Below are 64,462 nucleotides of genomic sequence, written 5' to 3'. Positions count from 1 at the left end.
TTCAATCAGGCTGTTGGAGTTTCTATCTAACAACAATATTTGAACAGCTTTATTTAAACAGATTTTTTGTGTGTAGTAATTTAGTGACAAAAATGGTCTCCATGAAGTGGGCTAAATCTGACAAAGCTTCTGCTTGGAGACAACTGTTTACTTAAAAAAACAACAACAACAAAAAACTTTTAGTCAGTTTGTAGTCAATATAATCCGTTTTTCCATATAAAAACAACAGAAGTCTGTGACATCTCCCCAGTTATAGAAAACCTGTGTGTGTTCCTCCGTGTATGTGTCGAGTCTGACAGCCAGAGTCTCTAGTTATTGCGACCTTCTGTGTGAACTCCGTGACCCCGCACCTCTCTCATCATGTGCGGATCTCCTCCTGAAATTCCCCCCTCTCGTAGGTGGATCATGAACTCATGGCATCTCAGATGAATCCCTGACACCGTGCCTGGGTTAGCCGTGACCCCGGCGGTGCCTGGGGACCCGTGAGGAGAACCGGAGCTCAGAATAAAGCACAGGGGGATTCCTGATGGCCACGAGGAGGGTCTTTGTTGGAAGTTAGATACGTGCTCAGATCAAGGGTACAGCTGTCAGAGGAAACTGTGTCCAAGGAGCTAGTGTGGGAATGCAAACTTAGACACTTGTGAGTAAAATAGTGCTAAGAAAGCTGTGGTTTCTGACTGCAAATATGAAGTGTGTAAATTAAAGATCAGATTTAAAGGTCATGTAAATATGGGTCTTCCTGTCATGGGCAGCATTAAAGTCTTAATGTACTTGGATTAGCAACCTGTAAAGACAGAGCAGGCATACCAGGAAAGGGGGCTTATAGAGAAATCTGGAGACGGGACGTGTCATCTATAGGATCCAGGATCTTGGACAATAGGCTTTCTTGCACAGAAATCGAAGGGAACTCCAAATCTCCAAATCCTAATGCAGTCTTTATTGGATTCTTTGGCCGGCTTAATTAGCTCACTTCCAGGTACTATATTTTAAGTGGATTTGAAGTCACTAAAGATGGCAGAATTGATTCACAGCCAACGGACATCTATGAGAATGGCTTTTCAATTCAATTCAAATTGGCAGCAAACAGGATGCGGAAGTTGTCGTTTGTATTTAAAGGTGTACTAATGAAGTCAAATTGTTCTCTTTTTTTAGAAAGATATGAATATTTATATTCAAGAACACATTAAATTGATTAAAAGTGATTGTAAAGATGCTTAAAATAAAACAAAAGATTTGCATTTCAAATAAACGCTGTTCTTTTGAACTTTCTATTCATTAAATAATCCTGAAAATAATGTATCACACACACACAAAATGAATCAGCACTACTGTTTTCAACATTAAGAAATGTTTCTTGAGCAGTAAATCAGCATATTAAAATGATTTCTGAAGGATCATGTGACACTGAAGACTGGAGTAATGATGCTGAAAATTCAGCTTTACATCACAGGAATAAATTGCAGTTGAAACGATATTCAAATAAAAAACAGTTTTTTTGAATTTGACAATATTATTGTTTTTACTGTATATTTTTTGATTAAATAAATGCAGATTTGGTGGGCAGAAGAGACTTTCAAAAACATTAAAACACATATTTTTGAATAGTATACACAAACTGTCAACATTGATAATACTAAGAAATGTTTCTTGAGCAGCAAATCAGCATATTAGAATGATTTCTGAAGGATCATGTGACACTGAAGACTGGAGTAATAATGCTGAAAATTCAGCTTTGAAAATTCAGCTTTGATCACAGTAATAAATTGCAGTTTAAACAATATTTAAATAAAAAAAGAGTTATTTTGAATTGTAATAATATTTAATAATATTACTATTTTTACTGTATTTGTTTGATTAAATAAATGCAGACTTCTTTCAAAAACATTAAAAAGTATTTTTGAATAGTATTCACACACACACACACACACACACACACACACATATATATGTTAGATATGTAGTTAGAGAGATAAAAGTTAGATAAACAGACAAATGAAGATCCACCATATTATTTGAATTTGTACTAATGCATTTCCTGTCATTCAAATTTAACATCCTGTGTTTTGTGGCTAAATGAATTCATACTCTTACTTGTGAATTGAAAAAGAAGCCCATTTTTAAATCCTGATCTTAGCAAGCAATCTTTGATCCACAAGATTCATTTGTCTTTGTCTCTCAGGCGATCAGAGATGTTACCTGCTCTTTTGTTGTTCTCTGATTATCAGACGTCGTCTCTTCTTCTCCCAGTCAATTATGTCCTGCTGGTGTAATTACAGAGCACTTCACTGTCTGGCCCATTATCAGCCTTTGTTCATTTTTTAACTTGGCCTGAACGAATCTGACACATGTTTTAATTGTCCAAATATTCTATTCAACACACATGAACATGGACAGAACTGCCATATTTTTGAAAGTAGTATAATAATTGATTTGTTTAAGACATGCAAAAATAGCGTTCTGCAGTTTAAAACGATAATGATAACTGCAGTCCTCTTTTAAAAAATACAATGAAAAAGTATTTCTACAGACTTTGAAAACTCACAGAATTCCACTGGTAAGACTTAATGATGCTTGAGGTATTGATTTGCCACCAAAATGATGTCACTTCCTAGAAGATGATGTCATTAAGGCTTTTGTTAGTTACCAGATTTTACAAAAGACTAAACAGCTTAAAACCAGAATGGTGAATTTGTTTTAAAAATTGTTGACTCCCATCTTTAACACAGATTTCTAGTGGTAACACTTACTGATTCTTGTTGTGCCACCAAAATGATGTCACTTCCTGGAAGATGGTGTCATGAAGGCTTTTGTTAGTGAAGTAATTTTAGAAAAGATTAAACAGCTTAAAACCGAAATGGTGAAATTATTTATTTATTTAATTATTTATTTTAAATTATATTGATTCCCATCTTTAATGCACAGAATTGATTAAATCTATTCTTGTGTTGTTGATTTTTCACCAAAATGATGTCACTTCCTGGAAGATGATGTCATAAAGGCCCTTGATTTTACAAAAGAATAAACAACTTGAAACCAAAATAGTGAAATACCATTTAAAATGCAATTAATACGATACGATTGGTCAAAATACGATTCCCATCTTCAGTGCTACTTATTGATGCTTGTGGTGTTGCTTTGCCACCAAAATGAGGTCATTTCCTGGAAGATGATGTCATAAAGGCTCTTTTGTTAAGTGATTTTACAAAAGCAAAATGGTGAAATTATTTAAACATTTTAATATATGCTTCCCATCTTTAGCACACAGAATTCATTAAATCTAACACTCGCTGATGCTTGAGCTGTTGCTTTGCCTCCAAAATGAGGTCACTTCCTGGAAAATGAAATCATAAAGACTTTTGTTACTTAGGGATAATTCAGGATAATTGGGACATTTTTCCCCAGTCATCTCACAATGGTAAAATGTATCTCAGAATTCACCCCTGAGTGATTTTACAAAAGACTAAATGTAAAATATTCCTATCTTTAGAATTGTGTGTTTAATATTTTATTCAATATATGACTCATAGAATGAACCAAATTGATTTGTTTTGATGGCACGGGTTACAGATCAATAAAATAAGTGCATCTAGTTGTCACCACAAGTCAACAAGCTATAGTCCAGATTGAATCCCCAGTTTAACCCACGCTTTAACTAAATCAGCGGTGTGTCGTGTTGGCATACTGATAATAAGAGTTGATAGAACGCTCTCTTCTCAGATCTCCTCACTAAAGTAATCTTCCTAATGAAGTAAACATGGATTTCCCCATAATGCCCACCGTCTTGCACAGAACATCGTCCCTAATCCGCTCCAGACGGCCTGAGGATGACATGTGTTCCTATGGACCAATCAACTCATGCACAAGAACATTAAGAATGAATTAGCCTCTAGTTACGGTCTTCACAAACCATGTGTGCTGAATGTGGTGTCTCTGCAATGTTGTCATATTTTGAACAACAGCTACATTTGGCCACTTTTGGTCATTGAAATCAATGGTAAACAGCAGCCCAATTCAACTGATTTGTCTACAAATGTATCAAATATGTCACTCCACAATTAGTGTTTTTTTTTTAAAACAGTATACAGTATAATATTAAGGTCATTGAAGGGTCATCGGATCATCCCGGCTCTTACTCACTGGGGGGCCCACAACTTTTTAGACAACAGCTTGTCGGCAGCCCACTCATTAGTGTCAGAAACACGCAGACGCGCGCACACATGCTCAAACATCCACTCTAAATGACACCAAATAGAAGGTGATGATAGTGACTGTTAACGTATTTAATAGCACGTTTGCTTTTGATTCAATTATAATTCTCAAGCTAAGCTGCAATCTGTCCTCATTATCACTTTATATTTAATGCATTAAATCCTACACATGACAAATACATTTGAGATATCATTTTGACACCTCTTTTCTAATTTTCTGACATAAATTAATTCCAAAAACAAAGATCGTGGCTTTACAATGAAGTTTTCAGCAAACTTTTATAATGGATTCACATTCACCTCTTCTCTCAGCACAGACAAACATGAATCCACTTTCTACTGCTTTGAAGTCGAAACTCTTTCTAATTAAGGAACCACTGGCCTTCAAAAGACCTCATTCTGGAGTCATGTGGTATTATATGCGACTTGACTGAGAAATACATTTAGAGTGATGCAATTCTCTTTCTCTCAGAAATAAAAGTGGCAGCAGTTCAACCTCCATGGACAGAAATATATATATATATATATATATATATATATATATATATATATATATATATATATATATATATATATAAATATATATATATATATATATATATATACATATTTATAAGATACGACAGAGAAACTCCATTATATCTAGATGCTGATGCATATAATTGTGTATAATATAATGCATAATTCACCAAATATGGTTTCTGGGTTCTTTAAAACACCACAACATGATGGTTTACTAAAGAGCTACAGAATAAAAAGTTCTTAGTGGAACCTAAACAGTTAATTCATATATCAGTTAACCTATAAATGATGTGGTAAGATCACAATTAACTATACTGAAGAAAAAAATTTTTTTCTTTTTTGCTGCTAGTTCAAATTAAAATGAGTTTAAGCAATTTTGTACTAACTTGATTTCATTGTGTTCAATCCACTTAAATATATGTAAAATAGAAGTGTTGGGATTACATGAATGATTTTTGTTACACTAACTGGATGGTAAGTGTTACTTTATGCATTTTTGAGTGAAAGACCTGTTAATGTTTAATGTTCAGCTATGTTTGACATTTAAAAGAGTTTCTGTTATGTTGAAGTTTTTTGTGCTGAAGAGAGCTTTATGGTTAGGTTATGGATGGCTGCATGATGCATGTTGCTTCATTCAGTGAGTAATAGCTTTACTAAAGCCTGATCAATAACAAGAATATTCCTACTTGTGCAAATGGTCTTTTAATTGTACAACAAAACTGAATATCAAACACAAAGGTCTTTTCCATATACTCAAAATCACAGACTGGAATATATACTCAATATATTTGAACTGATATAACTAAAAAACATTGAGTTCAATTTTGTTTCAAATTAACCACTTGCCTTAAAAACTGAGTAAAATCAAAAAGCCTTTTTTTTCAGCATACCTAACTATTTTGGTTCACCAATGAGTCATTTTTCAACATCTGATCAATTTTTTATAGACCATTACAATGTTTTGCTTATTGTAAGATTCTTCAAATGCAAATGTTTGGAAGTCTGCTCCGTTCTGTGAGCAACTTCCACTGGGTGTGAATATTATGGAGTCTGCTCTCTGAATGAACCTGCGCTGTCTCTTCACCCTCCAGGCTCTCTGAAATGGATTCTGTACGTCTGAACCAGTCGTGCCACGCACTTGTCCTTGGGATGAAAGAAAAGAGAGGGATTTTTTCCCTTCAACTCAGAGAGGTTATTATCAGAGCTTGTGCTGTTAATAGATCCGACAAACACCTATAGACTGATCCGCCTCATTTCCCGCTTGCCTTTTTGAAGCATCAGAAATGAAATATAATGCGATTTGATATGCGTTCTGGTACATCTGTCATGCAGTTTCGACATTGGTGAAATTCTCAGCAGAATATTTTATTGCTCAGTGGCGTTTCATGTAAAGTCAACCTTATTTACTTGCTGAAAGTCATCATGAAATCCAAATCTTTTTGAATATTACAGAATATTGCAGTGTTTAATATAAATGATTTATCCATGCATGCACATCATTGGTTTTCAAAAATGTATGTGTCCTTATAATCTTTATTTAAAAAATCCCAGCGACTTCTCTTCTCTGATGGTGTGTTCACTGGCATGAGGGCAGGGCAACCTATATCACTCACATGAGATCCACCAATTGCAATGCACAACCATCCAATCAATTCCTGATGGACAAAATCAAATCCTGCCCTACATTTTTTCGTGTTAGTGAAACCATTACACTCATATATAGTCTACATCACAATAGATAAAAAAGGCAATCGCAACTTCCATTGCATGCCACCTTTAAAGCACATTCTCATGCTTCTTGCGAACGCTGCATGTTGTTCAAAAGGAAAATAAATGATGATAAGGCATTATAGCGATCTCAACTGTGATTTTTCCTAAGGCTTTGTATCTGAACGAGCTAAATGAACAGTGGTTTCTCTCTCTGTGTTGTATCTGAGCTGTCAGGGCTGAACTCCCTGTGCCAGTGTCTGTGGGAGCAGCAGAAGTATTCATCACACAGAGGTGAGCGGCCCAGCCAGATCCGCGGATCACTGCCAGAGGGAAACTTTGCCCTGGGCGATGCAAATGAAAGGCCCTCTAACAGATCACACATGAAGGAGACAATAAAGTCATGAGGTGCGACTGTGTGTGTGTGTGTGTGTGTGTGTGTGTGTGTCAATCCACAAAAGACTTTGCAACACAAAACACAGTGCATTTTTATACCTGACAGCACGTTTCAATTCATTCAGTGTGAATTTGAGAATATTTATAATTTTACAAAGGATTATTTTACTATTGAAATAAGTTGGCTTTTACAATTTTTTTGTGAAACACTAAATTATTACTGGTGTGCTAAGACAAGCATCCCTATTATTAATCATATTAATCACATATCATATGTAGGGTTATTTGAACATAGTCATAATGTTCACACCAAGAACGATAACTATAATGATAACTGTGTTTGCATCCACACCAACGCACAATGTCGTTCTGTTTATTCTAAGCAGGTGCTGCAGTTTCGTCGTCTGCCACTTTAAATGCTTGATTCGATGCTGGATTCTGATTGGCTGTCACTGTTTTTATAATTCATCATTCCGAAAGTGATTCCAATGATATTATTCTCATTATAGTTGTGGCGTGGACTTCCCTGTTCTCAATTAGAATGATTATTAAAACTTCACTGTTAATTGTTATCATCTTTGTTATGAACAAGCGTTAAATGTTTGCATGCAACTCCTACACCTACATCCTACAACCATTTGTGCTCAATTTACATGACATATTGAGAAGTGTGCAGTTATGCTACTTTTTGGACTTACAGTTTTCTAGAGGTTAAAACTGGTGAAAATATGGTAAAACCCCAGCAACCATCTAGAACACCCTAGAAACTACAGTCTGGAGATCAATAGCAACCATCTAGAACACCCTAGAAACCACCTACAGATCCCTAGCAACTAAATAGAACACCCTAGCAACCACCTGCAGATCCATAGCAACTAAATAGAACACCCTAGCAACCACTCGGAGACCACTTATAGCAATACTCATACTGTGGCAACAAAGAGCAAATACTGAAAATTGCCACATGCAAAACCTGCCAACATTATGGTGGCAGGTTTTGCATGTGCAAGGACCACACAAGTTTTCTTCAGAAAATGCGAATTATCTCTATTTTTAAAGCTTAATTGTGTCATTTCTGCCAAAATCCCTTTAAGACAAGGCGGCCATCTTTGAAACGCCTCTTGGACATCCTGGGCATCATGCAGCTCCTATCTCTTTGAATGGGGAAACGTCAAATTCTCCAAAACTGTTCGCCAACCTTACGATTAAATTTCATATTTGAAATCACCAATGAAATCTAACAACAACCGGCTCATAAATTTAGTTTCTAAACGCTCGAATCTTGACAAAAAAAACTGTATTTTTCAGGATGGATCAAGTTAATGCACATGCGCAGACCTAAATGCGCGTCTCCGGAGGCGCGTGTCTGACTGTTTCTATAGAAACTGCTGATTCTAACAGCCGCTGAAGTGACGCGATGACTTTACCAGTCAGCGATTGGCTCTTATTTAGAAAGCGGGACTTATTCCGCCATATTGCGCGTTACACTTTCTCCCATTCAAAACAATACGAGCGACACGTCTTGTGTTATTCTATAGTCTTTTGCTGCGTACCAATTTGCATACTATGCGTCCTAAATAGTATTCGAAATAATAATTAGTATGTCCCAAATCGTAGTATGTTGAAATGAGTATTCCAAAGATACCCGGATGGTGTACTTTTTCCGGTTAGAATTCGAAGTGCAGATCCGTGCACACTTCTAACGGCTAATATTGCCCATAACACATTGCGCTGTGGACGAGGATTTGATTAGAACTACAAATACGAATAAAAAGTGTTTAAAAACTACAAACATGACGGACGTGCGAGGTACAACGGTTAAGATAAAGGGGCTTGAATGATTAATAAGCAGTGTCTAACCTGACAAAAAGATATGTTATCCACATTATATTTCATCTGCAACAGCATTGTGAACTTTTATAACGATGTGTTAGGTCATTAACTTTTAAATGCATCATTATGCAAAGATGAGGAGAGTTCTCTGCATGAAAGACCCATGACTGGCAGATCAACGTGCGACTACATTTCTCTCCGAAACGGTAGGAAAATAAATGTAATTCAATGTGGAGGATTTTAACTGTGACAAGATGATTGACAGGTAGTTTAAACAATTACAGGTTGAGTAACTAAGCAACAGAATGTCCGTTAAAGACGCAGTTATGACGAGGTAGTATGTCCCAAAACTTGAATGCTGCGTCCCAATTCGCCTACTTATACTACGTCCTAAAAGTATGTACTCTTTTTGTAAAGAAAAAGTACATACTTTTGAGTGTGTAGTAGAAGAGTATGCAAGTTTTGGGACAAACTACCTCGTCATAACTGCGTCTTTAACGGACGTTCTGTTGCTTAGTTACTCAACCTGTAACTGTTTAAACTACCGTGTCAATCATCATGTCACAGTTAAAATCCTCCACATTTAAATTAAATTTATTTTCCTACCGTTTCGGAGAGAAATGTAGTCGCACGTTGATCTGCCAGTCATGGGTCTTTCATGCAGAGAACTCTCCTCATCTTTGCATAATGATGCATTTAAAAGTTAATGACCAAACACATCGTTATAAAAGTTCACAATGCTGTTGCAGATGAAATATAATGTGGATAACATTTAATAAATATCTTTTTGTCAGGTTAAACACTGCTTATTAATCATTCAAGCCACTTTATCTTAACCGTCGTACCTCGCACGTCCGTCATGTTTGTAGTTTTTAAACACTTTTTATTCGTATTTGTAGTTCTAATCGAATCCTCGTCCACAGCGCAATGTGTTATGGGCAATATTAGCCGTTAGAAGTGTGCACGGATCTGCACTTCGAATTCTAACTGGAAAAAGTACACCATCCGGGTATCTTTGGAATACTCATTTCAACATACTACGATTTGGGACATACTAATTCTTTTTTCGAATACTATTTAGGATGCATAGTATGCGAATTGGGACGCAGCAGAAAACTCTTCTACTACACACTCAAAAGTATGTACTTTTTCTTTACAAAAACAGTACATACTTTTAGGACGTAGTATAAGTAGGCGAATTGGGACGCAGCATTTGTTTCTGCACAAGTGCCACCGAATGGAACTGCAAAAATAACTGCTTTCATACAGGCTTTTCAAACTCATGCCATTGGTTGAAACATGTTGAGATGCTTAAATGGTTAGTTCACCCAAAAATGAAAATTCTGTCATTAATTACTCACCCTCATATCAAGCGATGAGAAAATGTATCCTGTTATCCACACGCATGCATATTGGTGCTCACATGAACAGCGTCAGAGACTATGGAAGAGAAGAAATCGTTGAATAAAGTTGTTTTTTATTCGGGGTTGCGCTCAAAAAGTATTCTCATCGCTTCATAACATTAAGGTTGAACCACTGTAGTCACATGGACTATTTTAACAATGTCTTTACTACCTTACTGGGTCTTCAAAGTGGTAATTACATTGCAGGCTTTGGGGGGGTCAGAAATCTCTTGGACGTCATCAAAAATATCTTCATTTGTGTTCCGAAGATGCACGAAGGGGAATCAAATGAATGTATTTATAGTTGTCTCTGCATAATAAAGTTGAAGTTGATTAAAACTTTGAAATCAAAGTATAAATATGAATTGATGACTTTTGTTTCTATACATAACCTGCCATCCTTCTTTCAAAACTGTGAAATTCTTGAAAACATTTTAGTGAGCAACAAAAAGTGGAGACTAGACCACATTAGAAAGTTCAATTAAATTGTCATATATCACCATTCATGCACGCATTCCATCATCATCTGAATACATATTCTAGCAGGTTCACACACACACACATGCGCCTTTAAAATAATGTCCTGAAGGACCACCTGTTGTCCATTATTGTGAAATATTTCTAAGGCATGAATCATAAGGGTGAGTAATTAATCATGGGCTGTCAGAACGGAGCGCAGGGGTCTCGTGGGAGGGTGAAGAGTCACATATGGGCAGATGGAGGTCAGAGTCACACCGCACACGCCATCGACAGGTTAACATGAGAGAGAGAGAGAGAGAGAGAGAAAGTGAGCAAGTGTGAAGACAAAAGTAAAAACAGATGAGATGAGAAATATGAGGGGAGGTGATAAATATAGGAAATAACTGATATTATTTTTAGTAGTTTCGATGAATGCATCTATCTATCTATCTATCTATCTATCTGAATTTTGATTGTAGATGCTGGTTTCAATACAAATTTAAGAAGTTAGACACATTACTCAGAGGTCTCTTCTGAAACTGAATCTCTGTGAGATTACTGGAGTCTTTTTCCTGAGAGAAAAATGTGAGAAGCAAGACATATTAATTGATTAACTTTATCTTTTACTGCATGAATTACTACAACAAAACAGCAGCCACAAAATTCAGCAAAAAAACGTGAAACAAGCATGTGGTTTCAGCACTGTTCCAATCCCAGTATCTGATTCAGACAGCTCAGCTGAATAACACGTTTAAAGGTTTTTACTAATTGAAGTCGTCATAGAGCCTGAAGCCAGCGTAACGATCCTTCACTCCTCAGTAAACTCGTGCACTGTCGCCCTCTGGCTCTCTCCACTCAAACACTACTGGCTCACAGATAAAGATAATTACCACAGGCTGTAGGCTATAGCGCGTCCCATTTTGATCTGTAGTACAAAAGATCTGAAGCCAGTTGGTATGTATTCCTTCTCTCTTTAGACATTACGCGAGTATTTGAAGTGTGCTAAGAGCCACTTCAAGCATGTTTATTCTCAAATGAATGTCACTTTTTGTTTCTGGCCTACAGTGAAAAAAGACAATTTTCTCATTTAGCAAAAATTGATTCATCCTGAAAGACAAAAAAGCCACAGGGAAAAAGCCACTGAAGTGGTTCTTTCCAAGTTTTCCATGAACTCTCTTTGTGTTTATGATTACAGCATCTACAGTACAAGCTTCTCACTAGTAAAACCTATAAAATAAATCAGCATATTAATGCAGCAAGGAGGCAGTGTTGGGGGTAACGCATTACACGTAATGTGAGTTATGTAATCAGATTACTTTTTTAAAGTAACTAGTAAGGTGACGCATTACTTTTAAATTTACAACAAAATATCTGAGTTACTTTTTCGAATAAGTAACACAAGTTACTTTGTTTTCCCATTTATTGACTGACAGCTCTCCTGTCCTTATGTTGAGAGAAATTGGGAGTAAGTGCAGAGGAGTTGTGTGCTCTGTGTGAACATGATGGTTATTGTAGTTCTAGATTAATGTGAGCAGGCATTTACTCATTTACTTCTTCTCCTGGATCCTATTCTTCTGTTCCAGAATTAGCGGCATAACTGCTGGCTTGTTTGTTTGAGCTGCGCCCTCTACTGTACAGGCATGCATTTGCATTTCCTTCAGCCTGAGGTTTATTCATTTCACTTTTGGTGAGAAAGGGTCACCATTTGCCAAAAATCTAACTTTTTTTGTTGTTATTAAAAAAAACAAACAAGCAAGCCAGCCCAGATAAGAAAAAGTAATGCAAAAGTAATGTAACGCATTACTTTCTATTAAAAAGTAACAAAGTAATGCAATTTGGTACTTTTTAGCGAGTAATGCAATATTGTATCACATTACTTTTAAAAGCAACTTTCCCCAACCCTGGAAATAAGGTTGATTGTGTGTGCATCCTTCAATGTTATCTATGGGATTATTTTACATGTTTTATTCATTTATAATTTCAGGTATCATTCATGTCCGTATCAAAAACTATAATAAATAAAAAAATAATATTATGTTACCCTTAACAAACAACATTAATTATACACTTTAAACGGTTGTATATTCTGCAATAATTCCCTATTAAGAACTATCAAAATAATAGCGAGAGTTCAAATAAAACAGTTCCAAATCTGTTACTTATTCTGGTTCACTCATTATGCATTTCATATAATAAAGAAGCACATGCAGCAATGATTTTGCCCCAGAATGCAACAGCATTTTATAAGTCTGAACCTCCAAATGACCCACTTAAAGTGGCACTGATGCCATTAATACTTTCTCAGGTCATGGCACCTTAGGATATTCAAAACACTCAAAGAGAAAGAAAGAGAGCGAGAAAAGGAAAGAAATCTTATGTGTCTCTCAGGAATGCCCTCTATATTAAATCTATAATAGAGTCGACTGCCATTGGCTATATCTAAAACACGCTCATTTTCCTGCAAATCCCAATATCCATGGGAAAACACTTTCCTCCCAATAGACAAATCCAACCTTAAATAGAAAAAAAGAATCTGATGTTTTAGATTAAATCGACTAACTGTTTAGCATGGAAACATTTTAGAACTGATTAAAGCACAAAAACAAATCGGCTTGCATGATGAATCTAATGAAAATAAATCTGAGTTACATTTCACTCTAAAAGCAAAACAAAAAAAAGGACATATTTTGCATAGAAATGATGCTTTGATAAACGTTTTATCATCACATCACAGCCCTCTGAATGGTTATTGAATCAGATTGTGAGGTGCCTATAGATTCCCACCCTAAACACAATTTTTTATTAAAATTAAGCAGTTTCCTCATACAATACAAATATTTATTATTATTATTATTTGTTTTTTTATTTATTATTAATTATAATGTGTGAAGAGGAACTATAATAACCACATTTTTACAATTCAAATAATGCATCTTTAACAGAAGAATGAGATTATATCAACAGGGTAAAGAAAAATCAGTTGATGAGTTACCATGAAAATAAAGCAAAAATTCTAAATAATCTTGGCTTTAAAACTTTTTTATGGCTTAAGGGCTTTATTTTTATGCAAAATATTTCTTATTAGTGAAATATGAGCTGGGCATGTGCTGACAGGTTTAGTACTTTAAAAATCCATATGAACAAGAAAATTAAACATGCAAAGAAAAGTTAACATGCAAAGATTTTTTTTAATAGATGTGACTAAAAACCAAGATCAAAACCCCAAAATAATGATACAAAATAGGGCAAAATTAGCGGTGAAGGCACAACAAATTAGTCGTGCATTAGAGTTTCTGTGTTGTATACTGATTTAATTGGCCCACTGATGAACCAATGAAATAAAAAAAGAGCCTCCACGCTCCTGCTCTGCCTTTCCAGTCACGTCGCAGCATGGCATCTGGAGCGTTGTGGCAGGGTCAATGTCAGCGAAACGGCATGAAACTCAAGGCAAGCAATCAGTTTACCAGTGAGATGCTAACTCGGCGATGAGAAGAGAGGGGGGTGCATCAATGCCTAATTAGCCACTAGCATGTTCTCTTTAATAATGCAGCATTAAAAAGCCAGGAGGACCACACACACGCACACTCATGTTCACACTACAGTGGGGTTCACGCTCATTCAATTCTCAGTGGGCCCCAAAACTCAACAGCACAAGCAGGAGGAGTCCCAGCAACCTACAGAACAATGGTAATGAATAGAGAGAGAACATTTTGTTTGTGCTCATATTCTGAATTTGTGACGAGGGAGTTGTCAAACGACAACCATCACGCTTGTGGCTGTATGTCAGGCGCGGTATTCACTCAGGGGTGGACTGTCAGGGAAAGGCCCTGTCACATTACACAGAAGCTGTGTGCTGGTTGGCTCTGTGCATCCACCACTGGGGCCAGTGTGGGTTCCTGTGGGGCCAGCATCTGTGTACTGACAGCTGGCTCTCCAGGGAGTGTGTGACGTCCACGTTCCCTGGAGCTCAGTACTGTACTGTTGCATATGCAGACGACAATACACAGATAAAGACTAAGCCATGAAATAGCATTACTGCCATTGAGACATTTGCATTTTATAAGAAAAAAAGTTTCTTGTTTATATTTTTATTTATGAATTAAAGATACATTTTTGCCACTCCAAACCAAACCTCACAAAGAGAAACATCTACAGTGGGTGTAAAAATACATTTTCAAACAGATTTATTGCTGTGGTGTTTTTTGCAGCATGGGAAAGTGCATAGTGCATTGTACAATAGTGCGTTGTACTATGCACTATCCTCCTTTTTATACGATAGCTGAAAATGGCCAGTTATGAACTCCACAAAAGTCATTTTAATACCCTCAGAGGCCCTATAGGGACCTTCCATCTCACTTCCCAATATTCCAGCCCAAATTATCACCCGCCAGCTCTTTGCTGACGTCACAGTCGTGTTGGAACGTGGTGGCCATTCACCAACCATCCAGAAATCCATCCATTTAGACCATCCACTGTAGTACGGCATTAGTCAGTGAATAAAACTATTTAAAAATGAGTCTTCATGTATTTCTAAACCCACTGTAAACATTTCTGTTTGTGAGGTTTGGTTTGGAGTGGCTGAAATGCATTTTTACACACAACTGCCAGCCTGCATGGAGAGCTTCTTGAGACTCCAGAGACACCAGCAGCTTCAAATACCTGTTTGCTGCTCAACACTGGCTTTTTTATAGCTGCTCTTTTAATACAATTATGTTTTTTTGACAGGAACTTTCATTAATAAGCCTTTACTCCACATCACTCACAAATCTTATGATAATTCAATAATCTCCATTCAGTTTTCACAAAATATTAGTTGTTTTCATGCCTTTTGCACAACATTGCACCATTTCATGCTTTTCATCTTCAGAAAGATCTTTCTTCCTCCCCATATTGCATGAGAACTGTGACTTGCTTAATAATGTGGAACAACCTCTAAGTAGGGTTTCCATAGATCTGGCAAATTATTTTGTGGATAAATAAACAAACAAACATTTTCTTAGAAAAACTAAAATCTGAATGTTTATTGTACTGAAATCTTACTGATATGTCACTTGCATAATAATTTGGAACGCAGTGTACAGTAAGGGTTTGTGTGACCTTAAATTGGAACTACACTATTTTACCTTGCTTTTACCATTGATTTTTTTGGAGTAACATTGAGGAACCTTAAGTTTACTTAATTTATTCATGAAAGTATCCCATATGATGCACTTTGGGGCCTAAGTTTTTGCTTTCTTTTGCATAGATCCCCCAAGTAGATGTCTGTTTTTGGTCAGTTAAGCTCCTCATACTGTACAGTATTGTTCAGCAAGCACATAGTGTTGTAGCCCAGGTTCTTGTAATGCTAGAAATTGAACCAGTCCATCAGAAGTTCATCTACTTTATTAACACAGAGAGAGTTAGCAGAGTTGTTCTCCAGAACCCACTGCCCTCGCCGTGATCCGCACCTTGTGCCAGGCGTCACCCTAGATAGAGACATTCTTTCTCTCACCCTTTTTTATACGCCCACAGTTTTCATTTTGCATTCATTTCATTGCCTGGAGTCATGAATTTTTCATCACTGGTTTCATGATGAATAAAAGATGAAAAAGGGAAGGACATAGAGAGTTGGAGTATCTGTGTGTTTGTGTATCGTAACTATGTGAGTCCACAAAAGGCACTGATAAAAATCTGTCACCATGCTGTATCGTTCTCTAGAGTGATAAAGTGCATCACAGTATTTCCTGTACAAATGTGACTCTGATTGCACCATAACTGAGACTAATGGGAAGTTTTTGATAAAATTAGTTTAAGAGGGAAGTGACTGCATGGGTAGGGAAGGTCTATGGCGAAAATCTATGGCACTTTGGTTTCATGAGATAAGAACTTGGTAATGAGTGATGGGAGCAATGTGTTACTTGTTACATTTATCCGATTATTTAGTAATTAGTAACATAAAGCATTACTTGATCAATTTGCACTATAAAATCAGTGTTACTTCTTCCACCTAAAATGATTGTTGCAGTAAAAGCATGATGGGTAATGTAGTTCTAGAGAGTGTGCCTCATACTGAGGGGACTAAAGTTTTCTTTCAACCCATTTTTACTCTGGAGAAGAGAGAGTTTCAAGCAGCTGACGATGAGAAAAAATAACTTACGTATGATGTAATATAATTGCATAGTTTTATAATGAGTAGCACTTTATTTTCATTAATGTTCCAATTTTAAACAATACATTTACAAATACAAATAAACTACCCCAATGCTAATAGTAATCACAAATGGCTCAGGAGAAAGAATCCATCATAACAAATTAAAGGTGCCCAAGAACGTTCTTTCACAAGATGTAATATAAGTCTAAGGTGTCTCCTGAATGTGTCTGTGAAGTTTCAGCTCAAAATACCCCATAGATTTTTTTTAATTAATTTTTTTAACTGCCTATTTTGGGGCACCATTAACAATCTACTGATTTACACTCGGTGCTGCCCCTTTAAGACGCGTGCTTCCTGCCACAAGAGCTGTTGACTATTGGTGCGTTCAAGTCATGTCGGAAAGATCGTATTTACGAGCAGAACTGACATGAATGCCACCACAATGTCGTAAATACCAGTGGGAAGCTCGTAATTTTCTTTAAGCTCCGATCTGTACGAGTTGGGGGCGTGTCAGTCAGAAACATGGCGAAATACCACAATATTACAGGTATTTAGCATTGAATTGTCAGGCTTTTCTATTTACAACAAAGTAAGCTGATTCCCAGCAAAAAATACAATAGCATCACAATATAAAAATGTAATATGCAACAATAAAGTTTACAACAGCTTCATACATTAATTAAAAAACATAAAAAAGCAACATACAACTAATGTACATTATTTGCTCTACATTTTCTAGAAGCAGAAGTGTTGTTATTTTGTGTAATTAATTTAGAGAAGGCACACCGCCATCATACTCCGACGAAAGTGACTTGAACGCACCTACCGTCGTACACACGATTTCCCACCTCGTAAATACGAACTTCCCAGGAAGACTTGAACGCACCATAAGTTACAGCGCATTTACAAAGTTCACACAGCTAATATAACCCTCAAATGGATCTTTACAAGATGTTCGTCATGCATGCTGTATGCATGCTTCGAATTATGTGAGTAAAGTATTTATTTGGATGTTAAAAGTTTTATTCTGAGTGAATTTGAGGCTGTCCTCCGTGGCTAACGGCTAATGCTACACTGTTGGAGAGATTTATAAAGAATGAAGTTGTGTTTATGAATTATACAGACTGCAAGTGTTTAAAAAATGAAAATAGCCACGGCTCTTGTCTCCGTGAATACAGTAAGAAACGATGGTAACTTTAACCACATTTAACAGTACATTAGCAACATGCTAACGAAACATTTAGAAAGACAATTCACAAATATCACTAAAAATATCATGCTATCATGGATCATGTCAGTTATTATTGCTCCATCTGCCATTTTTTCCTGTTGTTCTTGCTTACCTAGTCTGATGATTCGGCTGTGTGCAGCTCCAGACGTTAACTGGCTGCCCTTGTCTAATGCCTTTTATAATGTTGGGAACATCATGGGCTGGCATATGCAAATATTGGGGCGTACACCCCGACTGTTACGTAACAGTCGGTGTTATGTTGAGATTCGCCTGTTCTTCGGAGGTCGTTTAAACAAATAAGATTTATATAAGAATGAGGAAACAATGGAGTTTGAGACTCACTGTATGTCATTTCCATGAACTGAACTCTTGTTATTCAACTATGCCAAGGTAAATTCAATTTTTGAATCTAGGGCACCTTTAAGTATTTAAACAGAAGGGCCTCATTTCGTACCATTTCATCATCCGCTGTAGTAATTTGTAAACATTTTGCTTTGACCACCTTGACTCTCAAACCTAACTGCGTTTCTCAAACTCTGCCAGAACCAGCCTTCTGCTGCCGGGTTTCTGGGCCACTCCAGCACACTGTGTCCACACAGGCAGCGTCGCAAGTTTAAGATTCTTGACTGCCGAAGAACCGGTTCCAACAATACCAGCACCATCACGTCCACGCCCTCTTCCAGAAGCCTTTGTTGCGCTAGGAAAGCCGCCATCTTGAAAATCCCACTGTGAACAAATCCCTCTGTCAACACAAATATTGTCTTTCTACTCCGGTGTATGCTCTGGTTCAGGTTATCCATGATGGGTGTACCAGGAGTCCAATCTCTTTCCGCCAAACATAGCGGACGAACTCGTTTTCCTCTATCTTCCAACTCAAAACGCAAGTGGTTCAGTACCCACTCTTCCGCCATCGGATCCTTGGTGTCGTACATAACAAAGGCATCATAAGTGCAGTCAGTCATCTTCAAGTAATAACTTTTAATTTTGGCTATCCAGAAATTATAAATGTACGATATGTCCCAGTAGAACACATGTATTGCGATAGTTGTAGACATCATGACAATAATGATGGATGAGGTGAGTACATATAGGATTTGAGCGATACCATTGTTGATGCAGGCATTTTTAAAGTCCAGATTGACCATTGGATATCCTCTTTTGGATTCCGGAAGATCGCATAAGATGTCTGTTGCTAGATAAGGAAGGACTGTGTCACTTTTCTCTAACCAGAGAATGAAGTCCAGAAGGTCACAGGTGCAATGGATAGGGTTGCTCTGCAGGTTCAGAATGCGTAGGGAGTGATCGCTACTTGTCTGGAAGGATGCGTCACTGATATGATTTAAACAGTTGAAAGCGAGATTAAGGATCATCAGGCTTTTGACATCTTTGAGAAAGTTGTCATGCAACTTGACGATCAGATTATAGCTCAAGTCTAAGACCCTTAATGATTTTGTATGTTTTGATAGGTTTCTAGTGACTTTACTCAATTTGTTCATACTTAGATCCAAAGTCTCCAACTGGGGTAAATAGTTGAGCTGTTTCCACTCAAAATCAGCAAGTTTGTTCTTGCTCATGCAAAGATATTTTAGCGTACATGGGAAATAGCTGAAAATATCGTGCGGTATTTCGGCAAGCTTGTTATATGATATATCAAGGTGTGTTAAGTTTGAGAGAGACTTAAAAAGACCTTTGAATCCACGGCCCTTCTTCCACATTATATCCAATCGATTGCCTTGAAACTGTAGCTCCTTCAGTGAGTTGCTCTGCAGGGTCTTATTGGTCAGCGTATTTATCTCATTCCAACTGAGATTCAGAACTTTGAGGAACTGGAGGTTTTCCATGAATGTCAAAGTATTCCTGACACCTGCCACCTCAAAGTAATGTTTGTTGTGACTTAAATCCAAAACTTCTAATTCTTTCAGTTCTTTCAGTGCTGAATCTGAACGCATGTAGACTCTGTTGTGAGACAAGTCAAGGTACTTCAGCTTGGGAAAGTGAACAAACTCTGTACCATTGAAATATGAAGCAATGAAGTTGGAGGAAAGATTGAGGCATGTGGTATTCTCTACTCCTATGAAGTAAGTTTTTTTGATGTGGTAAATGTTGTTCCTACTGAGGTCCAAAACTGGTCCTGTTGCCAGACACTCTGCTTTGGTAAATGGTGGGTAATTGCGGAAGTCTTCATTTGTGTGGATGTAGGGGTCTTCGCGGCTGTCTCCCTCGTCCTCTTCAGCAAGGATGTCATTTCTACACTCTTTTCTCCAAAGAGGATCTGAGAGTGTTAGCCTGTTGTCAATCAATGAAAGCAAAGACAGGTTGTGAAAGTTTCTGAACACCGATAGATTGATATGTTGGAGAAAGTTGACTCCCAAGTTTAGAACGGATAGGTTTCTCAAACCGAAGAGAGGTCGGAGATCTTCCTCACAAAGATTGTGGAAAATGTAGCCTTCCATGTGAAGTGTTTGCAATGATTTCAAACTACCAAAGCCTTTTGACAGTTTCATTCTTTGGTAAAATGTTTGAGACGGATTATTATATGAGAAATCTACAACTTCCACTTGGGGCAACACACTGAAGAATTGTCCGCTTTGAAATTCACTTATCAATGAGTTGAAGGAAAGATACAAATACTTTAACTTGGTAAGATTCCGGAACCATGACAATTGGATTGTTTTTAAAGAATTTCCAGATAGTCGTAGGTCTTGCAGTTGGGATAGTTCATTGAAAGCATCCGGATGAATCTGTAGAGCGTTATTCTTTGTCCGACAGGTAGTGCATGGGAAAGGAGCGGTAAAGCAAAAAGGGCAGTTTCCAGACAAATCAAGAACTGTCAGGTTTGTTAGGTTGCTCAGGTCAGAGGCATGAACTCGCTCAATCCTGTTTAGAAGAAGTGAGAGTTTGTTGAGGGATCTCGGTAAAGCCGATGGTATTTTCTTTATTCCATTTTTGGACAGTTCCAGCTCAGTTAGATGTAAATGTTGAAATGTTTCATTGTGAATTATCAGTTCTATACTGATATTATGATAGCAGTTCTTATTTAATGTCAAAACTTTGAGTTTCCTTGTTCTTTCAAAGTCTGATGGTCCAATTTTCTTGATACGATTGGAATTGAGGCTCAGCTGTTGCAATCCCGGAGGAAGGTCTTGAGGAATTGCTGAAATCTTATTATCATCAAGTAGCAAAGTCTCCAGGTTAGCCAATCTTGAGAAAACCCCTTGGTCTTTTTCAAGGCATTTTTCAATCTGATTCTTTCTGAGGTTTATCCGTCTAACGTTAGTCAGATTCCAGAAGGCATCCTTTGGGAAGTAATGTATTTCATTGTTTGCAAAGTCTAGTTCAGTTGTATTCCAAATCAGGTTTTTCGGGATTTTTTTCAAAGATCTTTCTGAACAGTCCAAGACAACAGAGCTGTTGGAAAGTGTTATATCACATGGAAGCTTTCTCCAATCCCAGATGAGGCCTTGAGACGAGTGGGCGGTACATATCAACATGAACACAAATATCATTTTCTTGTGATTGTGGAGACTCCTGTGAATGAGAGAATGTATTGATTGAGATAATATATTACTTATATAATATTTAAGTAATATATAATATATTATTAGTTACTTTCTGAAGCTCAAAGTACAGTTTTAACATTGTAGCAATGCAAACTAACCATATAATTGTGTATTGTTAGGAAGTCAAATTGGGTATGCCAACTTGGACAGGTTTCGTGGCATGCTCTCATGAACAAAACTAAGCCATGTAAAAGAAAACACTATCCAATATGGGATACAATCCAAAACTACATTAAATACAGGTTAAATTGCAGAAAGAATAAATGTTTTTTTTCTTCTTCTGTGAATTATTGAGTACTAAGGGCATGAAACCATCAAAATTCAAAAGATGAGGTGAGCAACTGATCCAATAATACATTTTTAATTAGTTTTTATGGACTTGTATTATTAATTAGTCTTTGAATCCAAGATCATTTTAAATTTAAGTATAAACAAGCTGCAATATTCTCTGAAGTATAGAGAGATTATGGATAAATGTGCGTAAAGTACTTTCTCCAAAATAATAGAAATACTCTTCATTTATATTTACACTACCCTTTAAAAGTTTGGGCTCTGTAAGATTTTTTTAATGGTTTTGAAAATAGTGTCTTATTCTCACAAGGCTGCATTTATTTGTTAAGAAAATACAGTAAAAGTACAATAAAAACAGAAATATTGTGATATATTATTAAATTTTAAAACAGCTCTTTTTGATATATTTCAAAATGTAATTTATTCCTGTGATGGAAAAGCTGAATTTTCAGCATCATTACTTCAGTCTTCAGTGTCACATGATCCTTCAGAAATAATAATATGGTGATTTGCTGCTCAAAGAAACATTTCATATTTTTATCAGTGTTAAAAACCATTGTGCTGCTTAATAGTTTTTGTGGAAACCTTGATACATTTTTCTGGATTCTTTGATTGATACAAAGTTCAACATAACAGCTTTTACTTTAAATATATATTTTTTGTAACATTATATGTCTTTATTGTCACTTTTCATCAATTTAAATCACCTTTCAAAACAGATCAGAAAGTGTGCTTACCAGAGCGGTCCGTAGAAAGGAATGGTTAAAGAATATCTGTCAGCTTTTTTTTTAACTGACTGTATTTCCCCTTTCAAGTTTCAGAATGCTTCCTTATTTCTGAAAATATATTCTTTTGTGTTCCAAAGAAGAAAAAAGTCATATGTTTGGATCAACATGAGGGTGAGGAAATTTTCAGAATTCCCTCTTTTATATACACTGCTATTTTTAAATGACTGTTAATGAAGAAAGACAGTTCGTTGTCCTGGACCTTAACTGAACCTTGGGCTTGGTTGAGATTGGATGGAAATGATGGGTTTTTCCCATGTTTTATCTCAGTTCTTAAGCATTTTACACTGGGCCAAACTTGTGTTTATTCAGCAATATTATATTTTACAATAATTTGCAGAAAAATATTCCTAACATAGGCTTATTGTTAGTCTGACCAAACCAAAATATCCAAAACCTTAAGAATAGTAAACACTCAACTCAAAGTCAGTAATCCTTTCTTAACCTTCTAATCCTTCTTGATCCAATACATCAGATCTACTATCTTCGATTGAAACAGTAACATTGCGCCCATTGTCAGCAGATCTACACACTAACCTGATCTGCAAACACTCAGCAGTCTGTTTCTTCTGTTTGCACAGCTCTCCAGCAATGGCTAAAATCCCCCCTAATCAACTCTACAGACAGCAGGAGTATGCAAGGCCAGACTGGCACTCAAAACATGCGAGTGCATTAGTATGCCGTGGAGAAACACGGCGACTGTGAGTGGACACTCCAGCAATTAGATGCATAGCACTTTGTGTGAACCCGCAGAGGTGCCAGTGCTCATATTCTGCTCAGCACCTGGGGGCAGCTTTCATGCATTGCTTTCCAACCGCTGCTACGTGTTCCACATACAGATCGGACCATTATTAATTTTAAATGTGTTGTATCCATGCCACAGTCTTTGGTATTTCTGATCAGTAGGGATGAGGTATGGAGATGAACAAGCCATGGTTCATTATATAGGCGTGTTTTACACTGTAATTTGTTGTTTTCACTCATTTCAGCCTCACGCATAGTGTTAGTGCTGGTGTTTAGCTGTGTTTTTATGTGCGTTGGTGACATCTTAAGTTAAAGTGTTAGGACTTTGTTTTCTGATTGCACAAAGCTTTGTAAAAAGAGCAAACAAACCTCATGAGATGTATATAAGAAAATCCCAAAACAATGATTAAAATTACAATACAATCTTGACAATGATTTTCAGGTTGCATCCTGCACTTTTCACCTTCTCCACCCTTCATGATCCGGTGGGGTATCTGAGCCTGAGGGGGTGTTGAATCCTGCCTGGGGCGTTATGTTTGAGTTGTGGGTGAGTTGGTGAGTTGCACAGGAAAAGAGTCACTTTTCCTTGCACAGAGCTATGTTTTAGTATTGTGTGTGACTGGGTTTCCAGATACCAAGCAAAGATATGATGAATAAACTTGATTGATGACTAGTGTTGACTATTTAGAATGTTTGTTACCTGGGTTTTCTTTTCTCTTGTTTTTAAACTGTGTATTAATGCAGATTTTCAATACAGACAATATTCAATATCAGTATTCAAAATGGACAGGTGAATCTCACAAAATGTCTGGATGATGCAAAATAAAATGTCTCATTTTTCCTTGAGATTTGGAAGGAAATGTGACCTGAACAGGTTTTCATGAGATTCACCAAGACGTCGCTGAAAATGTAAAAACCGACATAGCAGTCAAGTCTTTAAATATAGATCTGTTGTTGAACTTGACATTAATTGTGCAATAGCAACTTCTCTTATTTTAGGAAAGACGGACACATCTTTGACTTTAGTACAATTTAGTACTTCGTTAGGATACCAATTGTATAGATGCGGTTTGGAAAATATATATGTGAGTTTGCCCAACCATTTGTGTTCTTCTGGATCTTTACTACATCAATGGAAACTCGGTGGAGAATTTCATTGGTCTTTATTGAAGTGGAGTGAGAAGGGAAACCCAAGACTATTTTAAATTCTCATTAATCTCTTTTAAAAGCCCAGGCCATGGGAGAGACTGCTCTTTTGCTACTTTAAAAAGATGCCCTTCATAGCTCAATTAGTCTGTCCTGATTCCCAAAGAAGCATTTATTTAATAAGGCAGAGATTAAAGAAACTAATTATAAACCTTTCATTTGTAACTGGGAGATGGACCCTCCAGTTGCCCATATGAACGTGTTAATGTAGACACAAAACTCCACCTGATGACTCATTCATTATCTCTTACGGTCCCTCCCCCACACCAAAAAATGCATCACTTCACACATACTGTATCTCTAATCTGGATTAGTTAATTGGATGCTCTTGGACAAATGATTAACAATCTACATTTTACACAAGGAGTAAATTCTGGATTACGCAATGCCATATGCATTTTAAACCCCGTGGCACCATGTTTAATTGCATGTATTAATTTGTTTTTAATTAATGAATTTATTTTCTTCTTTGGGGTGTGGTTACTTAAAGTCAACATGAAATCAAAAATGTCCCTATTTGCTCTTTTAATACACCTTCCTGGTCTTACTGTCAATGAGACATTGGTGAACATTGAGGCAAATAAAAAATATTGAGTCCACTTTCTTGATCCAGTCAATTCCTGATGGATAAAATTTATATTTGTTTCTTATTAATAACAGTTTCACAGAAATAAAACAAAGGTTGCAAATGTGATTTCATGTTGACATGTTTCATCGTGAGAATTTTGACTTTAGAAGACCAATAAATACAAAAAATACCAACATTCATTGTTTCAGAACATAAATAACCCAAAGTTCACAGAGAGAGGTTTTGATTGGTTGGTTCCAGCCCTGTTTGAACAAGCAAAGTCAAAGCTGCTGCCTTTTTTCATTAAATGTGCACAAATGTTCTCAATTGGAAAAAAGTTTTCCAACTTATATAATAATTATTCTCCTCGAGTATATCTGGTTAACAGTTATACATGCTCGTATATCATGAAGAATCATTCTTATTAACAAGCAACATAATGTATAAATATTACAATAAAACAGCATTTCATTATTTATCATAGCATATGAACACTGGTCACAGCATATCTGTCATGGGTATACATCCAGAAAAACATAAATAATGTTTCCACATTGTATATTTACAGTCACTTTTTTCTATGCACACAAATATTATTTTGATACAGATGCACAGCATGCAGTTTCACCATGAAATATGTGCTTAGGCATAAAAGTAATTATCCAAAGTGAATCATATGAACAGCAACCTCAAAGGTGCTGAGTTCACTGTAAAGTTTTGGGGGTGTTTTCTAGGAAACCTGAAAAGTTGAACCAGTTGCATATATTACATTCAAATGTGCAGAAGATTTGTGAAAACACTCAGGCTGTTATTTTTGCACCAGAAACCACATTATATAGAATCAACTGATTGGAAAAGACACATTTAAAAAAGACTAATTTGTTGGAGCTACGACCAAGTGGTAGGCACGTGTTTTTTGAGCTGTGGTGCTCACGTGGGCGATGCAAGTTCAAATTAGGCTTGCAACATTTTTCTCCACGTAATTAAAAATGTTCAAGACACTGACTGAATCAGTGACTCAAAGTAAAAATGGGCATATAAATAATTAAAAGTACATTTTATGAACAACAATTGATTTTTGTGCTATTATAGTTGTGCAATTTGCATAAATAATGATAAAAACAATATAAATATTTCTTTCTTTTTAAAACAATCTCTTTTTTTTTTTTTAAAGTCTTTGCACAGTGTATTTTTCTTGAGCAGTTCTTTGGAGCCTGTTGATTAGAAATGAAAAGTATCTATCTGGGGTTGTTCCTTCTTTTCCTGCTGGGACTCTGAGAGCTGTCCGGTTTGAGCTCTTTGTACTGAACCTAAATTGGAGATTTTGCACAAATGAGTTGCGAATCACATGCAAAAGAATGAAAATGCTTCACTTATCATTGATCACTTACCATCTGAATGTCTGATGGAACTCTAGACAGGAAGTCCAGCAACTCATTGTTCTCAATGTTGTAAGGGTCCCGAAGTTTTTTGGTGAATTTATTAATGCCTGTGTGGGACATGCATATAGTTCACATCCTAGTAATATCTTTTAAATCATTTGAATTCAAGAACACATCTTATGTAAAGCCTTCAAAAAAATGCATCTGATCTTGATCAACCGAACACCTGTAATATTAAAGGATTAGTTCACTTCAGAATTCAAATTTCCTGATAATTTACTCACCCCCATTTCATCCAAGAAGTTTAATGCTGCGTTCACACCGAACGTGTCTGGGGCGTCAAAATCGCGCCAGACGTGTCTAGTTGGACGCTTGAACATTTTGAAGTCAGACGCTTCAGACACGCGTAAAATTTGCTCAATTCGCGCGTCTAAACAAAGTGTGTTCAAACGCGAATTCGCGTAATGGGAGGGGCTTTCATCTCTTTCTGCACAGATCCTCTGAATAAACACATAATCTCGTCAGTTGGAAACCTGTAGCGGCAATTTAACTCGGTTATGCCGGCCGACTTTTGCTAGCTAGCAGGTGGGCTAGTATCAACGGCTAAAATCATGCAAAAAGTTTTACAACTAACCAGATTGTCCGATTTCTTCGCTTATTCTCTTCCAGGCAAGGTCCTTTTTATTCCTGTCTCGATAAAAATATAATGACACATCATAGAGCTCAGGGTGGCCACACACAGCGACATCTTTGTTCTGGTCTCCACCTCTGATCACATCATAAACACGTTACTACCAAAGCAGAGTCCCTGGTTGGTTAACGCGCCGCGAATTTACGCCAAAGTTCATATTTTTTTGGGCATCAGACACTTCCATTCGCGCGTCAATGGCCGATTCGCGCCGCGCTAGACGCTTTATTCGCGCCGCAGGATGTCTAGACTTAACAGACTATGTCTAGACTTATCTTGACTTAACATGTAAATCAGACGCTCCAGACGCCCCAGACGCGTTCGGTGTGAACACAGCATAAGTCTTTGCTCAGTTGAAAACAAAATATCCCAGGATTTTTCTTCATATAGTGGACTTCAATGGCTACCTAGTGGTTGAAGGTCCAAATGTCAGTTTCAGTGCAGCTTCAAAGGGCTCTACATGATCCAACCTGGTCTCATAGGAGAGACGTACCCGTGGGCACGTTTTCGCGAGACACAAAATTACGTACCGACGAGTACGTCTCGCTGCAGTTTCCGACAGAAACAAATGCTAGAGGCCAGTAAAACATCGATAAGCGCTTTTGCTCGTGTTGTAAAGTCATGTCACGACTTCAAAACGCTTCTTACTGGAGTGCCCGATTTGTAAACGAATGTACTTTGGACTTTCCTGCTGTATGCGTTTCACTTTTTTTGGCCGTAACCAAGCTTGCTCGGTAGCTCAGCCGATACGGAGTTGGACTTACGACGAGGAGTCGACCCCCCCCCCCCCTGCCTGGGTACGAATCATGCGATTTGTAGTCTTGAAAGGCGACTGACTCAAAGAGAGATGTAAACGAGCTGAAAAACGGATCGCGGACACTTCTTACGTCACGTTTGCTTTTGTTAACACTATCGGGTAGGCTCAGGCGTAGTGGCGGTGGAAAGTTATTTTAAAACGCAACGGAGCACAAATGTCAAATCAAGAACCGCGGCGATTCGTCTAAAAAGCAACGTCATAAAAAAGTACCGCATTCACCCTATTATCACGCCCATGGGTATGTTTTCGTCATGAGACCAGGTTGCAACGATCCCAGACGAGGAATAAGAGTCTTATCTAGAGAAACAGTTGGTAATTTTCTAAAAAATAATAAACTTTTATATACTCTTTAACCACAAATGCTCATCTTACACTAGCTCTGCGATGTGCCACGCATTACGTAATCACATTGGAAAGGTAACGTGTGACGTAGGCAGAAGTACAGCTGTAGGGCAAAAAACTCCATCTCATTTTCTCCTCCAACTTCAAAATCATCCGACATCGTTGTTTTACCTTTATTTTGTAAAGGCCATTTGACTTAGTCTTTGCATGTTCCCCTTATATACACTTGCTCGGTACTTTTGCTTACGTCACGCGTGACCTTTCCAACATGATTACATAATGCGTGGTGGATCGCAGAGAAGTGCAAGATGAGCATTTGTGGTTAAAAAGTATATAATAAAAAAAATAATAATTAAAAATGACGGATCAGTTCGCTAGACGACCCTTATACCTCGTCTGGGAATGTGTTGGTATCCGTTGAAGTCCACTATATGGAGAAAAATCCTGGAATTTTTTCCTCGAAAACTATAATTTCTTTTCGACTGAAGAAAGAAACATATAGACATCTTGGATGACATGGGGGTGAGTAAATGATCAGGGAAGTTTAATTCTGAAGTGAACTAATCCTTTAATTTAATTTCAACAAACTAAGCAATAATTTGAATGGTAAACCATAGGGAAAGTGTTTATTACACAAGAGCAATATGATTTCTCACCCCAGGCCAGCACAATGTAGCGTAGTGGGATAAAGTATATTAGCGTGGCACCGGCACATAGCACTGTTATGGCTAACCAGCTCAGAAAAGGCACAGACCAGTTAAATGTGCTAAAAAAGAAATGAACAGCATGAGAATGTATATAAAACAATGCATTCATTATATGAAATCAATACAAAAAGAAAGATACAAATAATATCCAAACTTCTCACTTCTTCACTCGTTCCCCAAAGCAGGCCACTTCATCCAAAGCGTTCTGAACCGTTACGATCACATCTTGAACCGCATATAATTTGTCCAAGAAGCCCTTTTTTTCCGAGTCCTGTTTGAATGCACAACACCCGGCGAGTTAGAATTCATGTTGCGAATTTTCGACAGTAGTGCTTTGGTCTGTAGGAAATTGTCTAGTAAGGTAACATGAGTTTAGTTGTTATGAGAAATGAAAGACGTGGGGGTGGGGACGCTTTTGTTTGCTAGCTGGTGTCTCTTCTCTTTAGACTAAAAGGTTAGTTGGTGTAGCTTAACACAAAAGCAGCGAGTCTCCAATCCCAACCGCAGCTTCATTAATATGGAAAAGAGGGCCTCTGAACGACACACAATTCCTTGGAACTAAACAGAATAATATTAAACGTTAGATTTAAATTAATCTCAGTCAAAGTCAAATCTCAAAAGTTACATTTCAAATATTGGCAAATCAAATTCGAACCGTGAGCTTTCCATATCCTGCAGTTTGTTTTTCTAATTGTTCTTAGCCTTTTTGAGTATGTTAGAGTGTTGAGAGTTACAATTTTAAGTTTCTTCTGGGATAATGGACCAAAACATTAAAATCTCAGTGCGTAAATATATTTTTTTAATAGCAAATTAGTCAGGCTGCAATTAAATGTCCATATGATAAAAATTCCCAGTCCTTTCATAACAATAAATAAGTTACTATGATAAAGTTATCTTCTATTGTTTATGTATAAAAATACAGTTAACTGTAAGTTAATAAAGCAACACGAGAGGCAGTTCATTATAGGGATTTTATATAATATTAATAAATAATTACACTATCAAAGTTTGGTAAGATTATTATTAGGATGCATTAAATTGATCAAAATTGACAGTAAAGACATTTATAATGTTACAAATAAATGCTGTTCTTTTAAACTTTCTATTCATCAAAGAATCCTGACAAAAATATTAATCAGCACGACTGTTTTCAACATTGATAATAATAAGAAACGTTTCTTGAACAGCAAATCAGCATATTAGATTGATTTCTGAAGGATCATGTGACACTGAAGACTGGAGTAATGATGCTGAAAATTCAGCTTTGATCACAGGAAAAAAAATAATTTCACAATATTACTGTATTTTGATCAAATAAATGCAGCCTTGGTGAGCAGCAGAGACTTTATTCAACAACATGAAAAAAACTAACCAACCCCAAATGTTTTTAAACTAAAGTCTGTTATTCACAAAGCAAGAGCGCTTTAATATCTCCCGCCTCAACTTCCTGTGTCAACAGGAAATTTGTCAACACATGGTATTCAGTGTTTGATCTAATAGATTCATTGTTCAATAAAATATCATGCTAGCTTGCATTTTTCCTCATGTTGGCCTTGTACACAAACATATGCGCAATAATGACAGCATTTATTCTGAGCCCCAGGCCTCACCTGCGACGGGTCGGATGGAAAATCAGTGGGACGGGCTGCAAGTTGTGTTATTCTTTCTCCGACAACTTACAGAGTTCGAGTTCAACAAATCAATTGTCCCCATAAATTAGCAGGAACAATTTCTGAAAGCTTGGAGAGGGATACCAACCCTCGGCGTATTTTCATGACCAGCCGGCGGTAAGCTAAGTGCAAACATATGTCCAAGCTTAGCCCGGGCCTATGAGGGGTCCTTATGAATGGAAAACAGGTGTCTGGGTCATTTGTGCCAAAATACCCAAGTTAGCTCCCAGGGTCAAAGGTCAGGCCGCTAATGGCTGCCTTGTGGCGCACAAAGGGTTATGGGAACGCGAAGAACGACTGGAGTTAAACATCTGGGATATGTTGAGTATATTTGGCAACGCAAGCCTCAGGTGCAATTAAACTAAAGCACTGACACATATATTAAACTGACCAACCTTTCAGCTGTCCCCTAGAGCTCCAGCTAACACACTAGACCTCGAATGATAGTGCTATTCTAGAGAAACAAGATGGAAAAGGGTAGATATCCTTCGGCCATGAGAGATCCTCTCATACTGCGTCTCACCAAGGGGAAAGAAGAGTCCTAATGAGTTAATCAGGAAGTAATGAGGCCTCCACGTAGAAATGTATGGTTACCTTGTCATCTTTGTCACATTCTTCATCCACATCCTCAAGAAGGTCCTCCATCGCTTGCTATGAAGCAACAATAAGAAAAATCTCTTTGATATCTCAGTTGTTTCTGCTAGGAAATGTAGCGATGAGTTTAAAATGAAGAGCAAATATATTTTGCTTCTCCTGAGAAATACACCCTAGTCATTTCACTATCCTAAGATACCAAACTCTGCAAAAGTCAGTATGAACTTGAATCACGATAAATGAGATCCTGATATTATTGCAAACATTTCTCATTAAATTCTTCCAACACTCTAAAAAATGCTGGGTTAAAAACAACCCATGTTGGGCTGAAAATGGGCAAACTCAGCGATTGGGTTGTTTTTGTGTTTAAATATTTTATTAGGAATTTTGACAGAAAGTCAATTGTAATTACACTTTTTTAAAAATGCAAACAAAACTTAAATTTTAAGAAATAGGCATAATAAAAAAATATTATAATAATAATAATAATAAAAAAAACACAATTAAACAGAAAATATAAATAAAATCTCCCCCCACCCAAAAACTCAACCCTTGAGTGCTATCCAATGGTAAAGGTAGGTAATGTAGGCATGATAAACATATTAATGTGATTGGGTTGTTTTAACCCAGCGGTTGGGTTAAATGTTTGCCCAACGTGCTGGGCAGTTTTATTTAACCCAAATATTGTTTAAAAATTACTATATGGCTGGCTTAAAATGAGCCCAAAATAGGTTGGAAATTAAAATCAGACACATAATTACTAGAGGCAACAATAATAATCAAAAGGTGAACATTTATTAATAAGCAATTTAATAAATGTTTATTGTTTAATTATTATTCATTAAACGTAATAATAAATGCTCATTTATTAAAATACTTTGCGTTCATTTTAAGCAAGCAATACAGTTATTTTTAAACAATAGTTGAGTTAAATTAAACTACCCAGCAGGTTGGTCAAACATTTAACCCAAACGCTGGGTTTGTCCATTTTCAACCCAACTTGGGTTGTTTTTAATCCAGGATTTTTTAGAGTGCATTTGCATTACTTGATGAAGATAAGAAAAATACAATAATAATAGTATTTAAAATAGTTTTTTTATCTTAATTTGATCACTTGCAAAAATCATCATGATATTTTAAAATTTTAAAATTCCCCTGACTTTTCCAGGCCTGTAAATCACAATTTTACAATCACGTTTTGTATTCAAACTCTGTGTCAACAACCGTCTCATTTGTATTTCTCCCAAGCAGTTTTAAAAGAAACATCTGATACGAAGTTGGTATCTAAATGAAGACTTCATGATGTCTCCAGAGCAATGAAAGATTAACCTCTGAGCAATAACACCTTCCTCTGGCGAGTTTCGAATGTCCTTTAAACACTCACGTTGCATCACATGCAGACTGATGACCATTTAATGGCAACTGTTCCGGCAATCATTAGCCGTTAGGCCACATATGAGAAAACATACGCATTCAACTCACATTTGTGACAGACTGTATATTTGTGTCAATCTACTTCTGAATGTGAAAATGATTCTCTCTCTGTGTGTCTGTCATGTGTCAGTCAGCTGAAATCCAGCTCACAAAAAAAAGCAATAAAAAAAAACAAATTGAAATTCATGCTGGTCAATATGATAATTCCATATTTTAATTTGTAAAGAAGTGGAAAATTATTATTTTATTGTTTTGAGATTCATCTGATGCATATCGCTACTGAATCTTTGACTGGATACTCCTGAATAAAAATTTAATTAAAATTTTGATAGCTTAATTGGGAAGTGAACACCCTCTCCAGAAATGGCGCTCATTGAAAGTCATCAGCACTCATTCCACGCCATTTGAACAATTAAAATGGAATCAATTTTCAGGGAGTTTTTGCCTACGCACTTAGTGTGATTGGCAACATTTCACGATGGCATGAAATTAGTTTGACACAATTTAATTGGAAAATGCGATAAGTAAATACACCAGGTAAGTGGAATGGCACATTTAGGAGCTCATATATCTGTGCTATTTTTAATAACCCGAGGTAATTGGAATAAAAACATTCAATTCCAGCTGTGCACACATCTTAAAAAAAAATAAACATGCACAATATAACATAACTGTTTATTGACTTGGAATAGCTGATGGCTGGTTCAAATAATCAAAGATAGTTTGGGTTGGGTGAGACGTTTCAATTTCCTGTGACGGCTTACAACAACCATGTGCTTAAAATGAGCTTGAGATAAATGTCACAAATTTAGCAATCATTAGACTCAAGAGTCAACATCCATAAAAACGCTCACCACACTTCCCTCGCGCGGCTCCTTCCCGTAGGCCAGCAGGAAGTAATTCCAGGTCAGCAGCAGCAGCAAGGACAATGGAATCATGTAGATTTCGAAATTCCAAACCACCACCACAAAGATCTAAACAATCAGGACAATGTGACAATTAAAAGAATCCTATCAAAATTTCAAGTAAATGATAGAAATGACTTCATAACAATAAATAAGTTACTACAATTAAGATATATGCTGATGTTTAATAACAATAATACACTTAAATTTAAGTTAATGAAGCTATAAACCATGAGACAGTTTATTATAGGTATTATACTTAATATATACTCAATATTTAATAAATAATAACATTTATTATTATTAATCTTCACAATAAAATACTGTAATACAGTTCAGAAGTAGTATACTAATACAGTTGTCATCCTTACTGTGTAAATTTATGATTGCCAAGTGATAAAAGTTTTTTAAAGAAATTAATACTATTATTCACACATTGAATTGATCAAAAGTGAACAGTAAAATCCTGTTACAAAATATCTTTTTATTTAAAAAAACTGCTGTTCTGAACTTTCTGTTCATCAAAGAATTAAGGAGTAATGCTATCACAAGAAATAAATTATATTTTAAAATAGAAAAAGGTTATTGTTATAAAATATTATTATAATTTAAAATATCTATACAAATATTAAACTTTTTACTGTATTTTTTATCAAATAAATGCAGCCTTAGTGAGCATAACAGTTTATATATATATATATATATATATATATATATATATATATATATATATATATATATATATATATATATATATATATAAAAATGTGATTAACAAATAAATTTTTATTCATTTAAATTACATTTATTAGACCACCTGTCATAATAGAGAAAAAACACTTGTCAAAAACTTTCTTAAAACAAAAAAAAAATTATTGTCATTTATTGGGCAAATAACAAACTGAAACAACTAAATAGTCTTTATTCACACATAATAACCCATATATATTTTATTTTTATTTTGTATGGCCTCCTTTGTATGGCCTCCTTAGTTTGTAGTTGTTCCCAAAGACTTCTGTGTGATCTATTTCTGAATCCATTAAGACTTCCATTTCAAAAGCCTCTAAACGCCACCTCTGTCAAAAATGAGATAAAGATAATGACCCGCTAACCCGCTAAATTCCAGCTTCAGCCCAATCAGAAGTACCGGTACTTAGGAAAAAACCTATACATAAGATACATAGGAGCCTGATAAAAATGCTAATTTTAAAGAAAAGTTACAGATGGACTAAGAGGCTTTTGCATCTGAAGTCTTCATATATATATATATATATAATATATATTTATAGTATTGTATATGAGATTTGCTTTAAGCATCAAGTCATAGCTGTAAACCAGAGCTGAACTTCACTGTTTAAAGAGGGAGGTCAGATCTCGGTCAGTTAATTTTCAAGAACAGGTACAGATGAAAAGAGCCATGTGAATCTATTGTGAGAGAGACAGAGTCTACAGCGCCTCCTTCAGGTACAGGAGGGAAGTGTGTGGATAGAGTGTGTGAATGTGAGTGAAAGCGAGAGGGAACCGTGTGAAGGGCTCTTGAGGTGTTCACAGAGGAGCAGGCGGGGGCGCGGGGTGAGGTCAGGCGCGAGGTCACAGCGGGACGCCGTCTAAGAGATCACATCTACTTGTTTTAGCTCAAGGGTTCTTCAGTGCTAAACTATGAGCACACTTCACACATCACAGCTCTTCAACACACAAGAGTCACCAAACACCCTCAAACTATTATACAGACTGTGTACATCTCTCTATGTATCAATCTCTCTATCGATCTATAATAAGTGAGTTTGAGTTTCTTCGAGTTGTGTGTATCATATCAGTATGGTGCAAGTCTGTGGTTGGCTGTTTGTTTCTGTGTGTATATAGAAGCAGAGTTTTGCCACCTACCAAGAAAGCACATAAACTCCTGCGGGGGGACTCCCATTGAAAACAGCTGTTGATGTAGGAGCCCACATTAATGAGGAAGAAGATGCAGCGCTTCACTCGGTTAAAATTCTGCTGCAGCAGCTGACATGAGAGAATATGAGAGAGAAGTTCAACCAAAACAAGAGCTGTTAGTCATAAACCATAACACGCCCTCCTTAAAAAAATCTGAGATTACTCCTGAATACCAAGAAATTGGAAATAATATTTCAAATATATTACACAAATATACTGATATAGTTCATAATATATGTGTATGTGTGTGTGTGTGTGTATGTATATATATATATATATATATATATATATATATATATATATATATATTTATAATATATACATATAAACACACACACACAGACACACACACAGTATATATAAAATTATGACCGTAACACTGTAGTTTTGAGAATACTCATGAATGCCATATAAGTATTTTATATAATTTAACTATATTTTCATAATTATTACATAATAATTATATTATGTATTACAACCAAAACATTACAACAATACACTACCATAAAAAAAGTTTTGCGCAGGTAAGTCATATCCTGCAATTATTTGAACAAAAATACAATAAAACTGTATTATTGTGAAATTTTAATATAATATAAAATATAAAATATTCTATTTTAATATATTTTAAAAGTTAATTTATTCCTGTGATGGCAAAGCTGAATTTTCAGCATCATTACTCCAGTCCTCAGTGTCACATGATCTTTCAGAAATCATTTGAATATGCTGATTTGCTGCTCAAGAAAACAGTTTTATTATTTATTATAGGATTATTTGATGAATATAAAGTTCAAAAGAACAGCATTAATTTTGAAATAAAGATATTTATAATATTACAATACAATTCTGTCACTTTTGATCAATTTAATATGTCCTTGCTGAATAAAAGTATTAATTTAAAAAAACTCAAACTTTTAAATGGTGGTGTGTAGCTTAAGAAAATTACTTTTACGGAATAAACGTTTTTAGTCACTTTATGAATGTTTTTTAAATATAAAAGATAAATATGATTCTCTTCCATCAAAGGTAGAACTAAAGAAAATCAAACAACTTTGTTCTGATGAGCATGATTAACACAAACCACCCCAAAAGGTGCACAAAACTCACAGCATATCAAAAAAACGAGGCAAATGTAATCATCTCTGTAAGTGATGGTGTGACTGACAGCTGGGGTTAGATATACGGGCCGAATCCGTGGTTGAACTCTTCACTGAGACGGGCATAAAGGACTGAAGAATCGGTCTGTTCTGCTCAATGCGCAGCTTTGTGACAGCGTCTGATTCAGCCCAGCCCCTCCAATTCAGCGCTTTTGTCACGCAGGCACATTGAGAGAGAGGACAATGAGCAGGCACAGCCGTAGAGCCGCAGCCGGGCCCTCTGGGGTGGCCCCTCTCCTCTCATGAGGGCCGGCTTGACATTTCTATTCAACACCTAGAGCGGCAGGGCAAGGGGGAAAACGCTGCGATTCAGCACTTGCGCCCCCTGTCCCAAACACGTCGGCCTATTGTGTGGCGGGCATGGGACCGCCGGCCCTCGTTGGGGTGATTTTGATTTGATTGCAGCCGTTGGATTAAAGGAACAGTTCACCTAAAAATACTGTTTTATTATTTACTCACGTTAATGTGGTTTTGCACGCATATGCTTTTATTTTATCTATGGAAGACAAATTTAGAGATTCACACACACACACACACACAATAAAAAAAAGATAATAGCAACTTATAATTCTGACTTTTTTTTTGCTTTTTTCTCAGAATTGCATGATAAAGTCGCAATTGCAAGTTATAAAGTCAGAATTGTGATAAACCCGCAATTGCGAGAAATACAGTCAGAATTGAAAGATATAAATGCTCAATTCTGACATTTTTTTCTCACAATTGTGAGTTTATATCTCACAATTCTAACAATTTCTCACAATTATGACTTTATTTCTCAACATTACGAGTTTATATCTCACAATTCTAACTATTTCTCGCAATTATGACTTTATTTCTCAAAATTACGAGTTTATATCTCACAATTCTAACTATTTCTCGCAATTATGACTTTATTTCTCGCAATTACGAGTTTATATCTCGCAATTACGAGTTTATATCTCACAATTCTAACTATTTCTCGCAATTATGACTATTTTTCGCAATTACGAGTTTATTTCTCACAATTACGAGTTTATATCTCGCAATTACTAGTTTATATCTCACAATTCTAACTATTTCTCGCAATTATGACTTTATTTCTCGCAATTATGAGTTTATATCTCACAATTCTAACTATTTCTCGCAATTATGACTTTTTTGCAATTACAAGTTTATATCTTAAAATTCTAACTATTTCTCGCAATTATGACTTGATTTCTCGCAATTACGAGTTTATATCTCACAATTCTAACTATTTCTCGCAATTATGACTTTTTCGCAATTACAAGTTTATATCTCACAATTCTAACCATTTCTCGCAATTATGACTTGATTTCTCGCAATTACAAGTTTATATCTCACAATTCTGACTTTATTACTCACAATTTCAAGTTTATATCATACAATTCTGAAGAAAAAAGTCAGAATTGCGAAATACAAACTCGCAATTGCGAGAAAAAAAAGAGATAAAAAGTCGCAATTATCTTTTTTATTTTTATTTAGTGGTGGAAACAAGCTTTCATAGTAGTCCATACGACTTTTTTGCGATATATTCAAAGTCTTCCAAAGCAGGGTTATTATAGTTAACTAAAACTAAAAGCATAAAATAAATTATAATTAAACTAAATTAAATTAAATTAAATATTAAGAATATTAAACTTATTTTATTTCAGCTATTTGGAAAAGAAACATTTCTCATTTTCATAGTTAAACTTGATGTACTGTACTACAAAACGAAAGCTCAAATAAAAATAAAATATTAATAAAAAAATTACCTAATAGTATCTTAATGCTAAAATAACTTCCAAAGCCATCTGACATTTTTGCGTGCAAGAAACATACTGTAAATTAATAATCATGATTAAAAACTGATAATCCCAACAACGAAGCTTGCGACTAGCCCACATTCTTATTCAGAATTCAAAAATGCCATTTTGTTGTCGCAATTTTTCATCTAAATGTCTTATAATATATCACATGAGTCACTTTTTTTTTTTTTTTTTTTTGTACTTACTGGAGGCACTTTAAAGTGTCACTGTATCGAAAAAGCTGTTTAGTGATTCTTCCAAAATGTTCCTTTTGTGTTTTACAGAATTTATTACATAATGTGAGTTTGTAACGGCACAAAGGGGAGTAAATAATGACAGAGGCGCTGTCATTTGTGAACTATTCCTTTTAAAGAATAGTTATATTGTTGTCATATTACCTGTTTAGAGACTTTGGCCTCCTCTTCGATGTACTTCTGTTCTGGTGGAACAAACGTCCGCAAACTGGCTTTCACCTTGAAGAGAAACAAAGCACGTATGATTTGTTTTAATTAGTGCTGGAGTTCTCTATGCATCAATAATTATTGCATATTCGACAGTGTGAAAAAAAACCCCAGCAGAAACAAAAGACAACATCCAGCGCTCCAGGCGCAGCGCACACTTACGGCGTTGAAGATGACGTCTGCTTCGAGAAAGATGACCCCCTTTGTTGGCCCTGTCAGCTCCTTGTTTTTTAAGACGTAGGCCTTCTGTTCGCTGTTGCGGATCTGTGTGAAGAAGACGTGACAGCCTGCTGTCTGGCAGAGCCCCAGCGGACCCCCCTCCTCGGCTGACCCCTGATCTCCCAGCGGCAGCATCAAACAGCCAGCCGCACATTCCCTCCCCGTCCCTCCCCTCCTTCCAGCACTTCCAACTCTGACAAGTACCTGCTCATTACCAGCATCCCTCTGTCATCGAGACATTACCCAGGCACCGGGAGGCCCAGCTGCGTGCGCTTTTAAAGACGCGCCACCATCAATCTCGCCGTCCGGCGACTCTATTTGTTTCAAACGCGTCTATAAAAGCGCCTTTAAAAACACACGTGGATCTAAGAATTTGGAGAAGCTGAATGGGGCGAACTTACGTTTAATAAAGGGATGGCCACTTTACCCAGGAAATCAGCACTGCGATCTCTGTCCTCGTCGTACACTGTGATCTCCAACACCGCGTGAATGTCTTTCACATTGCTGCGGGGTTAAAAAGAGAGAGTTTTTCATCAAGCACAAAACATTTCTATAATATTGCTTGGTATATTTCATTTATAAATATACTAAAGTCAGCATGAATAGAATTTGCAACACATTCAAATGGCATAATGTGACGTATTTCTGAGGGAAAGTCTGTGGGAAATTATGTAGGGCGGTACTTGACGTGATTTGATTGGATGATGAATAATACCTTAAATCATGCGGTTGTTTTAAAAAAAATAAAGGTGTGCTATAAATTTTTAACCCTATGGTGCTGTTCAGTCTCTTTTGACCCAAAAAAATCTTTTTTTGTTTTTTTAGAATTTTTACTTCATCAGAATGTTACGATAGTACGAAACTTGGTAAAGGTTTTGGAAAAACATTAAATGGTCCTGGAAAAAAAATAGTCACACTTGTATTGTTCGTGGTCACAGCATTGGAAATGAATGGAAGATGAAATTCATCTAGTGGAAACTTTTGGTACTGCAGCCAAACAAAATCTTGCTGAAAGCTCATTTTTTGAGATATCAACCTCAAATTTGGATTAGAACACAATTTGTTTAGATTTCTGGCTTTCATTTTCTCACAGTTTTAGAGTAAAGCATGTTTTGGAAAATATACATTTCTACGGAGCCCCACGCATGACGTGCAGGAAAAAAATAGTAGGCTAAATCGAATTTACTAATTCATTCCCTTGATTTGCTAAATGATGTGCATGATTTATTAATCGAGGGAACAAAATAGTAATCTATGCACACCATTTATTGAATCGAGAGAATGAATTAGTAAATTGTGTGCACAATTAGCTTTTTTCCCCTGCATGTCATGTGTGTGGCTCTGTATATTTCATCTAAAATTAAAAAAAATAGCATTTTTGTGCATTGTTCATAATATATCTTTTTTTCTTAGTTTACTTTTTCACTTTAGCAAAAATCTGCCAAGTGTCTTTAAAAGAGACCAAACTTAAGTCTGTGCTCCAAAGCATTCAAGATCTTTGACAGTTTAAGTTGGAAAGGTCATTTTCAGGTCTTTGAACAAAAAGTGGTTAACAGGAAATAAATGGATCATAACTATTCCATAAATATAATTTAGTACCATAAAATCCAAAATATTAAATAAAAAACACTATTAAACTAAAACAGTACATTCATTACATTGTAAAAAATAATAAATTTGGTCATTTTTCACCACCACGTGAGCAGCACCAGAGGGCTAAGTGATCAACTTTCAACTAGTTTTTAAAAGAGGGTCAATAAAATCGGCAGGAAAAAAAAAAGACTTGCATTGAATAATCAATCTTATCTCAGTATACAGGCTTTTTCTGTCACAGCATTGCATTGATTCCTCAGTTCCAGTTTCTTGTATCAGCATTTTTATTTACTTATGTGTGCTTTTATATCATTTCCTATAGTTTGACTGATAGATGAACTAGAAGAACTCATTTACTATACCAAACAAAAGTGAAGCAAACTGTGCAAAAAGGATTACGACGTGATATATTGCAAAGCGTATCATGTTAAGAGGTAATTGGCGATACTCTCATGAAATCACTAAAACCACTATCTATGAGCCAAAATATCATAAAGATCCATTGGGCCAGTAAGAACATTCTGCAACAATAACTTAGCATAGCATCTTCTAATCATGACGTAATGTAAACATTTGCTAACACTTTATTTCAATGGTCCACTTTAGAGATTCTACTAACTATAAGTAACTTTGCAACTACATGTCAACTAGCATTAGAGTATTAGTAGTCTGTTTAATATCTGCTAAGACTTTATTGTGATGATTCCCCAACAGACATTGTACAGTCTATAAGTAACTTTGCAACTGCGTGTCAACTTATTCTACTAACTTGATCCCTAGCACCCTACTTCAGTCTACTAATACGCTAATGAGAGTTAGTTGACATGTAGTTGCAAAGTTACATACAGATAGTAGAGTGCCTAAAGTGGACCATTGAAATAAAGTGTAACCAAACATTTTGTAGATTAATATCATTTTCCCTACCCGTGGTTATAAGCTTTTTGAAAGTCACTGCATTTTGATAAAAGATAATGAAAGCATTTTTTCCTCTCATAATGAAGTAAATGGGATCAATTTTCATGTGTATATATCATATTAAATGTTCAAAACAATCAAGCCAAATTGCAGCTGAATGTTGGTTTTGTAAATGCAATCCACTCTGCATGTTTGAGTCCAGGTGTCAGAACAACTTCATCAGCTGTGGATATTTGAATTTGTCCTCTGTTGGGAGCAGCGGTGCATGTGCATAATGAACTCACAAGGTGAAGACTTTATTCCACTCGGGGTTCAGTGTCTTGTAGACCGTGTGTGTCTGCAGACGGTCGTTACACAACTCTGCAATGCAGAACGGGTCGCTCTTTCCTGAAACACAGTGTTGCATTCAAAAGGTTTTAGTTTAAAATTCCCAACTGAGATATGAATATGATATGAATTAAATGAGAACCATGTAATTAAATATTGAACTCTGTAGCTAGAAAACATTTCTATAAAGTATTTTTTTACTTGATATTAATAATAATGATACATTTATTTATAACATCTTGAAATTGGTAGAGCCTCAATGCCTTGTCTTGTGCGACAGTCCAAGTTTGATTCGACAAAAAAAAAAAAAAAGAAAGTAAAATACCATTCCTTCGTCATTCCTTCTTAATCAAAAGTGACATCTGTAATGTTTTTTTTTTTAAATAGATTACTATTATATATAAATGCTGTGATTTTGAACATTTAATTAATCTAAGAAACATAAAAAAACTGAAATATGAAGCAGTACGGCTGTTTCCAACACTGATAATAAAAAATGTTTCTTAAGCACCAAATCAGCATATTAGAATCATTTCTGAAGGATCATGTGGTAATGATAAATTACATTTTAAAAGATATTACAATAGAAAACTGATCTGAAAAAATGTGTGTATATATACATTATATACTTAATAAAACATAAAACAAAATAGCTTGAAATTATCAAGTGTATCAGAAAACAATTATCGGACCCGAAGCAATGTTTACTCACACACGTTTGTATTCATATGTACGGTGATCATAACATTTCTACGAGTAAAAGTGTCTATGACATCTGTGCTGAGACTGAATAACTCTACACATCTCCCACCACTTGCAAGTTGTTTTGTGAAATTTTCAGCTTAATTTTGGCAAGCAGTTTGCTAGAAAACATTTTTAACAAAAATGTTAGAGGAAAAAGAGAGTCGGTAGGCGGGAAAAATGGTGGAAGAGCAAAAAATCAGATTGGAAAACTTAAGTCTTTTTAAACCACAGCCTGGGTGAAAGCACTGAAAACAGACTGTGTGTGTGTGTGCAAAAGCTCTTTAAAAGCCTTTGTCTGTCCACCATGGTGTGGTATTAGAAGAACCGTGAAATCAGAACCCATGAGGTGGGCCGCTCCTGAGAGAACAGTAAACCTTAAAAGCTAAGAGACTCGTCTCTTTCAGACAGTCATCTTTCCATCATACACCTCCTGAAGAGAGACTGAGGTGTTGACCTTACTAAAACATTCAGAAAAATGCTTGGGAATGAGTCTTATGGACTATCCAGTTTACACCCTAAGTACATTTCAGATTTTTAAAGGTATTTAGATATCAAATAGATTTAGATTTTTTCGAAAAACACTCCAAAAGTTGTTTAATTTGTTTCGCTTTTTATGCAAAAAATGCTTGTTTTTTTTCCACACGATGGCAGAATTGTTTAAAGAGTCATATCTAGTGAATTAAATAGTTTAAAGCATAGCATACTCTCTTAAAAATAAAGGTTCCAAAAGGGGGTTTTCACTGTGATGCCATAGAAGAACCATTTTTGGATCCCCAAAGAAACTTCCAGTGAACGGTTCTTAAAAGAACCATTTTTTCCTGAGTGAATGACATTGTAGTAATCTTTTGTTTACACTTTATTTTACAGTGCCATAGTTACATTGTAATTGCTTAAATAAGTATTGAGTACTATTAATTAACTACATGTACTTACTATAGAGTTACAGTAAGGGTTTACTTGTAATTATGCATAATTTACTGTTATTACTATAGTAAGTACATGAAGTAACGTGTAACTACGGCACTGTAAAAGAAAGTGTTACCGAACTTTTTCTCACTATAACAAACCTTTTGTGCAATAAAAGGATTCCACTGATGTTAAAGGGTTAGTTCACCCAAAAATGAAATATCTGTCATTAATTTCTCACACTCAAGTCGTTCCAAACCCGCAAGACCTTCATTCATCTTCGAAACACAAATTAAGATATTTTTGATGAAATCCGAGAGCTTTCTGTCCCTTCATAGACAGCAACACAACTACCACTTTTAAGGCCCAGAAAGGTAGTAAAAACACAGTTAAAATAGTCCATATGACTCCAGTGGTTCAACCATAATTTTGTGAAGTGACGAGAATACTTTTTGTGCACCAAAAAACAAAATAATGACTTCATTCAACAATATCTAGTGATGGTCGATTTCAAAACACTTTTTGAACTAATTTTCGTGAAACTTCAAAGCTTTACGAATCTTTTGTTTCAAATCAGTGGTTCGGAGCGTGTATCAAACTGCCAAAGTCAAACAGCCAAAGTCACGCCTCCCAGTGGTGAACCATTGAAATTTCGAGCTTAAAGGGTTAGTTCACCCAAAAATGAAAATGCTGTCATTTATTACTTACCCTCATGCCGTTCCACACCCGTAAAACCTTCGTTCATCTTCTGAACACAAATTAAGATATTTTAGTTGAAATCCGATGGCTTCATGAGGCCTCCATAGGGGGCAATGACACTTCCTCTCTCAAGATCCATTAAAGGTACTAAAAACATATTTAAATCAGTTCATGTGAGTACAGTGGTTCAATATTAATATAATAAAGCGAGAATATTTTTGGAGCACCAAAAAAAAAACAAAATAACGACTTATTTAGTGATGGCTGATTTCAAAAACTGCTTCAGGAATATTCGGAGCACAAATGAATCAGTGTATCGAATCTGCTATTCGGAGCGCCAAAGTCACGTGATTTCAGCCGTTGGCAGTTTGACACGTGATCTGAATCATGATTCGATACACTGATTCAGGAAGCTTCGGAGCACAAATGAATCAGTGTTTTGAAATCAGCCATCACTAAATAAGTCGTTATTTTGGTTTTTTTGGCGCTCCAAAAATATTCTTGTCACTTTATAATATTAATATTGAACAACTGTACTCACATGTACTGATTTAAATATGTTTTTAGTACCTTTATGGATCTTGAGAGAGGAAATGTCATTGCTCCCTATGGAGGCCTCACGGAGCCATCGGATGTCATCAAAAATATCTTAATTTGTGTTCAGAAGATTAACGAAGGTCTTACGAGTGTGGAATGGCATGAGGGTGAGTAATAAATGACACAATTTTCATTTTTGGGTGAACTAACCCTTTAATGAAGCAGTGTTTTGAAATCACCCATCACTAGATATTGCTTAATAAAGTCGTTATTTTGGTTTTTTGGTGCACAAGAAGTATTCTCGTCACTTTATAATATTAAGGTTGAACCACTGTAGTCACATGAACTGTTTTAAATATGTCTTTAGTAGCTTTCTGGGCATTGAAAATGTTAATTATCTTGCTGTCAATGGAGGCCTCACCGAGCCATCGGATTTCATCAAAAATATCTTAATTTGTGTTCTCAAGATGAACGAAGGTCTTACGGGTGTGAAACGACATGAGGGTGAGTAATTAACGACAGAATTTTCATTTTTGGGTGAACTAACCCTTTAAAGTTTCTTCATGGAACAATTAATGCCAATGAAGAACCTTTATTTTTAGGAGTTCAGGATCATGACTTTTAAGATTTTATACATTTCCATGACTTTTCCAGGCCACCTGCTACTTGCAGGTTTTTCATGACTATAGGAATTCTGGCTATTGTTCACTAGGCACAAATGAATAAAGTAAGTGACATGATTTTACCTGTGACATCAGCAGCCATCAGCCCCTCGGCCCGCAGGATCTTTACCTGCACGATTCCTACATCCTTCACGTTAAAGAAGGACCTCATAGGACTCTGAAAAAAAAGAACAAAAACGCATCAGAGAAGCCCAGGACTACATTCACAGCGAGCAGTAATACATCCATATGTTTCTGACAGCTCTATTTTGGCCCTAACTTTCTCTAATCCCCTGTCAGAGTCCGCGAGCAGTTTTGTGTCCACGTCAAAGCCGCTCGGCAGTGGACATTGAGACAAAAACATTGAGCCGCCACGCCAGATTATCTGGTGGCTCTCACGAATACATCTTCATTATGCAGCTGTTATGAAAGAAGGTCAGTCTGCATTGGTGGTGAGTTTCTGTAAGCCGTTCACTGACCGGCCCTCCAGGGGACAGTGGCAGGACAAAGACAAACCGTGAATAGAGAGGACAGACAACTCTGAGAGGAGAGAGATGTCTCTCTCTCTCCGTCTTTGTTTCTTCTGAGGTACTCCACCGTTGTCCAGTTGTGAACAAGACCATGTTAATCCAGTAGTGCACTGGACTGTGGTCATCTTACGCCCCCTTTTGGTCACAGAAGTGTACTGCAGGCTGGAGCATTACCAGTTTCTGAGTTGCTGTCAAAGCACTCTCTACAGGAGGACAACTTTGTCTCTCAGAGGAAACAGTTAGAAGCAACACTTGCTGTGTAGCGTCAGATACCTTTATGGGGATGTCAGGAGCTTTTGTACAGAAAGTTAGACTGTTTGGCTGTGTCACATCACACTTACATATCTCTTAAGGATTTGCTGGCGTTCCTGTGGGTCGTCTAGTAGGTTGACAGACAGGTCAGAGATTGAGACGGCGACTGTGGCGGTGAGAGTAACCAGCAGTACCAGCGTCCCTTTATCCTCCTCCAGCTCAAGTTCCAGCTTATGTGTCTTCTCACGGCTCAACTTTGACAGGTCCAGCTGACATCTAAAATTAATAAACACCATCCATAACACACATACTTCTAGTAGGTAAAATGTTAGAGACGGCTGGCAAAGGCATAATCATGGGTTCGATTCCCAAGTAACAGAAAAAGTAAATATCAGCATTTGAAATCAGACTCACTGGCCGATGAAGTCATCTCTCACTCCAATGTCTTTGTCCCAAACTGAGATCTCCAGAATGCCTCCCTCCTCATCAAACAGATGCAAGTCAAACTGCTCCCTCCACTGAGGGTTGAGGGTCTTGGGAATTGTCTGTTTGCACAGAAGAGAAGAATAAGTTACTGAGAAATAATATTCTTAGACTAGTTCTCGGTCTGCTGATATGTACCGAGAAGTGTTCATCATGTGACATTCAGGTTGTCATGATGATGGGCAGATGCTGAGACAGACAGACAAACATCTATAGATAGATAGATAGAATGACAGACAGACACATGATAGATAGATAGATAGATAGATAGATAGATAGATAGATAGATAGATAGATAGATAGATAGATAGATAGATAGATAGATAGATAGATAGATAGATAGATAGATAGACAGACAGATAAATAGATAGACAGAACGACAGACAGACAGCCGATAGATAGATAGACATACAGACAGATAGATGATAGATAGATAGACAGACAGACAGAAGACAGACTAGATAGATAGATAGATAGATAGATAGATAGACAGAATGACAGACAGACACATGATAGATAGATAGATGATAGATAGATAGATAGATAGATAGATAGATAGATAGATAGATAGATAGATAGATAGATAGATAGATAGATAGATAGATAGATAGATAGACAGATAAATAGATAGACAGAACGACAGACAGACACATGATAGATAGATAGATAGATAGATACATAGATACATAGATACATATATACATAGATAGATACATAGATAGATTGATAGATAGAGTGACAGACAGACAGATAGATAGATAGATAGACAGACAGACAGATAGATAGATAGACAGACAGACAGATAGATAGATAGACAGACAGACAGATAGATAGACAGAATGACAGACAGACACATGATAGATAAATAGATAGATAGAACGACAGACAGACGATAGATAGATAGATAGACAGAATGACAGACAGACACATGATAGATAGATAGATAGATAGATAGATAGATAGATAGATAGATAGATAGATAGATAGATAGATAGATAGATAGATAGATAGACAGAACGACAGACAGACACATGATAGATAGATAGACAGACAGACAGATAGAGTGACAGACAGACAGATAGATAGATAGACAGAATGACAGATAGATAGACAGAATGACAGACAGACACATGATAGATAAATAGATAGATAGAACGACAGACAGACGATAGATAGATAGATAGACAGAATGACAGAAAGATGATAGATAGATAGATAGATAGATAGATAGATAGAATGACAGACAGACACATGATAGATAGATAGATAGATAGATAGATAGATAGATAGATAGATAGATAGATAGATAGATAGATAGACAGATAAATAGATAGACAGAACGACAGACAGACAGCCGATAGATAGATAGACATACAGACAGATAGATGATAGATAGATAGACAGACAGACAGAAGACAGACTAGATAGATAGATAGATAGATAGATAGACAGAATGACAGACAGACACATGATAGATAGATAGATGATAGATAGATAGATAGATAGATAGATAGATAGATAGATAGATAGATAGATAGATAGATAGATAGATAGATAGACAGATAAATAGATAGACAGAACGACAGACAGACACATGATAGATAGATAGATAGATAGATAGATAGATAGATAGATAGATAGATAGATAGATAGATAGATAGATAGATAGATAGATAGATAGATAGATAGATAGATAGATAGATAGATAGATAGATAGATAGATAGATAGATAGACGGATACAGTGACAGACAGACAGATAGATAGATAGACAGACACATGATAGATAGATAGATAGAACGACAGACAGACGATAGATAGATAGATAGACAGAATGACAGAAAGATGATAGATAGATAGATAGATAGATAGATAGATAGATAGATAGATAGATAGATAGATAGATAGATAGATAGATAGATAGATAGATAGACAGATACAGTGACAGACAGACGATAGATAGATAGACAGAAAGATGATAGATAGATAGATAGATAGATAGATAGATAGATAGATAGATAGATAGATAGATAGATAGATAGATAGATAGATAGATAGATAGATAGATAAACAGACAGATGCCGCAGTCGTTCATACCTTACTCTTGTACTTCTGAGGGCCTAGTTTGAACTTGACATAAGGGTCACTGAAGCCGTTCTGGTCCATGGGGATGAGGTTGCGACCCTCTATTAGTCTGATGCTCACAATGCCCCTCCACAGCTGAGACTTCTTGTGCAGGTCCGACAGTCGAAGATTCTGCTGCTGCAGCTGCTGTTGCTGCGGTCCACACACATATCACAGGACGTTAAAGGGTTACTTCAGTCAAAAATTACAATTCTGTCATCATCTACTCAACCTTTTCTATTGGATACAAAATTAGATGCTTTTGTCCATACAACAAAAGTGTGTGGTGATCGCAGCTGTAAAACCCTAAAATGACAATTTGAGCATCATGAGGCTATGTACACTACGTTCAAATGTTTGGGTTCAGTATGATTTTTCAGTATTTTTATTCAGCAAGGATGCATTAAACTAATCAAAAGTTACAGAAAAGATATTTTTTAATGTTACAAAAGTATTCTATTTCAAATTAATGCTGTTCTTATTCAACACAGAATACTAAAAAATATATATATTTCCACAAAAACATTAAGCAGAACTACTGTTTTCAACACTGATAATATTAAGAAATGTTTCTTGAGCAGCAGATCAGCATATTAGAATGATTTCTGAAGGATCATGTGACACTGAAGACTGGAGTAATGATGCTGAAAATTCAGCTTTGATCACAGGAATAAATTATATTTTAAATAGATTTAAATAGAAAACAATTATTTTAAATTGTAATAACATTTCACAGTATTACAGTAATACAGTCTCTGTGTGCATAACAGACTTGTTTCAAAACATTACCAATACCAAACTTTTGAATGGTAGTGTACAGATGACAGAATTGCCATTTTTTTGTGAACTATCCCTTTAAGACAAAATGTTCACAATGGGTAAAAAACTCAGAGTGCGGAATGGTTTCACACAAACTATGAATAAATGGGTCACCAAAGTATGAAATACAAAAGGCATGTCCCATCACCCTGAGAGATGCATGACTGCGCCATCTAATGGAGCTGTGCTGATAAAACTCTTCATCCTCTGACCAGACTGCTGCAATTCTGACCCGTTTCTGATATTTAGGACTCTGTTCAGTACTGCACACAAACCAATTTCAACAGACCATCCATATTGCATAAGACATTGTGCTAACAGAGCAGATACAGCGTGTGGGATGGTTTACACAGCAGCTAGTCAGAGAATTTGGGGGCAAACACTGTTGCTTTTACCTTAATGCATCCCTTCCAGCTTCTCCTCAGTAGCATGGTCTACAAAAACAACAGAGCAGGTCATATGTGTTACTGTATAAAGAGGTGACCGGGATGGAGGAGGGCACGCTTTGATTAACCCCACGCCTAAATCCGTTCAAGAGACGCATCTTCTGACCCGATGATCAAAGCCGCCCATCAGACTGTCGTTTCATCTGTTTGTGGAACACCCTGTGAAATTCAATGTGTCTGCCTGCACAGGTTTCTAATGTCTAATTCAAAGTCCTTTCATGCATTATGCAGACAGCACAAACGTCCCATCATCGCAGCACAGTATGTCTCAAAGAGCACATCAGAGTCATTCTGGAATAGCTATTTAATAATTTTGCAGGCTGTGCACAGTATGCAGTATTTTGGTACTGTAATGCGTGACTTGACATGGTTCAGTGTGACTTTTTACATAAAATGGATTAAAAATAACAGAGAATGTAGTACACTACTATTTGAAATCACATATTTTTTTAAAAAAAAAATAGTAGGCAGTATATCTACTACCATTCAAAAATTTGGGGTCGGTAAGATTTTTAAATGCAAGGCTGCATTTATTTGATCAAAAATACAGTACAAACAGTAATATTGTGAAATATTATTACAATAACAGTTTTCCAGTTGAATATATTTTAAAAGTTAATTTATTCCTGTGATCAAAGCTGAATTTTCAGCATCATTACTCCCGTCTTCAGTGTCACATGATCCTTTAGAAATCATTCTAATATGCTGATTTGCTGTTCAAGAAGCATTTATTATCAATGTTGAAAATCGTTGTGCTACTTATTGATTTTGTGGAAACTATTAATTCAATGCATCCTTGCTGAATAAAAGTATATATTAAAAAATGCACTGACCCCAAACTTTTGAATTGTAAAAACATTTAAAAAAAATAAAAATTAGTATTATACAGATTGAGTGCCTCTTTTGAAGAATTCACATTTCCTAAAACAAGACAACTAGATGTTAGGGCTGCTCTATTATGGCAAAAATCATAATTGTGATCACTTTGGTCAATATTGTAATCACAATTATTAGATCACAACAAGCAAAATGACCAAAATCAAAATTTGCTTGGTGCAACCAAGTGAACTCTCAGACGCAGTGAGTATAAAACAGGCTTGAGGAACAAAGCAAGTTCTCTTTCCCAGCGTAATGCGCTTTTAATAATGTGCTTTTTTAATAAACTGCCAATTACGACAGTCACGGTACATGATTTGACTGATTTGGACGTTATATGTGTGGCCCAATTATGCTACTTTAAATTTTCCTAATTTTGTTTTAGAGGTCTTCTACAGTAGGTTTACACACATCCAATGTCAAAAAACACTTTAATTTTTTCAAAACATACATTGCACATCACTTCATTTCTCAAAGAATAAGAAAATGGTTTGTTTGAAGATTCAGTCTCTCTAAACCTCGCCTTTCCAAAAGCCTGCTCTGCTCTGATTGGTCAGATGGCTCAGTCTGTTGTGATCGGTCTACCGCTTACAGCGCATGTTGGAAATGAAACACCCATTACCAGATGCTTCTTCAGTGATTGCATCAGTTTTTCTGAATCAATTCTTCTCGACATGCCAACGACACATCCTAAACTCTTCCAGTCTCAGCTTCAACTACTGTGTTTGAGGGCGGGTCAAAGCAGACATTGTTCGCGGGCAGCCATTGAAGACTAGAGGCTGGCATTTTTGCAAATTTGTTACATAGTTTTGTAACAGGAAGTGGGACTGGAATTGCTGATGACTAGTTTTATTTGTCGTGCACTTTGATTTTTAAAACTTTGCAGACCTTTTATATTCAAAAAACAGCTTTATCACACGCTGCATGAAAGGTAATATCTGAAAAAAGCATAACAGGGGCGCTTGAAGAACTTCCTGAAAGCTAGAAATAGTTTCTACAGTTTGAAGAGAAATGTGTGAAACAAATGTGTGGTTTGTACATGTGTCAGAATGTGTCTTTCTGGATGCATGTAGAGAGTTTGCTGGCAGATTTCATTTCCCCTCCCTTTTACAAGCATAAAACAACATTAATCTGCCAAATGAGTCTTACCATCTGTCTGAGGGCCTCTCTGTCCTCTGTACTTCTTGGGAACAGAGTGACCACCAGCTCCAGAGAGCCCAGGTCCTGCTCAGAGCAGTGAGGATCTTGAAGGTCCAACCGAACATCAAGAGGTCTGCAACAAAAACATGGCCTGTTATGACCACCATTATAAGTAGTTTTGTAGTTTAACACCTAAAGAAATGTGAAACTGTTTAAAATGTCAATGTCCACTCACGTTGTGGCCGCACATGACCAGCTGAATACTACTATTCCTATATCTGGACACTTTCAGTCGCGCAGTAAAATAATAATGGGTGACAAGTCACAAGCGTTGTCACGACAATACTTTTACAATGGCATTGGTGATATGCTGCATCCACAGAATTAGATGTCAGTATAAACTCTTAAATAACAACAAAATATTAGCAAAAATAACCTTGTCACTGTTCATTTCATGAAACTCGTCTATACATTCGAACATCATTTAAATGCTAATTGAAAATGTATTAATTTGACACTAAATCTTGAATTCTGATATCTTTACAGTAGTAATGAATACATGATACCTCATGTGCTCCAGAGACTCAAGGTACAGGTAAGCTGAGCCCATGAAGTCATCTTGAAGGCCAAAATCATAGTCAAACACCTAAAATAGGTTGCAAAAGGGAAAATTCGTAAAAAGGAGATAAGTGATCAGAGATAAGTGTCATTCATTTGGGAATCAAACTACACCATTCATGCAGTATGTTTTTGATTCACCTAAAAGAACCTCCTCATAAGAATCATTCATTTGAGAATCAGACTGCACCAGTAGTGCAGTATGTTTTTGATTCACTAAAACGAACCGCCTCATAAAAGAATCATTCATTCAGGAATCAGACTACACCATTCATGCTGTATTTTTTTGATTCCTGAAAACGAACCGCCTCATGAGAGTCATTCATTCAGGTTTCGGAAAACACCGGTCACACAGAATGTTTTTGATTCATTTAATCGAACTGTCTCGTGAGAACCGTCCATTCAGAAATCAAACTACACCAGTCACACAGTATGTTTTTGATTCACTAAAATGAACCGCCTCATAAGAGTCACACATTCAGGAATCAAAAAACACCAGTCATGCAGTATGTTTTCGATTCACTAAAATGAACCGCCTCATAAGAGTCACTCATTCAGAAATAAAAAAACACCAGTCACACAGTATGTTTTTGATTCACTAAAATGAACCGCCTCATAAGAGTAATTAAATTGGGAATCAAACTACACAAGTTGCGCAGTATGTTTTTGATTTACTAAAATGAACCGCCTCATAAGAGTCACTCATTCAGAAATAAAAAAACACCAGTCACACAGTATGTTTTTGATTCACTAAAATGAACCGCCTCATAAGAGTCACTCATTCAGGAATCAAACAACACCAGTCATGCAGTATGTTTTTGATTCACTAAAACAAACCACCTCATAAGAGTAATTCATTTCGGGAATCAAACTACACAAGTTGTGCAGTACGTTTTTGATTCACTAAAACAAACCGCCTCATAAGAGTAATTAATTTGGGAATCAAACTACACAAGCTGTGCAGTAAGTTTTTGACTGATTAAAATTAATCGCCTCACAAGAGTCATTCATTCAGGTTTCAGACAACACCGGTCACACAGAATGTTTTTGATTCATTTAATCGAACTGTCTCGTGAGAACCGTCCATTCAGAAATCAAACTACACCAATCACACAGTATGTTTTTGATTCACTAAAAAGAACTGCCTCAAAAGAGTCATTCATTCAGGAATCAAAAAACACCAGTCATGCAGTATGTTTTCGATTCACTAAAATGAACCGCCTCATAAGAGTAATTCATTTGGGAATCAAATTACACAAGTTGCACAATATGTTTTTGATTTACTAAAATGAATCACCTCATAAGAGTCATTCCTTCAGGTTTCAGAAAACACTATGCTGGAAACATGCATCCCAAATTTTTTTTTACCTTGATATATAGAGGTTCTTGTAAATTGTCCACTATCAGGCAAACGCGCTCGTCCCAAACCGGGTTAAGGTTCTTGTGAATGATTTTACTGCGGAAAACTTCTTTACCGGCTATTTTGAACTTCACATACGGGTCACTTGTTCCTGAAACACATCAAATTTTAATTGCAACATATGATTAAACTATTGAATGTTAGCTTTAAATAGCATATAAATACAAAGTAAAACACATTTTCCTGGCAGTGACCACACATTTACAGTAACATAACACCATAAGCATCAAAAACACAGGTCTTACCGCCTCTGTCTCGAATGGCAAGGTTGTTTCCTCTTTTCAGCACAATGTCCAACTGATACATCGCTGAAGTGGGCAGTAAAGGTTTTGTGCCACCGTTATCAGCTGCATTAATGCCCTAAAAAAAAACAAAAAAAAAACAGACATTGTACCAAAAAATTTAGTGCACATATAACTCCTCCACAAACACAGTGTATCCAAAAGCATTAATGCCAAACCTTATAGCATGTGAGAGTTTTGCTTACTCAAAAGTGATAACAGGAGAGAACTCTGTTGTTAAGTTACCATGTTGCAATTTATGATTGAAATTATGACAGAATGTTGCAAGATGTGAAGAACTAATAAACTGGTGCTATAAAATCAGCACTGAGAACATAACATTGAGCTCTTATTATACAGACCAGGTGAAATGCTTTATATTCTAACAGTTTTATATTAGAATGGCTCTCTGCATTAATTTAACTGGACTCTTTTTCTTGTGTAAGTCATATTTTTGGCTCTTACATAGAAATACTGTAGCAGTGTTGTGTAATGGCATGTTGCAACATGACAAGTTTCCAGTAACAAGTCAATTATCTGTCCACAATGAAAGCAAAAATGCTTTGCAATGATCACAGCTAATCAGAACCTTTTAATGGTTAGAACGCAGTTTCACAAAGTTAGCACTCATTTTCTTCAGTAATAGCTGTAGAAACTTTTGTGGAGACGTCCATTAGTGGCATGATGCTTCATTACTTCATCTTATCAGTTGTGGTTGGTCACTTTATATGTCAGTCAGATGGTCTCATCCTGTCTAAGTAGGCAGTTCTTGAACAGCAATTCAACTAAAATGCAAGAGTCAAAAACTAGATGAGACTAAACTAGATGCTTGCTGTCAGTAGTTAATATTTGCTTAGCAAGTGAAGCTCTGAGTGTGTGTGTGTGATGTCAATTTCACATATCTGACAATGCTGTTGAAGTTTGAAGTAAGTAATGTGTTGTTTCCGGTGGTTTAGCCAAGTGGTTAATGGTTTGGTGGTCTGAAACGTCGTGGAAACTACTATCATTCTGTCCTTGAAGACAGCAACTTGAAAACCTGCTTTAAAGAAGCCATATGATGGAAAACAGTGTTTGTTTTTTGTTTGTTTGTTTGTTTTTTATCTAAGAATTGTCTAAAATACATAGAAAATAAACATGAAAGAGCAAGAAACCTTGACCATTAGAAGTATAAAAAAATTAAATGCCACAAAATTATAAAATATAGCAAAGGTTTTGGGGATCCATGGGAAAAAAAAGTGTTAAAAATTTGAAAACCTACACTGTAAAAAAAAATAATTGTTGGTTTAACTTAATAAAGTAAGTTACCTGGTTGCCTTAAAATTTTTAGCTCATTGAAATTAAAAATTTTAGTTAATACAATGAGGGTGATTGATTTAATTCTATCAAAATATTATGTTATCTGAACCACACTAATCATCTAATTTGATTTGACAAAAGCAAAAAAAATTGTGATAACAAATCTTAAAAATAATTTTTTTACAGTGTAGTGTTCTGGGTGTGTTCTATGTGTTTGCCAGGGTGTTGCTAGGGTGTGTTCTACAGTATGTGGTTGCTAGGGTGTTCTAGGTGTGTTCTATGTGGTTGCTAAGGTGTTGCTAGGGTAGTTGTTTACTGGCCCAGGTCAAAAGAGTCCACCTACAAGTCTCTATTCTGGTCTATAGACATGGGGTCAGATCACCCTTCATCAAGTAAAAACCGCAGGTCTGATTACTCACACTTCTTCTCAACAAGCTGCATGATTTGAGGCAAATTTCATGTCTGTAGTACAAATGGTGCGGAACGAGTTACGTGACAAATTGTAATATTTTAGGTCTTTGAGAAAACGCAGCACCACTACCACTAATTGTCACATAAACACACCGGCAGTATTTAACAAGCGCTACACACAGTGAAAGTTCTACTTCCCCTTTTAGCCCTTGAGCGAGAGAGGAGGTCAAAAACATTTCTGTCACACACTAAATGTGTTTGCAGTGTCAGCTGAAAGCAGGTGATTTGCACTGCGAGCCTTCAGGGCTTATTAAACATCCTGTTTAGTGACAGGATTGTCAAAAATAAGGATATAGAATATCTTATTAGATGGGGATTCCCCTTACAACATCCTGGTGCCATGTTTGAGCTGATTTACATTTACAGATCCAATATTTATCTTCCTGCATCATTTCAAAGACAACAATATCTGGGATAACATCTCTATAATATTCCTGCTCCACAAGCATCACCAAACAGAATTCCAAATATAATGAATGACAGGCTTGATGTCTCCTCATCTGCTAAATGACGAATTGGTCAAACAATTGGTAAGTCAAACAGTCCCATACCAAACTCACACCTGAAAATCAAAATAAAATTATATTGGATTCAGCTAGAGATTCATGATTTGAGGAAAAAAAAAATCGTATTGTGATTTTTCAGATCAAAAGTTCGATTTCGAACCGCAGGTAGACCTTAAAGGTTCTCTTTTAATAAAAAACGCTGAGGATTTTATATCATGCTGATATGGATACAGTTGGATACTAGAAACCTCTGTAGTCATGATGACTGAACTGTGGCAAGAGATAATATGGCATGGGGTTGAACAGGAAAATGTAGCGGTTTTGAAAATGCGGTGGTAAAAGTTACAGAGCCACTTCCTATTTGAAAAGCAACCTTTTAACATGGATAGTCTGGTCTATTTTAGCGGCCTCAGAGGATGTGTGCAAAATGTACTTGTATTAGGTGTAATATTGTAAGACAGGAAACGTGATCTGTTTTAGCATTAAGCCCTGAGCAGTCAGACACTAATGCCAGTGAACATTACCTGTTTGTAAAAAGTCGTGGCTATGATAGTCAACCCACTGTTACATAATGTACCTTATAGTGGCATAACAACTGAATTTTCAGCATCGTTACTCCAGTCTTCAGTGTCACATGATCCTTCAGAAATCATTCTAATATGCTGATTTGATACTCAATAAACATTTATGATTATTTTCAATGTTGAAAACAGTTGTGTACTTTTTTTTTTTCAGGATTCCTTGATGAATAGAAAGTTCAAAAGAACAGCATTTATCTGAAATACAAAGCTTCTGTAGCATTATACACTACCGTTCAAAAGTTTGGGGTCAGTAAGAATTTTTATTTTTATTTTTTTGGAAAGAAATTAAAGAAATGAATATTTTTATTTTTCAAGGATGCATTAAATCTATCAAAAGTGGCAGTAAAGACATTTATAATGTTATAAAAGATTAAATTTCAGATAAACACTGTTCTTTTGAACTTTCTATTCATCAAATAATCCTGAAAAAAAAATATTGTACACAAATATTCTGTACAATTGTACACATTAAATGTTTCTTGAGCAGCAAATCAGCATATTAGAATGATTTCTGAAGGATCATGTGACACTGAAGACTGGAGTAATGATGCTGAAAATTCAGATTTGCATCACAGGAATAAATTACTTTGTGAAATATATTCAAATAGAAAACAGTTATTTTAAATTGTAATAATATTTCACAATATTACTGTTTTTACTGTATTTTTAATTAAATAAATGTAGCCTTGGTGAGCAGACGAAATTTCTTTTAAAAACATAAAAAATCTTAGTGGTTCCAAATTTTTGGACTGTACTGTATATATATATATATAAAATGATATTTGTGATAGCAACAATAAATAAACAATTATAGTTTTTAGTATATTCGTATATTAAATTGTAATATACTACATTTAGTATTTACATTTAACTTTTAGTTAATAAAATATTTAGTTAATCAGATTTACTTAATTTCCATGACTTTTCCAAGGCAATTCTCTGCTATTTCCAGGTTTTCCATGACTGTGAAAACCTTGTAACTCAGCATAACTGCAATTCCCACATACCATGAATTTACAAAGCTTGGGAAGAGTGTCAACATGCTCACCGAAATCAACTCCTACGAGTGACGCCAATTGTAGAGGAGTTGATCTGATTTGCAGAGTTACTCGTCTCCGTTGCCAGACCTTGAGTCATGGATAGAAGGGAAAGTGCCGCTAATACAAAACAGACTTCTTAAGAAAAACATGCTGCTGTTTTTCAAATCTCAAACCTCTCAGAACCCTTCCTCAGAAATCTAACCACAAAGACAGCTCAGTCAGCTCCATACCAAGACTGTTTTTCAAGTCCAGACATGTAATGGAGTAAACAGAGAGCAGAAGATCTCAGCTTCAGGCCATGTTGTTTGTTTGACTCTAATCTTAGCTGCACCATTGGTCGCTGTTAAGCCAGTGATGTAATGGATTAGGACGGACATGCATAATGTATACGAAACTTAAATGACTAGCCAAACTTTATTGCTATAGTTTTCTTGTTCATAGCTCAGGACAGGAGTCTCCAGTTATGTTTATTTAAAGGTATAGGTCACCCAAAAATGAAACTTTGCAACTACATGTCATTAGAGTATTAGTAGACTCTCTGCTTAATATCTGCAAACACTTTATTTTGATGGTCATCCAACATTCTAACTAATTTTCTTTGCAAGTACATGACAACTTATTCTCCTAACCCTAACCTAACGGACTATTATTACTCTAATGAGAGTTAGTTGACATGCAGTTGCAAATTATTCAGTTAGTTGACATGAAGTTGCAAATTATTGAGTTAATTGACCTGAAGTTGCAAATTACTGAGAGTTAGTGAACATGTAAGTTGCAAATTGAGTTAGTTGACATGTACTTGCAATTTATTGAGTTAACTGACCTGTTAGTTGACCTGTAGTTGCAAATGAATGAGAGTAAGTTGACCTGTAGTTGCAAATTATTGTGAGTTAGTTGACATGTTAGTTGACATGTAGTTGCAAATTATTGAGTTAGTTGACATGTAGTTGCAAATTATTGAGTTAGTTGACATGTAGTTGCAAATTATTGAATTAGTTGACATGTAGTTGCAAATTATTCAGTTAGTTGACATGTAGTTGCAAATTATTGAGTTAGTTGACCTGTAGTTGCAAATTAGTGAGAGTTAGCTGACATGTACTTGCAAATTATTGAGTTAATTGACATGTCAGTTGACCTGTAGTTGCAAATTATTGAGAGTTAATTGACCTGTATTTGCAAACTATTGAGTTAGTTGACCTGTAGTTGCACATTTTTGAGTTTGTTTTACATGTAGTTGCAAATTAATGAGAGTTAGTTGACCTGTATTTGCAAATTACTGAGAGTTAGATGACCTGTAGTTGCAAATTATTGAGAGTTAGTCGACATGTTAGTTGACATGTAGTTGCAAATTATTGAGTTACTTGACCTGTAGTTGCAAATTAATGAGTTAGTTGATATGTAGTTGCAAATTGAGTAAGTTAACCTGTAGTTGCAAATTAATGAAAGTTAGTTGACATGTGCTTGCAAACTGATTTAATTGACATGTCAGTTGACCTGTAGTTGCAAATTATTGAGAGTTAATTGACCTGTATTTGCAAATTAATGAGTTAGTTTTACATGTAGTTGCAAATTAATTAGTTAGTTGACCTGTAGTTGCAAATTATTGAGAGTTAGTTTTACATCTAGATGCAAATTAATGAGAGTTAATTGACATGTAGTTAATTTACTTCTAGTTAGTAGAATGTCTAAGAGGACTATTGAAATAAAGTGGAACCGACTTTCGAGGTACACAAAGCAGATATTTTCAAGAACATCCTGCAGAACAAAGAAAGTCATATAGGTTTAGAATGACCTGAGTTTGAGCTAATTCTCATTTTTGAGCGAACTATCTGTTTAAGTAAGCTCTCCTCTTGTTTGTCTGGCAGAAAAAAACAAACTATCTTAAATCTGTATTTACTGATCTGAAAATCTGATGCACATTAGACCACCAAGTTTTGCAGATGACCTTACAGAATGCTGCACACTGTTTGGCTTTAAGCCTGTGTTCATGTGTCTTTACTTTTTAGGCAAGTTCCTCTTCTCGCAGACCAGCTTGGCAAATACCCTCAGGTAACTACTACAGGACCAACACTACTGAAACTAAACCCAACATCATGGCCAAACTTTACAGGGTTTTGTGGGAAAATAAGCAGACTATTTTAGCAGTCCCAAAAAATTACAAGGTAATTCTGACACGTTCTTGTGTGAATGGGAATCTGAAATGAGTTTGACTATGCAAAAACATCACTTTGCATGTACAGATGTCAAAAAGGCACATAAACACCTGATTCAGGTGTGCATGCATCAAATGCTGAAAATGTGTACAAGGGCAAGGATATTCACATGCAACAAACTGATGATCTACTGAGAGTTCCAGGAGTTGACACCAGATTTTTGGACTTACATTGTAAAAATAATATAGTAACAAAATCATTCTGTTTTTGTTTGATTGTATTCAAAATTGGCTGGGTGCATTCAGCAAAAGTGGGGCATTGGGTAAAGTGATGCAAATTATCTTAATGGTCGATTACCCTTTAAATCCAATCCGACTCATTCTGAAAATGTTTCTCTAACATCATCCTAGTGGATGTGATCAAGCTTCAACATCTAACTCATATCAGCCTATGTGTTACCCTGGTCTTACATGGTGAATAGCTGAACTATGCCGGTCAAGATGAGGTGGTCGAGATTAACCTGGTACGCCTTGATCAAGTTGATTAGGATTTCCACCTGTAACATGTCAGCTACCAGGTTACAAAAGCCAGCTTAAGCTAATATGATGTTTTTCCAGCAGTCCTTTATCACTTTTCATATATGGAAATGTATTTATTGTAGTAGTACTTAAATTGCAGCAAACATATTTTTAAATTCATTGTTTCACGTTTACTGACGACCTCAAAAGTGAAAGTCTATCACTGTCATATAGAAATTACATTAAATATTGTTTAAATACATTTACATTTAGGGGGGCTTTTGCATCAGAAATCCCTGAGAGCTCAATTATCCATAATAAATTTACCAAAAGTCTGTTCCACTTTTGGATAATTCACTCTATTTAAAACAACAGAGTTCCAATCTGCAAATGTGAATGTAGATAAACTAGCTGTCAAGTTGTATAGGATCCAATGAAACCCCAAAACTGCATCCATCCCTGCAGTGCAATGAAGAAGGAGAAAAAACATCTGAAACATAATAAATCTTCTTACCACACTTGTATTGACCTGTTCTTCATTACCATCCATCACTGCATCATCAATGCACGTGGACCCTTGCGGAACAGGTTTGTGTTGAGACTGCACCAATTGGGAGAGTGTCGGTTTGGAGCTCACGGTTCTTTTCAGCATCTGGATCTCCGCACCGAGCGACGCTGCTGCTGCGGCCGGCGTACCGACACTCTGCTCCGGCATGCCGCAGCGCGTCCTCCCGCTGTCACCGCCATCCAGGGCTGCGCTGGGCAGATTGGGTTGTGACGAAGAAATCGCTCGGTCCAAACCATTTGGACGTTTCTTTTTAAATATCCAAAACCCACTTTCTTGCTTTCTGTCTTTTTTGCCCAGTTTGGGGCTGCCAGTTAGTTTGGCTCTGCCGTGGAAGGATTTCCACAATCCCCGCTGATGCTGATGGGACGGAGAAACATCATCCATGTCCACTTTCTCTTCCATATGATCTCTGCAGTCTGCTGCTGCGTCCCAGTCAGATGTTTCTGCGAGGTCAATGTTAAAAACATGCAAACCGATGCAAATGGCATTTACTTCAGTGTTGTGCTCAGCAGAACATGTTGAGCGTTAAAACATGTTTGATGCGGAAGTAGAGTGATGGAGAGAGGCAAGTTTCTCCACACCACATCTGCAAACATTCACGGTTTTATAAAAAAGACAGTCCCCCAGCCTGTAATCCTCATCCACGCCCATTTTCTTTTTTAAAAAAAGTTGCCGTTACCCATACTACATTAATACTGCATGCCATGCAGATGTGTTCCTGCCCGCCGAGCTTTTATTTAGGCTACATGCAATTCTGTTGAACTCCTTCTACGCCGTGGTATATGTTAATCTGATAAGACAAAGAATGTACACATGCAAATATGTGTTTTACCACAAAATGAACATGCGACTGCCGCATTACGCACAGCTTACTTGCACAGGTTAGTGGTATTCAGTTCGCTTTTTTGAACTAGAGTAGACCTCTCGTTCACATTCAATTCAAAGACAGCCTTAAAAGAACCAATTGTACTCGAATGCGGGTCGTGTATGGAAGATTTAATTGGTTTGACCTACCGAACGAATACGCCCTCTTTGCTGGGTGTGAGTCTAAACGCGTTCGTGAAAGAACTAATGAACAGGCTCGAGGGGATTTTCTGCTGTAAACATTTTGTAAAATCACTAGTAAACAAACTTAATGGTAAAATGATAGGCTCATTTTGCTTTGTTGTAATTTGTGAGGTAAACGCGTGTGATAAAATATTTCTGGAGTTTCTTAGTAGATTTTTGAATCGTTTCAGTCGACTTTAACGAATCCTCGAGTGAATCGTTGTCTCACTGAACGAATCTTTTGAAAGATTCGAGTCACTGGGATGATTCAAAACCCCCACCTCTAGCACAAAAGCATTTTAGTTTCAACGTACTTTTAACTATTCTTTCAAATTGATATATTTGAATACCAAAATAATATACCATGAAAAGTGAATATGGAAAATTAATGAGATGAGAGTTAAAAGGTTAGTTCACCCAAAAATGAAAATTATTACCCTCATGTTGTTCCACACCTGTAAGACCTTCGTTCATCTTCAGAAAAAACAAAAACAAATTAAGATATTTTTGATAAAATCTGATGGCTCAGTGAGGCCTCCATTGTCAGCAAGATAATTAACACTTTCAATGCCCAGAAAGCTACTAAAGACATATTTGAAACAGTTCATGTGGCGGTTCAACCTTAATGTTATGAAGCGACGAGAATACATTTTGTGTACCAAAAAAACAAAATAAAGACTTTTTTCAGTAAACAAGGCTTTGTTACGTCATAAGTGTTTCGAAACGTTTCGAAATTTCAGTAGTTCACGTGACGTGGCAGTTTGATACACACTCCGAACAACTGATTCAAAACAAAAGATTCGTAAAGCTTCGAAGCTTCATGAAGCAGTGTTTTGAAATCGCCCATCGCTAGATATTGTTGAATAAAGTCGTTATTTTGTTTTTTTGGCACACAAAAAGTATTCTCGTCGCTTCATAACATTAAGGTTGAACCAGTGTAATCACATGAACTGTTTTAAATATGTCTTTAGTAGCTTTCTGGGCATTGAAAGTGTTATTTATCTTGCTGTCTATGGAGGCCTCACTGAGCCATCTTTTTTTCTTTTTTTTTTTATCTTTATTTGTGTTCTGAAGATGAACGAAGGTCTTATGGGTGTGGAACGACATAAGGGTGAGTAATTAATGACAGATTTTTAATTTTTGAACTAACCGTTTAAATGATATAGGGGAGAGTGGGCTGATTTGAGCCACTCCTTGTTTCTAGGCACCCATAAACAAAATTATTTGACTATTTGAAGAGCCATCTATTTTACTCACCCTGTGATGGAGAGAGGCTCATGAAATAATTGGCAATTACATTTATTTGTTTGTTTGTTTTGCTTATGTTCAAGGATTATGTGCTTCTTGTGTCTGACTGTTAGTATGATGTTAGCTCTAAACTGCTGGATTATACAAGTTTGTTCGGTTAATACTTTTAAGAAGTCCATCCATTCCATTATCCAAACCACTTTATCCTTACTAGGTTTGTGGGGAGCTAAAGCATATTGAGCCGCAAGCAGGGAAACACCCTGTATGGATGGCTAGTCCATCACAAGGCTCTTTATTGACTTTCTCTTGCTTTGATATAGCATGAAGTGAAAATGTTCAGTTTAACATCAGCATAATCAATGGCATAATCTACCCCCATGTGGCTAAGCCAAGAGACCACTTACTTATTTTTTGGAAAGCAGTTTATTTTAGATTCAGAGTGATAGCCAAAGATCACGTCCTGAAATGTATGTATATATTTTAGTTGGACACATTACTGTCATACGCTCATTTTAAAGACACT

General features: G+C 36.2%; 2 protein-coding genes across 6 annotated transcripts; both read right to left on the bottom strand.

The window, feature by feature from the left end:
* Positions 1-18,181: 18,181 nt before the first annotated feature.
* tlr8b (toll-like receptor 8b) lies at positions 18,182-21,395 on the bottom strand. The gene has a single exon (XM_067399041.1). The coding sequence runs from the start codon at positions 21,393-21,395 to the stop codon at positions 18,351-18,353; it is 3,045 nt and encodes a 1,014-aa protein (XP_067255142.1). The 3' UTR covers positions 18,182-18,350.
* A 3,054-nt stretch (positions 21,396-24,449) lies between these two features.
* Positions 24,450-62,518, bottom strand: mctp1b (multiple C2 domains, transmembrane 1b). Of its 5 annotated transcripts, none has more exons than XM_067397517.1 (21): positions 61,591-62,518; positions 54,476-54,590; positions 54,179-54,321; positions 52,759-52,838; positions 52,202-52,343; positions 50,126-50,164; positions 48,885-49,064; positions 46,721-46,851; positions 46,396-46,582; positions 45,609-45,702; positions 41,934-42,036; positions 39,543-39,645; positions 39,085-39,186; positions 38,860-38,934; positions 35,467-35,586; positions 33,532-33,651; positions 31,244-31,300; positions 29,141-29,250; positions 28,929-29,038; positions 26,435-26,532; positions 24,450-26,353 (listed from the first exon to the last, which is right to left on the bottom strand). In XM_067397517.1, exons 1-21 carry the CDS (start codon positions 62,044-62,046, stop codon positions 26,282-26,284), a joined length of 2,637 nt encoding a protein of 878 aa, XP_067253618.1. In that variant the 5' UTR covers positions 62,047-62,518; the 3' UTR covers positions 24,450-26,281. The 5 variants fall into 5 exon arrangements, with proteins under 5 accessions (XP_067253618.1, XP_067253623.1, XP_067253620.1 ...); XM_067397522.1 differs by lacking the exon at positions 61,591-62,518 and adding an exon at positions 54,718-54,754; XM_067397519.1 differs by having other exon boundaries at positions 24,451-26,353; positions 52,202-52,325.
* Positions 62,519-64,462: the final 1,944 nt, after the last annotated feature.

Source organism: Chanodichthys erythropterus, chromosome 10 (assembly GCF_024489055.1).
Source record: "Chanodichthys erythropterus isolate Z2021 chromosome 10, ASM2448905v1, whole genome shotgun sequence".
NCBI classification, from domain to species: domain Eukaryota; kingdom Metazoa; phylum Chordata; class Actinopteri; order Cypriniformes; family Xenocyprididae; genus Chanodichthys; species Chanodichthys erythropterus.
Note: the sequence above shows the minus strand (reverse complement) of the source record. Positions and strands in the feature narration are given on the sequence as shown.

What these genes read in the sequence shown, in the direction of transcription:
- mctp1b (XM_067397517.1), bottom strand. Translation starts at nt 62,046, where the DNA reads ATGGAAGAGAAAGTGGACATGGATGATGTTTCTCCGTCCCATCAGCAT. An exon ending in GAGTCTCTGGAGCACATGAG is followed by an intron (nt 52,344 to 52,758) that starts GTATCATGTATT and finishes TGGTCATAACAG; the next exon opens with GCCATGTTTTTGTTGCAGAC. An exon ending in GATGGCTGCTGATGTCACAG is followed by an intron (nt 42,037 to 45,608) that starts GTAAAATCATGT and finishes ACTGTGTTTCAG; the next exon opens with GAAAGAGCGACCCGTTCTGC.
- tlr8b (XM_067399041.1), bottom strand. Translation starts at nt 21,395, where the DNA reads ATGATATTTGTGTTCATGTTGATATGTACCGCCCACTCGTCTCAAGGC.